At 42.6% G+C, this 69,700-nt stretch overlaps 6 protein-coding genes, 1 long non-coding RNA gene and 2 pseudogenes across 9 annotated transcripts in view; 7 read left to right on the forward strand and 2 right to left on the reverse strand.

Annotated features, from left to right (window-relative positions):
* LOC144703080 (transcription factor MYB61-like) overlaps positions 1-1,421 on the forward strand; it is a 1,464-nt gene extending 43 nt beyond the window's left edge. The window contains exons 1-3 of the mRNA XM_078575162.1: positions 1-159; positions 266-395; positions 480-1,421. The exon at positions 1-159 is cut by the window's left edge and continues 43 nt beyond it. Of these exons, the coding sequence (XP_078431288.1) occupies positions 27-159; positions 266-395; positions 480-1,131 (915 nt within the window). The 5' untranslated portion in view covers positions 1-26 and the 3' untranslated portion in view covers positions 1,132-1,421. The remainder of the gene's footprint in view (positions 160-265; positions 396-479) is intronic.
* A 7,571-nt stretch (positions 1,422-8,992) lies between these two features.
* LOC144703074 (glutaredoxin-C6-like) lies at positions 8,993-9,819 on the forward strand. Its single transcript, XM_078575155.1, has one exon. It carries the CDS (start codon positions 9,246-9,248, stop codon positions 9,621-9,623), a length of 378 nt encoding a protein of 125 aa, XP_078431281.1. The 5' UTR covers positions 8,993-9,245; the 3' UTR covers positions 9,624-9,819.
* A 2,032-nt stretch (positions 9,820-11,851) lies between these two features.
* On the forward strand, positions 11,852-14,850 carry EMB1789 (CCCH-type zinc finger family protein). Its single transcript, XM_078575881.1, has 7 exons — positions 11,852-12,956; positions 13,044-13,109; positions 13,211-13,339; positions 13,601-13,651; positions 13,749-13,898; positions 13,992-14,460; positions 14,724-14,850. Exons 1-6 carry the CDS (start codon positions 11,856-11,858, stop codon positions 14,298-14,300), a joined length of 1,806 nt encoding a protein of 601 aa, XP_078432007.1. The 5' UTR covers positions 11,852-11,855; the 3' UTR covers positions 14,301-14,460; positions 14,724-14,850.
* Positions 14,684-19,941, forward strand: LOC144703652 (putative phospholipid-transporting ATPase 5). 3 transcript variants are annotated; one of them, XM_078575880.1, is made up of 11 exons: positions 14,684-14,852; positions 15,045-16,892; positions 17,020-17,130; positions 17,215-17,491; positions 17,569-17,657; positions 17,733-17,820; positions 18,034-18,243; positions 18,319-18,444; positions 18,644-18,742; positions 18,814-19,005; positions 19,082-19,941. In XM_078575880.1, exons 2-11 carry the CDS (start codon positions 15,085-15,087, stop codon positions 19,745-19,747), a joined length of 3,666 nt encoding a protein of 1,221 aa, XP_078432006.1. In that variant the 5' UTR covers positions 14,684-14,852; positions 15,045-15,084; the 3' UTR covers positions 19,748-19,941. The 3 variants fall into 3 exon arrangements, with proteins under 3 accessions (XP_078432006.1, XP_078432005.1, XP_078432004.1); XM_078575879.1 differs by having other exon boundaries at positions 14,741-14,924; XM_078575878.1 differs by having other exon boundaries at positions 14,742-14,928.
* Positions 19,942-20,012: 71 nt separating this feature from the next.
* On the forward strand, positions 20,013-20,102 carry LOC144703999 (U6 spliceosomal RNA; annotated as a pseudogene).
* A 300-nt stretch (positions 20,103-20,402) lies between these two features.
* LOC144703654 (Calcium-binding EF hand family protein) lies at positions 20,403-22,528 on the reverse strand. The gene is made up of 6 exons (XM_078575882.1): positions 21,895-22,528; positions 21,512-21,611; positions 21,354-21,419; positions 20,956-21,129; positions 20,786-20,882; positions 20,403-20,696 (listed from the first exon to the last, which is right to left on the reverse strand). The coding sequence occupies exons 1-6, from the start codon at positions 22,439-22,441 to the stop codon at positions 20,571-20,573; spliced, it is 1,110 nt and encodes a 369-aa protein (XP_078432008.1). The 5' UTR covers positions 22,442-22,528; the 3' UTR covers positions 20,403-20,570.
* Positions 22,529-30,445: 7,917 nt separating this feature from the next.
* Positions 30,446-34,238, reverse strand: HTH (Glucose-methanol-choline (GMC) oxidoreductase family protein). Its single transcript, XM_078575883.1, has 6 exons — positions 34,032-34,238; positions 33,617-33,947; positions 33,230-33,540; positions 32,765-33,150; positions 31,464-32,029; positions 30,446-30,645 (listed from the first exon to the last, which is right to left on the reverse strand). Exons 1-6 carry the CDS (start codon positions 34,078-34,080, stop codon positions 30,591-30,593), a joined length of 1,698 nt encoding a protein of 565 aa, XP_078432009.1. The 5' UTR covers positions 34,081-34,238; the 3' UTR covers positions 30,446-30,590.
* A 1,404-nt stretch (positions 34,239-35,642) lies between these two features.
* Positions 35,643-38,057, forward strand: LOC144703107 (uncharacterized). The gene is made up of 3 exons (XR_013581475.1): positions 35,643-35,979; positions 36,608-37,723; positions 37,986-38,057. It is a non-coding gene; the product is annotated as an uncharacterized LOC144703107 (long non-coding RNA).
* A 26,580-nt stretch (positions 38,058-64,637) lies between these two features.
* Positions 64,638-64,728, forward strand: LOC144703984 (small nucleolar RNA R71; annotated as a pseudogene).
* Positions 64,729-69,700: the final 4,972 nt, after the last annotated feature.

Consider the following 69,700-nt stretch of genomic DNA (forward strand, 5'->3'; position numbering starts at 1 on the left):
ACGGAAGAAACGAGCGAAGGAGAGACATGGGGCATCACTCGTGCTGCAACAAGCAGAAGGTGAGAAGGGGACTGTGGTCGCCGGAGGAGGATGAGAAGCTCATAAAATACGTTTCTGCGAATGGTCACGGCTGCTGGAGCTCCGTTCCAAAGCTTGCCGGTGCAACCCAAACTCTCACCCATCTCTCGCATTCTTTCTCCTGCGTTTATATCTCATCGTGAGCTTGTGGAAACTGCTTAATCTCCCTTTTTCTATGAGGTTCCAGGCCTTCAGAGGTGTGGGAAGAGCTGCCGCCTGAGGTGGATAAACTACCTCAGGCCGGACCTGAAACGTGGAAATTTTTCGCGAGAGGAGGAGTCTATCATCATTGATCTTCACAGAATTCTCGGCAACAGGTAAGCCTCAGCCATCATCATCATCATCATTATCTCCATTATCATCATCATTTTCTTCTTATTTCTTCTCTTCCTCTGATCCAGATGGGCTCAGATAGCAAAGCACCTCCCAGGGAGAACAGACAACGAGGTGAAGAACTTCTGGAACTCCACTATCAAGAAAAAACTCATATCCCGTGCGTTTGATGTCTTGGAGATCCCTTCCGGGAGCAACCGAGCTCCCACTACGGGAAAGCTTTTCACCGCAGAAACCCACCAAAGAGAGCAGGTTGGACTTGCCCAAGAGAGCCTCTTCTTTCTTCCTCACGGCGACGCGAGTGAAATGGATATGAAAATGGGCCTTCCAATCTGCGTTGACTTGGAGACCATGCCAAATCTTCTCCAAAATCATATCTTTTCTTGCGAATGGGCAGGCGCATATCAGACGGCAGATGCTTTAAACAGTCAAGATATTAACGCCGGCTCCGTCATTCTCGAGAGCTCGCGGCTGAAGTTGGGCAACAACAGGCTGACTACCCAGCCTGACTTGATTTTCTTCAACTCCGTTGCCGAAGAGAATCATCGCCTTCCTCCATGCTTCCCGGATCTGGCTCATCCCTGCAATCTCCAGAAGATCACTGATCGGACGGCTGATCATTTCGATGAACTCTTCGGATCGGCGTCTTCGTCGCCGCCTCCGTCGGCGCCGATATCGTTTACTGGATTCCATGGGAATCCCTGCAGTATTATCTGGTGAGCTTGCCCCTTCTATGCTTGATCTATATATTGTGGGATTGCTTATATATAGCACGATACCGTCAGACCCTGTTTTCGCCTTGATGCTTGAATAATGCTCGATGTATACTAGTACTGGAGTTTGGACGTTTTCCTATCCGCATCCCGCGTTGATCTTTGCTAAGATCTACCGTTTTAGGATTCTGGCTGCGGTGCAGTCGAATCCTGCGACATGGAAGTTCTTGGATGGTATCTGTACCGCCGTATCTCTCTCAGTCTGTATTTCAGTCTCCTTGCTGTTTATCTCTTTCTCTCTCTCACTCTCTCTCTCAATCTGTCTGTGCTCTCTCTCTCTATATATATCTCTCTTTCTCACTCTTTAAGTGCTCTCTCTCTCTTTTTGTCTCTCTGTTTGTGCTCTCTCTTCCTCACTCTTGCTGTGCTCTCTTTTTCTCTCTCTCTCTCTTCCTCACTCTTGCTGTCCTCTCTTTCTCTCTCTCTCTCTCTCTCTCTCTCTCTCTCTCTCTCTCTCTCTCTCTCTCTCTCTTCCTCACTCTTGCTGTGCTCTCTCTCGACTTTGTCTGTGCTCTCTCTCTCTTCCTCACTCTTTCTGTGCTCTCTCTCTACTTTGTCTGTGCTCTCTTTCTCTCTACTTTGTCTGCGCTCTCTCTCTCTTTCTCCACTTTGTCTATGCTCTCTCTCTCTTCCTCACTGTTGCTGTGCTCTCTCTCTCTACTTTGTTTGTGCTCTCTCTCTCTTTCTCTACTTTGTCTGTTCTCTCTCTCTCTTTCTCTACTTTGTCTGTTCTCTCTCTCTCTCTGTGTTTTCTCTATCTCTTTCTCTTTCTCACTCTTGCTGTTCTCTCTATCTCTTTCTCTTTCTCACTCTGAATGTGCTCTCTCTCTCTCTCTTTCTCACTCTGTCTGTGCTCTCTCTCTCTCACTCTGTCTGTGCTCTCTCTCTTTCTCACTCTATCTGTGCTCTCTCTCTCTCTTTCTCACTCTATCCGTGCTCTCTCTCTTTCTCACTCTGTCTGTGCTCTCTCTCTTTCTCACTACGTCTGTGCTCTCTCTCTCTCTCTCTCACTCTGTCTGTGCTCTCTCTCTCTTTCTCTCTCTGTCTGTGTTCTCTCTGTCTCGCTCTGTCTGTGCTCCCTCTTTCTTTCTCACTCTATAAGTGCTCTGTCTCTCTCTCTCTCTCTCTCTCTCTCTCTCTCTCTCTCTCTCTCTCTCTCTCTCTCTCTCTCTCTCTCTCTCTCTCTCTCTCTTCCTCACTCTTGCTGTGCTCTCTCTCGACTTTGTCTGTGCTCTCTCTCTCTTCCTCACTCTTTCTGTGCTCTCTCTCTACTTTGTCTGTGCTCTCTTTCTCTCTACTTTGTCTGCGCTCTCTCTCTCTTTCTCCACTTTGTCTATGCTCTCTCTCTCTTCCTCACTGTTGCTGTGCTCTCTCTCTCTACTTTGTTTGTGCTCTCTCTCTCTTTCTCTACTTTGTCTGTTCTCTCTCTCTCTCTTTCTCTACTTTGTCTGTTCTCTCTCTCTCTCTCTGTGTTTTCTCTATCTCTTTCTCTTTCTCACTCTTGCTGTTCTCTCTATCTCTTTCTCTTTCTCACTCTGAATGTGCTCTCTCTCTCTCTCTCTTTCTCACTCTGTCTGTGCTCTCTCTCTCTCACTCTGTCTGTGCTCTCTCTCTCTCTCTCTCTCTTTTTGTTCTCTCTCTCTTTCTTTCTCTTTCCGTGCTCTCTCTCTCTTTCTCACTCTGTCTGTGCTCTCTCTCTCTTTCTCACTCTGTCTGTGCTCTCTCTCCCTCACTCCCTCTGTCTATGCTCTCTCTCTTTCTCTCTCTGTCTGTGTTCTCTCTGTCTCGCTCTGTCTGTGCTCCCTCTTTCTTTCTCACTCTATAAGTGCTCTGTCTCTCTCTCTCTCTCTCTCTCTCTCTCTCTCTCTCTCTCTCTTCCTCACTCTTGCTGTGCTCTCTCTCGACTTTGTCTGTGCTCTCTCTCTCTTCCTCACTCTTTCTGTGCTCTCTCTCTACTTTGTCTGTGCTCTCTTTCTCTCTACTTTGTCTGCGCTCTCTCTCTCTTTCTCCACTTTGTCTATGCTCTCTCTCTCTTCCTCACTGTTGCTGTGCTCTCTCTCTCTACTTTGTTTGTGCTCTCTCTCTCTTTCTCTACTTTGTCTGTTCTCTCTCTCTCTTTCTCTACTTTGTCTGTTCTCTCTCTCTCTCTGTGTTTTCTCTATCTCTTTCTCTTTCTCACTCTTGCTGTTCTCTCTATCTCTTTCTCTTTCTCACTCTGAATGTGCTCTCTCTCTCTCTCTCTTTCTCACTCTGTCTGTGCTCTCTCTCTCTCACTCTGTCTGTGCTCTCTCTCTTTCTCACTCTATCTGTGCTCTCTCTCTCTCTTTCTCACTCTATCCGTGCTCTCTCTCTTTCTCACTCTGTCTGTGCTCTCTCTCTTTCTCACTACGTCTGTGCTCTCTCTCTCTCTCTCTCTCTCTCTGTGTTCTCTCTCTCTCTCTCTCTCTGTCTGTGTTCTCTCTCTCTCTCTCTGTCTGTGCTCCCTCTCTCTTTCTCTCTCTATATGTGCTCTGTCTCTCTCTCTCTCTCTCTCTCTCTCTCTCTCTCTCTCTCTTCCTCACTCTTGCTGTGCTCTCTCTCGACTTTGTCTGTGCTCTCTCTCTCTTCCTCACTCTTTCTGTGCTCTCTCTCTACTTTGTCTGTGCTCTCTTTCTCTCTACTTTGTCTGCGCTCTCTCTCTCTTTCTCCACTTTGTCTATGCTCTCTCTCTCTTCCTCACTGTTGCTGTGCTCTCTCTCTACTTTGTTTGTGCTCTCTCTCTCTTTCTCTACTTTGCCTGTTCTCTCTCTCTCTTTCTCTACTTTGTCTGCTCTCTCTCTCTCTCTGTGTTTTCTCTCTCTCTCTCTCTTTCTCTCTCTTGCTGTTCTCTCTCTCTCTTTCTCTTTCTCTCTCTGCATGTGCTCTCTCTCTCTCTCTCTCTCTCACTCTGTCTGTGCTCTCTCTCTCTCCCTCTGTCTGTGCTCTCTCTCTCTCTCTCTCTCTCTCTGCTCTCTCTCTCTCTCTCTCTCTCTCTCCGTGCTCTCTCTCTTTCTCACTCTGTCTGTGCTCTCTCTCTTTCTCACTACGTCTGTGCTCTCTCTCTCTCTCTCACTCTGTCTGTGCTCTCTCTCTCTTTCTCACTCTGTCTGTGTTCTCTCTGTCTCGCTCTGTCTGTGCTCCCTCTTTCTTTCTCACTCTATAAGTGCTCTGTCTCTCTCTCTCTCTCTCTCTCTCTCTCTCTCTCTCTCTCTCTTCCTCTCTCTTGCTCTCTCTCTCTCTCTCTTCCTCACTCTTGCTGTGCTCTCTCTCGACTTTGTCTGTGCTCTCTCTCTCTTCCTCACTCTTTCTGTGCTCTCTCTCTACTTTGTCTGTGCTCTCTTTCTCTCTACTTTGTCTGCGCTCTCTCTCTCTTTCTCCACTTTGTCTATGCTCTCTCTCTCTTCCTCACTGTTGCTGTGCTCTCTCTCTCTACTTTGTTTGTGCTCTCTCTCTCTTTCTCTACTTTGTCTGTTCTCTCTCTCTCTTTCTCTACTTTGTCTGTTCTCTCTCTCTCTCTGTGTTTTCTCTATCTCTTTCTCTTTCTCACTCTTGCTGTTCTCTCTATCTCTTTCTCTTTCTCACTCTGAATGTGCTCTCTCTCTCTCTCTCTTTCTCACTCTGTCTGTGCTCTCTCTCTCTCACTCTGTCTGTGCTCTCTCTCTTTCTCACTCTATCTGTGCTCTCTCTCTCTCTTTCTCACTCTATCCGTGCTCTCTCTCTTTCTCACTCTGTCTGTGCTCTCTCTCTTTCTCACTACGTCTGTGCTCTCTCTCTCTCTCTCTCACTCTGTCTGTGCTCTCTCTCTCTTTCTCACTCTGTCTGTGTTCTCTCTGTCTCGCTCTGTCTGTGCTCCCTCTTTCTTTCTCACTCTATAAGTGCTCTGTCTCTCTCTCTCTCTCTCTCTCTCTCTCTCTCTCTCTCTCTCTTCCTCACTCTTGCTGTGCTCTCTCTCGACTTTGTCTGTGCTCTCTCTCTCTTCCTCACTCTTTCTGTGCTCTCTCTCTACTTTGTCTGTGCTCTCTTTCTCTCTACTTTGTCTGCGCTCTCTCTCTTTCTCCACTTTGTCTATGCTCTCTCTCTCTTCCTCACTGTTGCTGTGCTCTCTCTCTCTACTTTGTTTGTGCTCTCTCTCTCTTTCTCTACTTTGTCTGTTCTCTCTCTCTCTTTCTCTACTTTGTCTGTTCTCTCTCTCTCTCTGTGTTTTCTCTATCTCTTTCTCTTTCTCACTCTTGCTGTTCTCTCTATCTCTTTCTCTTTCTCACTCTGAATGTGCTCTCTCTCTCTCTCTCTTTCTCACTCTGTCTGTGCTCTCTCTCTCTCTCTCTGTCTGTGCTCTCTCTCTCTCTCTCTCTCTCTCCGCGCTCTCTCTCTCTCTCTCTCTGTGTGCGCTCTCTCTCTCTCTCTCTCTGTCTGTGCTCTCTCTCTCTCTCTCTCACTCTGTCTGTGCTCTCTCTCTCTTTCTCACTCTGTCTGTGTTCTCTCTGTCTCGCTCTGTCTGTGCTCCCTCTTTCTTTCTCACTCTATAAGTGCTCTGTCTCTCTCTCTCTCTCTCTCTCTCTCTCTCTCTCTCTCTCTCTCTCTCTCTGTCTCTGTTTTCTTTCTCTCCTTTTTCGCTCTCTCTCTCTCTCTCTCTTTCTCACTCTGTCTGTGCTCTCTCTCTCTTTCTCACTACGTCTGTGCTCTCTCTCTCTCACTCTGTCTGTGCTCTCTCTCTCTTTCTCTCTCTGTCTGTGTTCTCTCTGTCTCGCTCTGTCTGTGCTCCCTCTTTCTTTCTCACTCTATAAGTGCTCTGTCTCTCTCTCTCTCTCTCTCTCTCTCTCTCTCTCTCTCACTCTGTCTGTGCTCTCTCTCTCTTTCTCACTCTGTCTGTGCTCTCTCTCTTTCTCACTCTGTCTGTGCTCTCTCTCTTTCTCACTCTGTCTGTGTTCTCTCTGTCTCACTCTGTCTGTGCTCCCTCTTTCTTTCTCACTCTATAAGTGCTCTCTCTCTCTCTTTCTCACTCTGTCTGTGCTCTCTCTCTCTTTCTCACTCTGTCTGTGGTCTCTCTCTCTTTCTCACTCTGTCTGTGTTCTCTCTGTCTCACTCTGTCTGTGCTCCCTCTTTCTTTCTCACTCTATAAGTGCTCTCTCTCTCTCTTTCTCTCTCTGTCTGTGCTCTCTCTCTCTCTCTCTCTGTCTGTCCTCTCTCTCTCTCTTTCTCACTCTGTCTGTGTTCTCTCTGTCTCATTCTGTCTGTGCTCCCTCTTTCTTTCTCACTCTATAAGTGCTCTCTCTCTCTTTCTCACTCTGTCTGTGCTCTCTCTCTTTCTCACTCTGTCTGTGCTCTCTCTCTCTCTTTCTCACTCTGTCTGTGTTCTCTCTGTCTCATTCTGTCCGTGCTCCCTCTTTCTTTCTCACTCTATAAGTGCTCTCTCTCTCTTTCTCACTCTGTCTGTGCTCTCTCTCTCTCTTTCTCACTCTGTCTGTGTTCTCTCTGTCTCATTCTGTCCGTGCTCCCTCTTTCTTTCTCACTCTATAAGTGCTCTCTCTCTCTTTCTCACTCTGTCTGTGCTCTCTCTCTCTCTCTCTTTCTCACTTTGTAAAAGCTCTCTCTTTCTTATTCTGTCTGTGTTCTCTCTCTCTCTCTCGTTCTCACATTCTGCTCTCTCTCTCTCCCACTCTGTGTGTTTCTCTCTCTCTCTCTCTCAGTGTTCTCTCTGTCTGTCTGTTCCCTCTCTCTTTTTATTTTCTCAATTTCTTGCTGTGTCTTTGTTCTCTCTCTCTGTCTGCCTGTATTCGCTATCTCTCTGTTCTCTCTCTATCTGTGCCGTGTTCTTTCTCGCTATTCTCTATCTCGGTTTGTGTTCTCTCTGTCTGTCTATGTTCTCTTTCCTTCTCTCTCACGATTAGTGGGGTTTTCAACTTGCATGAGGGCATGAATATAGACAATGGAATTAAATTCGCCGCTGACTCACTTCATTCCAAGAGAAGTTGTTGCTACAGTAGCGCCAGAGAAACCCGAAGAAGAGTCAGCGGAGAAGAGAGCCAAGAAAAAAACCTAGGACTTGGCCGACCGAGAACCCTACATCTCTCCAGAGTCCTAGGCATTGTCAAAGAGCTACCAGTTCTCAGTTTAGCGAGATAGATAGATAGAGAGTGGCACAGAGAGATAGATATATAGAGAGAAAGCGAGAGACACAGAGAGATAGATAGATAGAAAGAAAGAGAGAAACACAGGGAGATAGATAGATAGCGAGAGAAAAAGAAATACAGATATCTATATATATATATATATATAGATATAGAGAGAGAGAGAGAGACGGAGAGATAGACAGATAGAGAGAGCGACACGGAGAGATAGATAGATAGATAGATAGATAGATAGAGAGAGAGACGGAGAGATAGATAAATAGATAGATAGATGGAGAGAAAGACGGAGAGATAGAGAGATAGATAGAGAGAGAAAATAAGTAGATAGAGAGATAGAGAGAAACAGAAAAGGATAAATAGAAAGAGAGAGATACACTCACGGAGATAGATAGACAGAGAGAGACACAGATATAGATAGATAGTCAGAGAGAGAGATAGAGATAGATAGATAGATAGATAGATAGATAGATAGATAGATAGATAGATAGATAGATAGAGAGCCAGAGAGAGAGAGAGAGATAGATCGATGGATCGATAGATAGATAGATAGAGAGTCAGAGAGAGAGAGATAGAGATAGATAGAAAGATAGGTAGGGTAGGTAGATAGAGACAGAGAGAGATAAATAGGTAGATAGAGACAGAGAGATAGATTGGCAGATAGAGACAGAGAGAGATAAATAGGTAGATAGAGACAGAGAGATAGATTGGTAGATAGAGACAGAGAGAGATAAATAGGTAGATAGAGACAGAGAGATAGATTGGTAGATAGAGACAGAGAGAGAGAGAGAGAGAGTGAGTGAGTGAGTGAGTGAGTGAGAGAGAGAGAGAGAGAGAGAGAGTGAGTGAGTGAGTGAGAGAGAGAGCGCTTAAAACTGCAACTGGATATTCTTAAATTTTAATTAATAATTAGAAATGTTATCCATCCTGCGTGACATGTTTTACTTGCAGTCAGAGGATTTACCAATGAACGTTGGGTTCTACTGTCACGTCGAAAATTCTCCAACCGCCGACCCACTCTCATCGGATTATTGCGGTCAACTAGAATACTACTTCCGTATCAAAAAAACAACGTAGGAGAGTGACATGATCTGCTGGCGAAGTGACATCAGATGGCGCACCATCTGTCATCATTCGTCACTAGCTCAACACTGGGCTTCTGAAATTGGCGGTCCATCTTCAAGGGCAAACGTCGTCTGATCGAACCTCCAAAAAAAGAGAAATACTGACCGTCCGATCTCCGACGGCTGATGCTCGAAGGGACTCGGCGAAGTGATGTCACGAATGCAGCATGAAATATTCGAATCCAAGCCACTGTTTAATTCAAAAACAGTTGTGGCAGAGGGAATAGCGAGCGTTGAATACCCAACAGGGAAACGCTTCCGAATAATTAAAGATGAAGCACGTGACGCGTGGATCTTTATTTCCATGCGCCGGACAGGACTACGTCATGGCGGATGATCAGAGACTCCGTTCCTCATCTTTGATCCATCTCACATCTGGGATTTCCTACGACAATCACTCATTTCTCATCTCTCTCTCTATATCCATCTCTCCGTCTATCAACTATTTTCAATGTGTGCCTCATTTGGGCAACGTGTTGCACAGTATCGATCTATCTCTCCAAACACATCTTTCTGTCTACGAATCGAGCGATCGGGTTATCTACTTATCTTTCTTTCTAGCGTGCGACGTCTTTCATACTGCACAGTAAGGAAGTAATGAGCGCTGAGCAGGTGACGCCAGCGTCGGCCGGCTTTACGGAGGACGTCATACTAGCGTAGTGTACAGTCGAACAGCCACCGTCCTCCCACTGAGTCCTCTACGAGCGCCTCGCTGCTTCGCACTATCCGCCATTTCAGCCGAGCGCTGCTCTATTTGAGCTCCTCGGGGAAGAAACGGAACGGGAACGGCGGCGATGGAGGAGGTCAGATGTAGGCCTGCCGGCGCCGTCGCGACGGCGTTATCTATCGACGCGGCGGAGACGCTGGAAACGCGGATCAGACGGCTGATTGGGGAGAACCCGATTGTTATCTTCAGCCGTTCGTCGTGCTGTATGTGTCATGTGATGAAGCGGCTATTAGCGAACCTCGGCGTGCATCCAACGGTGATAGAATTGGAGGAGGATGAGATCGACGGTGCGATGGCGACGGAGTCTCTGTTCGTCTCCGGAGCTGTGTCCCCCGTTGTTTTCATCGGGGGGGAGCTCGTTGGTGGGTTGGAGAGTTTAATGGGACTTCACCTCACCGGCGAGCTGGTGCCCAAGCTTGCTCAGGTGGGGGCTCTTTGGCCGTAAGCCTTTTATCTTTTCTCGCTGTTACACTGGCTGTCTACGGCTATCGCTGTGGTTTGCGCTCATTTCTCTATCTCTCTCGGGTGTTCTTCTTTGTGTTCACCGTCTCCGCTGTTCGATGTTTCGCTGGTGGCGAGCGTGATCGGCCTTGAAACCTCACGTCTCGTGCCAAATAAAATAGCTTCAATGTTGGGGATCATGCCTCACGAGCCCGGTGGATATGGTAGACTGGAAACCTCAGACCTATATCTCTCTCTTTCTCTTGATATACAGCTATATCTTTCTGTGCATCTATTAATCTACTTCAATGACTATCTCTCTAGTAATAGTTCTCTCTCTACATGATTATCTTTCTATTTGAAGATATATATATATCTGTTTCTCGAGAATTATTCTCGCTCTCTCTCTGCCCTTGTCTCTGCCTGTCGTCTGGTAACTTGGGCAGGCCATTGTTGGGCAACTTGGCTGAGCCGATAGTATCAATCGGCATCTTCTGGCAATGGAAGAGAAAGATTTGTTTAATCAGCTTTCATGTAACTTGAGATTCGGTTCGCATTTAATTTTCACGTGCTCCAATGTAGAATATCCCGTCTTTTAAAATATGCTAACGAATATGAGTAACAGTTTGAGTTGCAACCACTCTAAAACTTTTGAGTTGCAGAAGTTTGGAATAAATAAATCATGTCAAAAGAATGTTTATGGCTCTCAGGTAAAAGAAGAGACTGCTAAGAGTAACAATTAATGAAGGATAAATTTCAGCATTTCATGAAGGATAAATTCTAGTCTTCTCATCTTTCTGAATCCTAACAATACTTCTTAGGATTTTACTTAACAGATAGGAAAGTATGTATAACAAGATTAAGTTATATTATCAAATTAGTACAAGTCGGGTTGACTTCCCCCATCTGGTACCAGTTTGGTCCGGCTCTGGTCCAGCCTTGTTCAGTCCTAGTCCAGTCACGGTCTGGTCAAGTTGACTATCCAATGTCAAAGTCAAAGTAGAAAAGTCATGTTGATAATTATGTGGACTATAACATAACCAGCTTTAGACACGGGATAATGAGCCTTTGCCTCCCTTCTCTTCTTCCCCGAACACCCCCTCCCCTTTCTATCTCCCACTGTAGGTCTTTATCCCTCCACACTTCTCTTTCCTTATGGAGAGCTGTCAATGTTAATAGAGCAGGAAGAAACCCTTAGGAGTAGGAAGATGTTGCAATGGGTTACTACAGTACACATCTGAAGAAGAGCTCCAATTCATCAAGTGGGCGCCCGTGGGCAGTCCAATATGTTCCCACTATGACAAGCTCAATAGAGACCTCTCTGGCTTGTTGGATGCAACCTTCAAACACAACTACATCATCCTAATGTCGAATGCTCTTTAATAAAATAAAATGATGAATTTGTTATCTCCAAGATAATAAAATCCATTAAGATAATAAGTCTTATAATTCATCACATTCTTTGTCAGAAATAATTTCCCTAATGGCAATATTAATCCTTATGCTTTAATCTAACCGAATATAAACTTAGTATGTATGCCCCCCTCCCTCCTAAAGTCGTGACCATGCTCATTTTTTTCTTCGAGAGTGGATTCCGGAACTATAACTAAGATGTAAGGCAAGTGGTCAAGGCGATGGTTGCATTGTTCAACTGATATATCTTGTGATATATCTTGGGAATATGGAGGGGGAAGGGGGAGCATGAGGGGGGGCCTGGAAGCTAAATGGGAGATGGGGAGGGCGAGTGGGAGGGGGGAAGTGTAAGTGGGAAAGACTTTTAGAATTTTACTTAAAGATATTAAAAATAAATTTAATAATTTACTTTCTGTTCTGGTCCGGTTCAGTCCGGTCTGGCTGGTCCCTGGTCCTCAGTGTCCAATCTTGATTACAAGTTTATAATCGAATATGTACCTTTAGTGCAGGGACACGGACGGGATGGTTTTATCGTCCCAGGATGAAAAAAACGTCCCGTCTGTGTCCCTGATATGATTCTGGACGTTGGGACGGGACGATTTCGTCCCGTCCCGAGGTTTTGACGAAAAAGCCGTCTCGTCCGCGTCCATGCTATGATTATAGACGTGCGACGGGGGAGATTCGTCCCGTTCCGTCCATCGTCTTTTTTATTATTATATACCTAAGTATAGTTAAGGAGAAGCATGGGTTATTTTTTATTGGGCTCATTTGGGGCGAACACCAGGCCCATTAATATGCTTATATAATCTCTTCGGCGTCAAAAATGAAGATCGATTGTCGAATCTCTACAGAAATGGAAGGATCTTCGTCTCGACCTCGCTTCAGTCTTCCCAGGTACCATCTGAACAGTGCCACCTACCGTGAACTTCTCCGATTGTTCGCTCTCTGCGCCCAAGTAAATTCCCACGCACCTCCTCCTCCGTCTTCTGCAAAGAACAGTCTAGAGCAACAGGAGGAGCAGAACGCAAGTCGAGAAGGGGCTTCTGCTTCTGAATCGGGGATTATCGATGGATTAGGAAAACCCTTTGCTTCTTGCCCGTTCTTGGTTGATGACGCGAACGGCGAGAAAAACTTGCGTTTGGAAGAAATTTTGAACCAGGAACCGAATATTGATTCGTGCAATTCATTTGTTGATCATCTTTTCTTGCCTGATGAACTGGGATGGATTGAGGAGGAGCGAAATGGAATAGATTCGGCTAATTTGAGGGTTTCCGACGTAGCTTCACAACCCCTGAACTCGCATGCTCTTGTTGAAGAACACAGAGAGGAGACCTCGGTCTATGGGTCCAACTGCCGGAAATTCCACAGCAATGGTCTGTTCACTGAGAAAGCTGAGAGGGATCCGCCGATGCCCCCTCCCAAAACTGGAGAATTCAGTTCTAACCAAGAACAGTGTTTATCGCACGCTTCATCCGTGATTCCGTCGGAGACAGAGGAGTTAATCCAGAGGAAACTTGACGCTAGTCCTGATCTGTATGGCGAGACCGAATTTGAGGAAGGAGAAATTCCCGGAGAATTTGGGGTTTCAGACTTGGAAATTCTTCCTGCGGTTGATAATGGGTTAGTTCCGGAAGGAGTTCTACAGGTTGAACATATCTTGAGGCCCAATTCGCCTAGCGCAATGGCAGAGATTAGCGTTTCTCAAGCAGCTTTCTGCCCACAGATTAATACAAGGAAAATTGAAGCGTCAAAAGGAGAAGCTAGCAATTTCGAAGAAATGTATGGTAAGCCAGTAACTGTCATTGATGATCTTGTGTCGCCAGCCAACTTGGATGAACATGCTTCATCTAGTAACTTCAATTCGAAGCAAGTATGCACAAAGGAGGACGAAATTCAAGGGGAGGGAATCACATCTGAGAAGAAGGTAAAACCAAGAACCTCTTTTTTCGTTTTACTTTCGCCAGCTCCGAGTGAGTTTCACTCGAAGTTACCATATTTTCCCATTCTGCAGGTTGCCAAAGATGGAGGGAAGACAAAGAGAGGCCCACTAACAGAGAGCAGGAAGGAGAAAAAAAAGGTTTCTTCTGGGCTGATAATATGATGGATCATTTTTTAATTTGGGTATTATGTTGATTAGATTAATATTTGAATGTATTTTTTAAATGCGATGTCCTGCAGTTGACTAAGAAACGGAAGAGGGCAGAGATGAATAAGAAGCTGGGCGTTAAACGACTGAAGCTGGAAATGACAACGAAGACAAGAAAAGTAGTCCCATGCAATTTCTATCAGAAAGGGAGATGCCAGAAGGTATTCCCTCCTATTTATTTATGCTTCTTAAAAATTCTTATAATTAAAAAAAAACCGTGTTCCACGGAGGTTATAACTAGGAGACTTCTTGAATTCCCCTCAATAAACATCTTTCGAAATGTCAGAAACCTTTTCACGCATACTTTTCCCACGAATTCTACGATCGCCTTCTGTCTGAGTTTTGTTTCAAATAATTTTACAATATTCATCCGGAGGTTATGTTTTCCGATGCATATTGATTGGATTTAATTTCTTTTTCAGGGGGATTCCTGCAAATTCTCACACGACCTCATTCCCGATACAAAACACACGGTATGAGCCTTGCATTTTCGGTGCAATTTTTGGCAAACTTAAAAGGATTTCATGCGATGGTTTTAAATTCGATCTTCTGGGATTATGTTTATTGCAGCCATGCACATTCTTCGTTCGGGGGACATGCCTGAAAGGCGTTGACTGCCCATTTGACCACGAGCTTTCCAAGTACCCATGTCACAATTTTGCCTCCGAAGGCTGGTGCAGCAGGGGAGAGAACTGCCACTTCTCCCACAAGATTCCCACGGTGCACATCACTTTAATTTCTCACATTCATGCATTATTTTATTTTATATATCTTTTTTTTAAAGAAAATTATTTTTTTCTCTGATGGGTCCAGGTCACCACTCCAAAGGCCAGTTCTGAGACGCAAAAACTTCCGCAGAAGGAGCCTACTTCTAGCAGCGTTATTTCTAGCGCAACCCTGGCGACTAAGATACCAAAGGGGCTGTCATTTCTTTCATTTCCCAAAGTTAAACCTCGGGAAAATTCGAATTTGCAGAGAAGAGCTGGCCTTCAACCGCCTGCGGGCCAGAAAAATCCAGTCTTGACCCAGAAAAATGAAGAAATCATGCCAAGTGGGGGTGTTTGCGAGAGCGACGCCAGCCAAATTTTAGAAGAATTTTTGCTCGGCGGGATCTTTTCATAGAAATCTTCGAATCTTCCCAATTTGCCGTCTTGATATTTCGAGATAGAAAAGGATGGGACCCACCGTCCGATCCCCGCTGTCCACGCGGGTCGGTGAGCTGACTCTGTCGCTTTTGGGCCCAAATAGGCCCACCTCGCCACGTGCGGTGAAGTTACCGCAGGTGAAATCTCGAAACTATTTTCTGATATATTTTTTTATTTCCGCCACCTCGTTATTATATTCCACTTCGCTCGGGTAGAGACAAAGATCATGTTCGTCGACTTAGGAGAATCTAGGTAAATAATTTATGCCACGTGGCGCGTCATCCGGATTTCGTCGTCCGGCGCCGGTGACGCCCAACCCTAGGCGTAGTTTACAACGGAGGGCCTCTCCCTCTCTCTCTTTCTCTCTGCGCGATTTTGACATTCATCTCTTCGGTCGCAGGCGATTCTTTCGATCATTGTGAATTCGTGATCTTTGCGGGCTGAAATCTTGAGAAGAGAGGCGAGATCGAGCGCGATCGAAGGAATGGCTTTCTCATCGGCACATTCATCTTCTAATCGATGAAGGAAGGTTGATTTCTCAGCTGGATCCGTCGTCTTTCTTCACGTCGCATTCCCTCACGCGTTCCGCTTGATGTTGATTGTTGGTATCCATTTTTCTTCTCATCTTATTTTAATTTCAATCTGCTCCGGTTTTGATTTCTTCCGTTGATTTGACCTCGGACGGCTTATTTGGGGCTGATTGCGAGATCTCTTTTTGCAGATCAAAGAGGGCAGAAATCGCTCAAAGAGGGGGAGGAATCATGGCGCGGCAAGCGAGAAGAAGAGAGAAACTCAGATGGAGCAAACTGTATACGTTCTCTTGCATCCGTCCGCCTGTTCTTCTCGATCCCGAGATATCTCCGCCTCTCCAAGGCCCAGGATTCTCCCGCGTGGTCTACTGCAACCAGCCTCGTGTTCATCGCAAGAAGCCCTTCAGATACCCCACCAATTACATCTCCACGACCAAGTACAACGCAATCACCTTCTTCCCCAAGGCTCTGTTCGAGCAATTCCGCCGCGTCGCCAACATCTACTTCCTTCTTGCCGCCATCCTTTCTCTCACGCCTGTGGCTCCCTTCTCCGCTGTCAGCATGATTGCGCCTCTCTGCTTTGTTGTCGGCCTTAGCATGGCCAAAGAGGCATTGGAAGATTGGCGAAGGTTTGTACAGGATATGAAAGTGAACAATCGAAAGGTTAACATCCACAAAGGAGGCGGGAGTTTTGGGTATAAACCGTGGCAGAAGATCAGAGTTGGGGATGTTGTGAAGGTGGAGAAAGATCAGTTCTTTCCCGCGGATTTGCTCCTCTTGTCATCCAGCTATGAGGATGGTATATGCTACGTTGAGACCATGAATTTGGACGGTGAAACAAATCTCAAGGTGAAGAGATGCCTAGAGGCGACGTTATCCTTGGAAGACGACAAAGCTTTTCAGGATTTCTCCGCGATCATCCGTTGTGAAGATCCGAACCCTAATCTTTACAGTTTCGTGGGTAATTTTGAGTATGATCAGCTGGTTTTTGCGCTTGATCCGAGCCAGATTCTTCTCAGAGACTCGAAGCTCAGGAACACAAGTTATGTTTTTGGAGTGGCCATCTTCACCGGGCATGACAGCAAGGTCATGCAGAATGCAACCAGTTCCCCGTCAAAGAGAAGCAGGATAGAAAAGAAAATGGATCAGATCATATACATACTCTTCACTCTTCTTGTTGTCATTTCCTTGATCAGCTCAATTGGGTTTGCAGTCAAGACGAAATATGGAATGCCGGAATGGTGGTACATGCAACCTGGTAACACCACCAACTTATATGATCCCACTCAGCCTGCTTTATCTGGAATATTTCATTTGGTGACTGCCCTCATCCTCTACGGATATCTGCTGCCCATCTCTCTCTATGTTTCGATCGAGCTTGTCAAGGTTCTCCAGGCCATGTTCATCAACCAAGACATTCAGATGTATGATGAGGAGATTGGGAAACCCGCGCAAGCAAGAACATCTAATCTGAATGAGGAGCTCGGGCAGGTTGATACGATCTTATCTGATAAAACCGGAACTTTAACTTGCAATCAGATGGATTTCTTGAAGTGTTCCATCGCCGGGGTGTCCTATGGCGTTGGTTCTAGCGAAGTGGAGATCGCTGCTGCCAAGCTGATGGCATCTGAAATGACAAATGGGCAGGGACGGCTCAGTGGAAATCAAAATCCGTGGGAGTCCGGCGCGTTTAGGAATTCTGAGATCGAGTTAGAGAGCGGTGTAACCTGCAAGATCGACAAGGCCCGGAAATCAACGGTCAAGGGTTTTAGTTTTGAAGACAACCGCCTCTTGGACGGAAATTGGACGGCGGAGATCAATGCCGACGTCATCCTCATGTTCTTCCGGGTGCTTGCGCTATGTCATACGGCGATCCCCGAGCCCAACGAAGAGACCGGCTCGTTTAATTATGAATCGGAGTCGCCGGATGAAGGAGCTTTTCTTGTTGCCGCAAGAGAATTTGGGTTTGAGTTTTGCAAAAGAACACAGTCCAGTGTCTTTCTCAGAGAAAGATATCCATCATCAGAGCCGGTGACAAGGTTCTGGCTTGCTGAACTTTTATAGCAAATCTCTATTCTAAAATTTATCTTAAAAATTCGTCTTATCTCTATTCTTAAATTTCATTTTTCTCTGCTAAGTTTTTTCCTTTTTTTTTGAAAATTTCAGGGAATTTAAGGTGCTGAATATTCTAGAATTTAGCAGCAAGAGAAAGCGAATGTCAGTGATCTTGAGTGACGAGGAGGGTCAGATTCTTCTGCTGTGCAAGGGAGCGGACAGGTCTTGCTGGTTCAATTTGACCTTTTTTTTGTGGGTTAATTTCTTTTATGCATCGATTTAACTTTATTGGGGCGAAATCTTCAGCATCATTTTCGAAAGACTGTCGAAGAATGGGAGAATGTACGAGGGGGAGACGAGCAAGCATCTAAATGAATACGGGGAAGCCGGGCTGCGGACGTTGGCTCTCGCATACAGGAAACTGGAGGAATCGGAATATTCTTCGTGGAACGCAGAATTTGTAAAAGCTAAGACGGCCATTGGACCTGAGAGAGAAGCTCTCTTGGAAAACATGGCTGATTTGATGGAGAAGGATCTCACTCTGGTGGGCGCCACCGGTGTAGAAGACAAGCTACAAAAAGGGGTCTGTCTTATATTTCTGCTTTATATTTCTTTTAGTTACTAGAGTGTTACTAACTGTTTTCTTGGGCGCGTGATTAGGTCCCTCAGTGCATTGATAAGCTGGCCCAAGCCGGGTTAAAGATCTGGGTTTTGACCGGTGACAAGATGGAAACAGCCATCAACATAGGGTGAGATTGCGTAATCCTTTAAATTCTTTTTTCATGCGTCTTTTTTCTGAAATCTCTCCTGCTGCCGCGTCTCAGGTTTGCTTGCAGTCTGCTTCGACAAGGTATGAAGCAGATCTGCATTTCCACGTTGACCCCAGATCCTTTGGCTCAGGATACGAAGAAGGTGAACTAGTGGATCTTAAAGATTTTTTTATTTTTATTTTAATCGGTTTATGATAGAATTCTTGATTCGGGTATCTCAACCTGCAACCTTTGTACTGATACCAAGTTAGAATTTGAGCGTTTACCACAGTGCTAAAAGCGAGAGTTTGTACCAACTTTTACGCAAGATATTGATCTCCAGCAGAGAATAAAATTTAACGCCCTGGTTGATCAGGTGGTGAAGGAGAGTGTTTCTCTTCAGATCACCAACGCCCTCCAAATGATAAAGCTCGAGAAGGATCCGCATGCGGCGTTCGCGCTGATAATCGATGGGAAGACCTTGAGCTATGCCCTCGAAGACGATTTGAGATACGATTTTCTTAGTCTGGCAGTTGACTGTGCATCCGTCATCTGCTGCCGAGTCTCTCCGAAGCAGAAGGCGATGGTACTTTCTTTTATTTCTTTTAATAACAGTTTTCATTATTTCTTTAATAAATCTCTTGACGTTTTTGATGTTCAGGTGACTCGGCTGGTGAAGGAAGGTACAGGAAGGACCACCTTGGCCATAGGCGACGGTGCCAATGATGTCGGCATGATCCAGGAGGCAGACATTGGTGTCGGCATTAGTGGTGTGGAGGGGATGCAGGTAAGTAATAATCTAAAAATCTATATACCCATCTCTCTGTCTCTATCTATCTATCTATCTATCATTCTACATATCTATCTCTCTATCTATGTTTAAATCTATCTTTCTATCTCTATCTGTCTATCTATCTATCTCACTTTCTTTCACTTACCGAGCTTGCTGGCTTGCTCTTACATGGGGATTGCTTGGTTTGATGCAGGCTGTGATGGCAAGCGACTTTTCGATCGCCCAGTTCAGATTCCTCGAGCGCTTGCTCGTCGTCCACGGGCACTGGTGTTACAAGAGGATCGCACAGATGGTATGCCATGCTCTCAAAACTTCCCCCCATTCATTTTTGGCTTCTGACCAACTTCCTCCCTCTTCTGCAAGATCTGCTACTTCTTCTACAAGAACATCGCCTTTGGGCTGACCCTCTTCTACTTCGAGGCCTACACGGGCTTCTCCGGCCAGTCTGTCTACGACGACTGGTACATGCTCCTCTTCAACGTCATCCTTACGTCCCTCCCCGTCATCTCTCTTGGCGTCTTCGAGCAGGACGTCTCCTCCGACGTCTGCCTCCAGGTCAGAATCCCATCCCAATAACAATAACAATTAAAAAAATGAAGAAGTTGATCCTGACAGAGGTGAGAATTGGCAGTTCCCAGCGCTGTACCAGCAGGGGCCGAAGAACCTGTTCTTCGACTGGTACAGAATACTGGGGTGGATGGCGAACGGGATATACAGCTCGCTGGTGATCTTCTTCTTGAGCATAAACGTGTTCTACGACCAGGCCTTCAGGGAAGGGGGGCAGACGGCGGACATGGCGGCCGTGGGGACGACCATGTTCACTTGCATAATCTGGGCAGTGAACATGCAGATTGCACTGATCATGAGCCATTTCACTTGGATCCAGCACTTGTTCGTGTGGGGGAGCGTGGCAACATGGTACTTGTTCTTGGCGGGGTACGGAGCGTTGTCGCCACTCTACTCGCGCAATGCTTACCGGATCTTGGCAGAGGCGCTGGCGCCAGCGCCCATCTACTGGGCGGCAACGTTGCTGGTGACAGCGGCGTGCAATCTGCCATACCTGACCCATATCTCCTTCCAGAGGTTGATCAATCCCCTCGACCACCACGTAATTCAGGAGATCAAGTACTTTGGCAAGGACGTGGAAGACCGACACATGTGGACCCGAGAGCGGAGCAAGGCCCGCCAGGAGACCAAGATCGGATTCACCGCCCGCGTCGACGCCAAGATCCGCCTTCTCCGCAGCAAGTTGCACAAGAAGTACTCCTCCCTCGGCCCCTTCTCCTCTTCCTCTTAGCTCATGCCCCACCCCAACCCTGCTCTCTCTATACCTGTCTCCCTTTCTTTCTGATTCATTCAAGTTTTAGAGTTTGCCCCCTCCTGGCTGTAACATATTTTAGAGGAAGGAATTCAGAGGGTTTGGATAATAAGTGTTTTGTAATTTTAAACAGATACGTGGGATGTCAATAATATAATGCGCGGTTTGTTTGATCTCTGTGGTTTTTGTCCCAGTTCTTCGCAAAGACCTAAACCTTACCTAAACCAAAGTTCAATCGTGTCCAGTCCCTTCGGGGACATCCGATAAAATTGGGACGATACAGAGAAGATTAGCAAGGATGACACGCACAAATCGAGAAATGGTCCAGGTAGGTTCAGTCCAGGTCCTGTCAAGTTGGCTAATTAATGTCATCTTGATGACTATATTGGACATCGATTAAACCAGCTTTCCAACTGCTGGTAATTGCTGTGCTTTCCATTTCTTTCCCCTCTCTCTGTATCTCTCTTTCTTGGTCTTTCTCTCTCCACACCTCTCTTTCTTCATGGAGAATTGTCTCATAGAGCAGGAATAACTGTCTGATAGAAGAGAAGCTTAAAATGGGTTTGCGTCCCTGCTCGAGGGACAGGAAGCTGAAGCCAGAATGGGAGTGGGAGGGAGGACGCGTGAACAGTGATGACTTTTGGACTTCTACTAAAAATAAATAAATAAATAATTCCTAATTTACGGTTTCAGTCTGGTTTGACCCTTGGACCTAATCTGCCCTTAAATGGCGCACCTGCAATCCGGGTTTGTTCTGGTCTTACCGGTCCCCGGTCCTAAATGTCCAACCCTACAAGTAGCATCAGCGGAGCTCGTCGTGGGAGTCATAGTCATCGTCATCATCATCGGCAAAGATTGCGCGGTAGAAAGCATACGGGTAGTCAATCATTTCCTGCAAACTTAATCGGCTGTCTTTATTTGCATCAGCCTGCAGAAACAAAGATTAGGCAAGATAAACGACCCCCATTCAATTAAACGCAAAAAACAGGAGTAATTCAGAACAAGATAGGCTCACACCTCCTCTAGAGCGCGCTCTGCTTGTTGCTTAGCGTAGTATCGTTGCGATGGATGGATTATGCCGATCACTGATTTCAACTCTTCATCCGAGAGGAGCCTAAATTATTCCAATATTTTTAGAACATTATAAGTATCATGTTGGGGTGGGAGAAGTCAGTCGAAATCGTTACCCGTCCTTGTCATGATCGATATCTGAGAACAATTTCTTTGCATGAGGCTCGTTAGATCCATCATTCTGATGAATAGAATTGTCGTCGTGGTTGATGGGATCTCTGATCGAATCGAAAAGCCCAGTGAAGAATTCTTGAAAGTTGAGCTTCCCGTCTCCGTCCTTGTCTCTTAGCCTGTCGAATATGGCGCAACATCATAAAAATAGTAATGTCCTTGCCGCAGTATTTCCCAGATCAAAAGAAGAAAGTAAGAGAATATATAACTATAACGCATTATTTCCCCGAATTCATTCTCTCTTGGTAAATCAAACTTGTTCTTGAATTTTCGCATAATCGAAACAAAAAATGCGATACTTTCCAGGCTTTTTCAAGAGATAACCAAATGAAAAACATCGTACCTGATCTCTTCCTTGCAAAGCCAAAGAACAACATTTGGGTTTGCGCTGTCTGATGGATGCTGGAAGCTGAGGAAATGAAAATAAAACCGAGGGATTAGAAGGAAAGAGAAATCCACTCAGCTTAAAAGAAGAGCTTCCTGCGATAAAAAGTTATTTACTCGTTGAACTCGGTTAAATTCAAGAGCCCATCTCCATCTATATCTGAAGCATTAAAGTGCTGGTGACTCCACCAGCCTTCATCCCGAGATGAATTTTGCTCTGCCAAAGAAGAAGAGCACATACAAGTCTTTAAAATGATAAAAAAAATCCTCATCGACGCTTTTTAACGTTTAAATTCACCATCTTAAAAATGCCAAGTATAACCCGGATCTCAGACTGCATGAATGAACATTTTGCCATTGAACTCAAGGAAAAGCCTATTGGTAATCGAAGATTCAAGAAACGTAGAGATTAAAGATGAAATATAAAGAAAAAAACGGGCCAAGCAAGAATAAACCAGCATCCAAATTGAAGAAATTTTTTTTTGAAAAAAGGGACTAACCTAGCATCCATCTCGGGGGGCTAAACTCATCGAACGACAAAAACTCATCGCGATTCTTGTCGTGCAAAACCATTTCCCTCTTTGATCTATGCAGCGTCTCAGCCGCCTCCTGCTGCATGTTCCACTGGACGAGTTCATCCAGCGAGAGAAATCCATCCGCTGGATTAACATCGATACTCGGGAACAATGAAATTATCCGCAGAGTCACATTGAACCGATCTTCGTTATTGATATAATCCTCCGCATCCATGAAATCCTCCCATTCCGGCTGCGATTCCTCCCCAGGAGCCGGATCGTGATGGGCAAAATCGAAATGCGCCTTCTCCCACTCCTTGTCCTCTCTCCGCTGTTCAATGTCGCGAATGATCGGATCGAAAGGAGCCGCGTGATCTCGCCCTCGCCCATTAGGCGACTGAGAGAAGGAGAAATTCGATCGCAGTTTGAGGCGACGGTGATGATGGGTGTGCGGCGTCTTCGGAGTGTAGGAGATGAGGAAGAATCCGAGCGCTATGACGGTGAGAATCAGGAGAAGGAAAGATCTCTCCATTCTCTCCCTGCGACGGAAGAACGACGAAGAACACCGAAGAACAACTGCAGATCTGATCTGTCGCGTTGGATTTTCGCTAAGCAGAGAGAAGGCTGACGACGAAGACTCGTTAGATTTTTCCCGTCAGGCCCGTTGCAGTGTCGCTTATTGCAATCAAACCTTGTACACCGTGAAAATACTCCAAAATCCAAACCTCATACTCTCGTATTGTTATATCACCGATTTCAGAATTTCTCCAGAATTTCCACATATTATGTCGCTAATTATTAGGAGATTTAATTCCGGAAAGAGTTACAAACGACTTAAGTTTTCTTTACTTTTTTCTCATAATTGATGTAGTAGCTCTTTAGCGCGTGTAGATGGACAGGATGGTTATCTAGTTCATGGGCAAAAAATCGTTCAGTCAGAGGGCCTTGGACGGCGGACTGAACGGTTTCTTCGTCCCGTGGTAGCAGAGAGGGAAAGCTGAGCGGGAGCCAAGAGCCCAAGAGGGAAACTGCAAGCAGGCCGAACGGGAGCCGATCACCCATTAGCGTGACCTAGTTTTTCCGCCTCAAACATCGCACAGGATGAGAATGTCTCGGACAGGAAAGTTCCCAGATGGGACGTGACTGAATAGGGACAGAGCAGTTTAGACGAGCCTCTAAATATTGGGATGTACAACATGACTGCCATCATCCCGTCCCATTCTGTGTCCCCATCCCCCACGATTCAGCACTAGAAGTGTTGTGTTCTAGAGGCCTAGATATGGATGAAGAAATCAAAACGACACGTAGCGGACGACTTTTGCGAAGTCGTACAACATCATTAAAATAACAAAACAAAGTACCTTTGCACGGATCGCATCCGTGATTTCATGGATCCCGGAGTGAGATGAGTTGAGCGGCTCAAGTGTGCAGCCTCTAGACGTATCCACGCGGTCCTCGGCGCGTCGGATCTCCTCCTTCTCATTGACGAGCCCCGCTCTATCTCCGTCGACATCGTTACGTCGTCCCGATCACATCAGGGATGGAGAGGGGGTGTGGGGAGAGTGGAGAAGAAGGGAAAAGGCCCCTCAACAATTCTGGCCTGGGTGAATTTCGTTCAAGGCCTTCCCCTATTTATACTAAGTAGGTATTTTTCATAAAAACCCCCACAACTTAAGTATATCTTCCAACGTCCAAAAGACCATTTGCGTGTGACCCTTTTGGCCCATGTATCAGTCTAGTTAACGACTCCAGCGGCCCAATAACCTTTATTGGCATTCCAAATTAATTAACTATATCATCATATAGATTAATTAATGTTGGATCGATTAACTTAATCGATAGGTCGAGACTCCGACGCGTGGGGTACCAAGCTACACCTCGTGTCCTAGAAGATACAAAGGAGTGTGTATCGACTCACTCATGGAACCTGTTCATCATCGGTTACCATATATATATAATCCCTCATCCACTTGACGCTCCTTGGACGACATAGGGTATGGTCAACTATCAAACCTTAATCGATCATCCGAGTTGCTACTGCCTTGAAAATCATCAAAGAACTCTTCTATGATATTTCACTGACTTGGCCAAGGACTTCATCGCATCATCTTCCTTGAGATGTCACCTCTTATACCAAGGGTGGACGATCCCATCTTGACCACTCAATCATCTTCTAGAACTTCTTAATGTACCCGAACTAAGACCTTTTAGAATCCCATGATTAGAGACACGTTGGCCGTAGCCAAAATACAACCATCTGTCCAGAAGACGTCTTCGGTGTCTCAGGTCTAAGGACCACTTTCACAACTGTGACATGAATCAACCTAATTGACAGTTCGGTATAATACCATTTAGGGATTCGTACGAATCAATTCAGTGAACTCTTTCCGCTAAAGAGCACCCACTATCTATCCTTAGTGTTGCCACACTAATGGCTACGAGACCGGCCATACTCATCATATGAGTGAAACTAGATAATGCTATTCTATCCGGATACTTCGATGTTCTTCTCGCGTATCCTTTGAATAGGAATGTTTAGTACACATGCTTAAAGACTAGTGATCTCCGTATTACGATCTCATCATAATTCACTAAGTCGGATCATGTATTCATGGACTTCATTATACGCATCATACGTGCACTAAAATGAATATGTTCTATTAATGAACATATAACGATATGTGGAATATGTGATTGGCTTGCCGACCACTTCTATTTCCATAAGAACCCCCCTTAATGGACACTCCCTAGGGGCCCATCTTGACCCCCTATATAAGGGAGAAGAGGGCCCCCTAGGTCGGTTAGACCAAATTATCGACATTTTGAACTTTCTGTTCTATGTGTGGTCTCACCAAAAGAGAGAAGGACGGGAAGGAGAGGGAGAAGAGGAAGAAGGTATAAGGGTGGTAGAGGAAGAGATGGCTTCCCACTAGTGAACTGTCTTCTCTCTAGTAAACGCCCTCGCACCTGACGCCTCCTGCAAGCAGCAAGTCACTGCGCGAAGCCAGCTCAACCATTGATGGTGTCCCTCCAACCCACTGTCGAGGAGACAATGAACTGTACCCCGTTGTAGTGTTGCTGGCTTTCCTGCGCGCTACGATGCTGCCGTGGCGATCGACGAATCATGCCACGTCGTTAGGCACTTGTGAACTACATTAGTGGCTGGTCTACATCCGTGACCTCTAACGGATTATTCTGTCACGTGCGTGGAACGCTCTTCAACGTGGCCTAGGTGAGTAGTGGACTGGTCAGCTTCGCGCACATGGCAGGTCTCCACAGAAAGACACCATGAGAATTTACCATGCCGCTCTGCTCACTATAATCTCAATTTAAGGGTTAAAATTCGTCATTGGTGCTTGAGATTATTCAATAAAAATATTTTTTACCGTACTTAAAGATACGTAGCTAGTGATGAGTATGGATCGTCTCCACAAGAAATGATGATTAAGGAATTACTTTCTTATACTAGTGATGATGGAAGAGAGGATCAACAAAAGCAAGATTTGAGGACGTGAGCTAGTGATATTGATAAAAGATACGTAAATATAAGCTAATTTAACTTAAAGAAAAGAGTAAGTGATTGTGATGAATATGACGATGAACGATGGTATGAACAAAGATAGTAATTGGATGTGGAGTGGTATGGTGACGAGGATGAAAAGACGAGAAAAGAGAGTAGAATGAGCATGCAAGTATGATTATAAACCCTAATTTTGTTAACTTTAGCAATGAGAAAGAGACAACGTAAGGCAAAGATGCTTACCTTAGATCCTTACGTTCTGCTAGGATCACAATGATTTACGAGTACTGGTAAGCTCCCCCTCTTCTCCGATGTTGCTTCCCACCTACTCAGGACACCATGAACACTCTTGATGGATCTCAAAACTCACTATCTTTCAATCAACGCACAAAAGTAGGACGCAAAGTTAAAGATGAATTTTACAATAATCCAAGCCTCTATTTATAGATTAGAGAGTATGGATAGAAAGAGGAGGGGAAGATGAAGCAACACTGAAAACTTTCAGCTCAATCAGAGTGGTAGATAAAAAATTATGGCCGTCTGACGTTGAAGCAATCCTAGCCTTTACTTTCTTCTCTCTCCTCATCAATGTCATCAGTTTTGTGCCTGTTAAGAAGTCAAAGCACGTGGTATCCTGTGGCTTTTCGTATTTCGTGCCTTTTTGTATTCTGTGCCTTTTCATATTTTGTGGCTTTTCATATTTCATGGATTTTTGTAGTCTGTGGCTTTTCGTATTCCGTGCCACGTGTACATGACGAAAGGACAAAAAAACAAAGAAAAGAAAAGAAAGAAAAAAACCTCTTTTTCTACATTGACGTGGTGGCGCTTCAGCGTGCCACGTCACCCTACGCCATAAATAAGCCAAAATACTGAAAATTCATATAATATAAAATGCCAACAAATATGTATAAATATATATTTTGACTCAGAAAATTATATCTTTCAAAATTTAATGTCACAATATTCCATAAAAATCATATTTTGTCTCAGATATTATATTCTTATAGAATCAATTGTTAGAAAAATCCCAAAAATGTAGATAATTCATAAAATCATTCTAAAAATAGATTTAATCATTTTAAGGTAGATAACATGCAAATATTGAGTGATTTAATGCAAATAAACATATAAATGTGTTCATATAAGGTACTAAAAATGCATGTTATCAGCTGTCACCGAGCGACGACGACACTCCAGTTTTGGTCACTAAGCACGACTATGAATGTCACCCAAAATGCCCCACTTGCACCGATCTTCTATGAGGGGAGGTCAGGCCCTCCGAGCTCTGCCGTCCACTTGTGTCGCCTCGCTGCTGAACTTCTCTCTTTGCCTCCACTCTCCGACATCACGCTCCAGCGCCGCGCCATCGCCGCTTGTTGAGCCAACACTTGCCTGCACCGATTCTTGCACCGATGGAGACGCCGACTATGATCGACACTGCCGACTAATGGAAATAAATGTGGTCGGCAAGCCAATCACACATTCCACATCTCGTTCCATGTTTAATAATAGAACATATTCATTTTAGTGCACGTATGATGCGTATAATGAAGTCCATGAATACATGATCCGACTTAGTGAATTATGATGAGATCGTAATACGAAGATCACTAGTCTTTAAGCATGTGTTCTAAACATTCCTATTCAAAGGATACGCGAGAAGAACATCGAAGTATCCGGATAGAATAGCATTATCTAGTTTCACTCATATCATGAGTGTGGCCGGTCCCGTAGCCATTAGTGTGGCAACACTAAGGATAGATAGTGGGTGCTCTTTAGCAGAAAGAGTTCACTGAATTGATTCGTACGAATCCCTAAATGGTATTATACCGAACTGTCAATTAGGTTGATTCATGTCACAGTTGTGAAAGTGGTCCTTAGACCTGAGACACCGAAGACGTCTTCTGGACAGATGGTTGTATTTTGGCTACGGCCAACGTGTCTCTAATCATGGGATTCTAAAAGGTCTTAGTTCGGGTACATTAAGAAGTTCTAGAAGATGATTGAGTGGTCAAGATGGGATCGTCCACCCTTGGTATAAGAGGTGACATCTCAAGGAAGATGATGCGATGAAGTCCTTGGCCAAGTCAGTGAAATATCATAGAAGAGTTCTTTGATGATTTTCAAGGCAGTAGCAACTCGGATGATCGATTAAGGTTTGATAGTTGACCATACCCTATGTCGTCCAAGGAGCGTCAAGTGGATGAGGGATTATATATATACGGTAACCGATGATGAACAGGTTCCATGAGTGAGTCGATACACACTCCTTTGTATCTTCTAGGACACGAGGTGTAGCTTGGTACCCCACGCGTCGGAGTCTCGACCTATCGATTGGGTTAAATCGATCCAACATTAATTAATCTATATGATGATATAGTTAATTAATTTGGAATGCCAATAAAGGTTATTGGGCCGCTGGAGTCGTTAACTAGACTGATACATGGGCCAAAAGGGTCACACGCAAATGGTCTTTTGGACGTTGGAAGATATACTTAAGTTGTGGGGGTTTTTATGAAAAATACCTACTTAGTATAAATAGGGGAAGGCCTTGAACGAAATTCACCCAGGCCAGAATTGTTGAGGGGCCTTTTCCCTTCTTCTCCACTCTCCCCACACCCCCTCTCCATCCCTGATGTGATCGGGACGACGTAACGATGTCGACGGAGATAGAGCGGGGCTCGTCAATGAGAAGGAGGAGATCCGACGCGCCGAGGACCGCGTGGATACGTCTAGAGGCTGCACACTTGAGCCGCTCAACTCGTCTCACTCCGGGATCCATGAAATCACGGATGCGATCCGTGTAATGGTACTCGTTTCAATATTTTTGTTGATGGCGTCCGATTCGTTCAAGTCTTCCGCTGCAGATCGTTTCCATTTGTTCATCTATATCTAGGCCTCTAGAACCCAACATGTTCCATATACATAGGACTTCCTTTAAAACCAAAGTAAATACAGAAAATAAAAATGACTCAATGAGACACGACAAAGTGAACAAAATGATACTACACATGACGGTACGAATCATGATGCGACGAGTAAGGACATGATGAAAACGGACACACAAACGTGATAAAACAATGAACCAAACAAGCACGTGTCGACCAAGATCAAAGCATGGAATGCATGGACGTGCCTTTACTTGGGATATTTGAACCCGGGCATCTTTTCCATCTCCTTGGTCTGTCGGTCAGGTTGGACGCGAACCGGTTTGGGCATCGATGATGATGATGGTGCCTCCAAAGACTCTCTGTTGGGGCGGCTGGCGCTCTCCATCATCTCTCCTCTCATGATGCCACGTGGTAATATCTCAACCGTAGAACAGAAATCTGGCAGATTTTCGTCCATCCCTTACAGTCCATCATCCGAGACCTCCAGACGGGACGGTTTTTTCATCTTGCGAGAGGAAAACCGTCCCATCCATTTGTCCTCGGACAAATTTCTGTCCTGGTTTTTGTCCAATCTCGTAGACGCGACAAAAAAGTTGTCTCGTCCGCGTCCCTACAGTATAACAATGACGACGCAGGGACATGACAAGGCTGACAACAATGATTCAATGTTTCTCCTCGTATCGGCTTGATGTTCATCATCGACATCTTCTACTGTTGATCACATCCAAGCACGCAATTATTCTTTTTTTATTTTTATTCACCTATACTGATGGTTGCAAAGTTTTACTCAAATAATTTAATGCATAATTTATGCTTCCTCTTGTTCTCCTTCTTCCTCGTCCACCTACTCTTCTTCTTCCTCATATACTTATTCTACTTTGATTCTTAATTTCATTCTTCTTATTGATAGATGGATACGTTTTATTTCAAGTATTTATTTTGTGACTAGTCTTTGGCTTCTGATTGATTGTACGTGGAATTATATTGATAGTTAATGGGCAATATAGGTTGCCTGAGATATTGAATTGATCTTCTTTGACTTCCTTCGATAATCAATTGACTTTTTCTTTTGTTCTTATTTTTTATTCTTCTTATTTTCTTACTCTTTTATTCTTATTTCTAATTTTTTCCTTCTTCTTTCCATCTCCTATTATTCTTTTCTTCCTATTAAATCTTTTTGCCCTTTTATTATTATCTCTTCTTAGTCTCTTCCTATTTTTTTTCTTCTTTTCCTCTTTTTCTTATTCTGTTTACTCTTTGCTTCCTCCAGTTTTCTTACTTATTTCTTTTTTCTTCCTCTTTTTTCTTCCCTTACTCTTTTTTATTCTCTTTCTCCTCTTTTATTCTTTTTCCTATTTTCGTCTTATTTTCTTGTTTTCTTTCTTTTTTTCCTCCTATTTTCTTTATTTTTGTTATTTTCCTCCATAATTTTCCCTTTTTCTCCTTTTCCTCCCATTTTCATTATCTTTTCATCTTCTCTTGTCCATATTTGTCTCTTTCTTATTATCTAATTGTTCGTCTTGCTCTCTCTTGCTCTTTTCTCCTGTTCTTGTTCGTTTTTTATTTCTTCCTTTTTCTTCTATTTGCCGTGCTCTCCCTTCATATTTTTATTTTGTTGTCCGTCTTTTTCAGCCTTTCCTTTTTTTTTCTTTTTTCTTCCTCTTTACTTCTTTTTTCTTTATCTTCCTCTTTTCTTCTTTTTCTTCCTCTTTTCTTCTTTTTCTTCCTCGTTTCTCCTTTTTCTTCCTCTTTTCTTCTTTTTCTTCCTCGTTTCTCCTTTTTCATCCTTTTTTCTTCTTTTTTCTTCATTTCTTCCTCTTTTCTCCTTCGCCCTCTCAACTTTTTGTTCCTCTTTTCGATCAGATATCTGTGAATCTAAAAGATTTCTTGAAAGCTAATTCGAAAGTAATATCTGCCTAATATCTGATATCTATAAAATATTCGTCAGTTTCACATTTTCCAAATAAGTGCTTTACAATTAAAAATGAAACAACTTTCTTTAATAATAGAACATAACCTACCGTGTTATTTTGGGCAGCGCGCAATGATTTAACCAATGGAAACAGGCAGGCAATCATTTTACAATCGACGTACGACTGTTGCAAGATTAACGGGCGTGGCCGAGTGTGTTAACCATTCCTAATAAATGCCCAGTAGTGGTCAAAATCTGCAGAATAATTAGACACGCGGAAACTATTCAATATCCACACACTGCCTCGACAGGCGCGGAGTACAGAACAGTATCACCAAGAATATTTGGTCAAACGGCTTCAGCGCGTCGTTTCTCTACCCAGCCTTTCCCTCAGCATCTTTACGCCCATGTATCTGCAAACCCACCAACGAAAATACATCAACCAAGAGAGTTAGATTTATTTATACATGGATTGGATGGATGAATAGATGATTAGAGCAATGGATGGAGAGATAAATGGATAGACAGATTGGGAATATAGAGTGAGATATTATAGGATCGAAAAAGTTAGACACAGTAAGATAGAATAAGATCGAATTACTTAGATGAATTTGATAGAATAAGTTAGAATAAGTTGGATAGGAGTAGATGAAATACCATCGACAGTTAGAATAAGCTAGAATAAGTTAGATGGTTTAGAAAGTATAAGATCGAATAAGTCAGACAGATGGATTAGATAGAAAAAGATAGAATAAGATGGAAAAAGATAGAATAAGATAGAAAAAGTTGGATAGAAGGATTAGATAGAATAAGATCGAATAAGCTAGACAGAACAATATCGAACAAGTCATATAGAAATAAGATCTATTAAGTTAGATATGTGGATTAGATAGAATAATATGGAATTAGAACGAATAAGTTCGATGGATTACATAGAGTAAGATGGAATATGATCGAATAAGTTAGAAAGAGTAAGACAGAATAAGATCAAATAAGTAAGATCGATGGATTAGACAAAATAATATCGAATAAGTTGGATTGTATAGAATAAGATAGAATAAAAGAGAGATAGACGGATTATTTAGAATAAGAGAGAAAATATAGATTAGATAGATAGATAGGTAAACAGATAGAGAGATACTTGGACAGATATACAGAAAGGTGGGTAGATAAAAGATAGATAGGTACATAGATAAATAGACAGATAGAAACAGAAAGAGAGAGAGATGACCTTCCCATCATCATGACGGTGCCTTGGGGGTTAGTGCCGGGAGAGGCAGGGAAGGTCGACCCATCAACGATGCGGAGGCGGTTTACTCCCAGTACGAGGTAAGAGGAGTCAACAACCTGGCCGACATGACAGCCGCCGTGGTAGTGCCAGATGGTGATGACGGTGTCTCGGCAGAACTGCTCAAGAGAGGTGGTATCGTTGGGGTGCCTGGGAATGAGGTTAACGTTGGCCTTGGCGGTGACGTTGAGCAGCTTCTGGGCCGAGACGTCGTCCAAGGCGAGGTCGGCGTAGTGCTTGGTCCGCGCGATCTTGATCATGGTGCGTACGCCGTAGACGCAGCGGCGCAGGTCGTGCGGGTGCTTGAAGTAGTTAAAGGTCACGGCTGGGTTCGCGTCCGCGTCTCTGTTCACGAGAGTCAGGTGGCCGCGCGAGAGCGGACCGGCTATCTTCTCCAGCAGGAAGCCCCCCTGGAAGGCCTCTCTCGGCAGCTCCTTTTTGCCGTTCATGAACGCCCTTATCGCCTCCCGCGTCCTCTGCTTCGGCGGCAGCGTCGAGATCTGCCCAATCTGTCCATGTTGAAGGAAAACAAGAAGGAGATTAAGAATATTAGATTAAAAATGAAACGAGAACCACGGAGAAACAGGAGAAGGCGGAGAAGAGAGAGGAACGTTGAAGGGTCGAGAAAAGGTGAAGAAAAGGAGGGAAATAAAAGTAGAATGAGCAGGAACGGAATAGTGTAAAGAGAACAGAAGAGTAGGGTAAAAGGAGAAGAATAAGGAATAAAAAAAAGAGTAGGAGATGCAGGAATACGAGGCATAGGTGAATAGAAAGAAGATGGAAGAGTATGAAAACTAGGTGGGGAATCAACATTAAGGAAAGAGAATAATATGAAAAGAATCGACGAGGAACAAGAGGTAGAAGAAGAAATAAAAATAAGAGAAAACGAGAAGATTAAAGAGAAAAGGAAAATAAGTAGATGGTAGAATAGAAAATGAATAATGGGTAAAATAAATGAAACGAAGAAAACGAGAAAGAAGCAGAAAGAAGAGACTAAAAAAAAAAGCAAAACGAGAAAGAAGCAGAGGTTGCCAGACACGAGGAGGTGCTGGAAGACAAAGAAGGAAAAACCGAATAAGAGAGACGACGTAGGGAAATGAAAGGAGGTTGAAGATAATCAGTACAGGAGGATCGAGAAGATAACGAAGACGAAACAGCCTAAGATGCACAAGAAGAAGAAGAGAGCCAAAGAAGAACGACGAAAAGAACAATGATCAAGGAGAAGGGAGAAGGAAATGTATTGCCTCGGCCGATAAGATGCCGTGGTGCAACTTGATGCTGTCAGAGGACTGGCCAAAGCCGCTGCTGGCTTCAATGAACACGCCCCCCTTCGTGATGCCAACGGTCTGGATGAGGGACTGCTCCACCGGCTTCTTACTGGGGATAAAGACCGTGTTCATAGGATTATCGGACATGCCCATCCCCACAAACTCGTTGTGAAGGACGACGGGGATCCTCAACTTCTTCAAATCGGACTTGGGCCCAATACCGCTCAAAAGCAGTATCTGCGGGCTTCCAATCGCCCCCGCGGACAGTATAACCTCGCTCTTCGCGTTCCCATTGAGCGATGCCTTGTGAAGAGTCCCTTGTTCGTCCTTAAAGTTCACTCCCACCGCTCTCAGCCGCCCTCCTACACCGCAAACAGAAAAAAAACACAGTTTATCAGCAAAACTACACCTTCCATTCCAGATACGAGAGACGATCACCACCTCTTCGGTCGAAGACGATCCTCTGAACGGTAGCGTGGACGAGAACGTGGAGATTGCTGGGATTGCCAGCGGCGAGAAGATCGGCGGCGGTATGGCGATACCCGTCCTTATCAAAGATAGTTCCGCCGACTTTGGTGCCGTAGAGATGATCGTAGGTGAAGCCGTTGAAGGGGGAGACGCCGGCCTCAAGCAATCCGTCCCTCAGCGCTTCCTGCCACTTCGCCAGCTCCGGCAAATGTACAATCTGCTTCTCCACCCACAAATACGACTCGTTGACCAGCTCCTCCTCCCATCCCGCCCGAGTCACGAAGCTGCCAAACAAAAGAAAGACCACCACCGTCAGCTACAGTTCGAGATCCGTCGGCGATTAGGGCTGAAATGGGCAACCTAGGGTTGGCGCGGGTGTAGAAGCCGGCGTTGATGGCGGTGCCGCCACCGAGAACGCGGGCGCGGGCATTGATAACGCCGTCGGTAGAGACGAACGCCTGCGACGCGGACGCGGGCGACGTATCCGCGAGGGAGATGTGGAAGTTCTGCATGAAAGAGACGTTCACGTTGCCATACGGCGCGCCACCCCTCTCTAGAACAAGCACCGAGAAGTTCTTAGACAGCGTCGCCGCCAACGGACACCCCGCCGTGCCACCTCCGATGATAATGTAGTCGTACTTTTTCGCCGCCAAGAACGTGCTCGCCTCCCTGAACCCATAGAACTCCTCCCCTGCGAGAACAAAGACCGATCGTTGTTGACGAAAGAGACGATAATGTAGATCGAAGAACAAGGGGTGGAGGAGGAGGAGGAGACCTGAGGAGAAGCCGAGGAGGAGGAAGAACAGAGCAATCCTTAGCGCCATGGCGGTATATAACTCGCTAGGGCAATCCTTAGCGCCGGATAGTCTCAAAGCATGCGCCAGCCGCCGCGATTACGGTCAGTGGGAAGAGGGCACTCGTCCTTTATGCAATGGAGGAGGCAGAGACGGACTGGGAGGTCGACAGAGAAGGTGAGGGAAAGCGCGAAACCGCTCTGGCATAATTAAGAGAAACAAAAACCTTCTATGTGTCATTTAATGGCCCTCATGAATGCATGGTGGGAGAAGGAGGCAGGGCCGCAACCCACCCACCCACCCCGAGACCTGTGCAATTGCTACAGTAGGGAGGATTCCGCGCCGAAAAGAGTGTCCATACCCATGAAGCCAGCGAGTCTATCCGTCAATTTCTTAATTACAGATAAAGTTAGAGAGAAAGAACAAGAAGTGTCTAGAACGTTTGGATCGATCCCCTCTCTCTCCGCTTGTTTTCTCCCTTGCTCTCTTTCCCCGTCTCCGAAGAAGATCACACTTGCCACAGTGACTTTCTCCGGTCGTTCATTGGAGAGGCTATGACCCTGAATTGGTTCGGTTGTCTAGTGGAAGACAGTTACTGCAGAGAGAGATTGAGAGAGACGCCTGTGTTCGCTATTTCGCTGTCATTTGATGAAAATGAGGGACGGACAGAGATGGGTCTGGAATAGATTCGAGGTGTCGCTGCCTTGTTCGCTAAAATCGGGTAGTTGGGTTCGACGAATTCTTTAACCATTAGATCCCCAACATATCTGGAGTCTGGACGGAGTGATGGGTTCGTTGCGTACCCGGGCAGAATGATCTTCGTGGCTTCCGCGGCAGATTTAAATTTTATAAGAAAGTGATAATTTATGATGAAAAATGCAAACGCCTGCCGTCGCCGCCCACTTGCCTACCGTCTATCGCTGTCGCTGCTGGCCTCCGCCGCGGACCCGCAGTTCCTTCCCTTCTCTCCGACTCTGTCTTCAGCTGTTTCGTCTTTCTTCTACGTAATCGTTACGTTGAGATTTCTCTCTTTTGATATTTTTAATATATTTATGTCATTGTTTTCATTCATTTCATAAATGGGATATAGTAGAATTTTCAAAGTGGGCTTAACGGGTCGTCCGCCATCTTCTCGACCCGTTTAGGGGCCCGGAACTTTCTCTCTCTCTCTCTCTGTCTCAATCCGTCTCTCTCTCTCTGAGTCTATCACTTAAGTCTATCTCACTCAGTCTCTCTCTCTCTTTCTCTATCAATCTATCACCCAATCTATCTTTTTTCTCTCTCTGTCTCAATCTATCGCTCTCTTTCTCTCTCAATCTATCACTTAGTCTATCTCATTCAGTCTCTCTCTCTCTTTCCCTATCAATCTATCACATAATCTACAACCCAGTCTATCTCTTTTTCTCTCTGATGATACGTCACTCAATCCACCTCTCTCACTCTATCTATCGCAGGCAAATACTAAAGGAGGGGTATCACGCGTAGAATAAAGAGGCGGCACAGGCTCCTCATTTCCTTCGGGTCAGCCAATTCCGCGGGTGGTGTTAAAGACTCGTACTGCTCTTCCGGGTCACCGCAGCGACGCGGTCAGCTCCGCTCCTCTTTAACTCTACTACTCTCTCCCGCTCTTCCACTCAACCATCCCCTAACGAGCAAACTCCACTCGCCCTTGTCACGATATCGGCGCTACAGCAATCATCCGCCGCGTAGTCTCATTCCTTCTCCTGCATCCTTCCCCTGTTGGAGCCTCTCCCTCTTTAGGTCCAACGTTCAGAAATCAGAAAGCCTGACAGATCCGGCCAACCGATGGCACAGGCGCGAGTTAACGCAGCCCAACCCAACAAAGATTCAGGCCCGCTGTTTTTGGCCAACGAGGAGAAACCGCTGAGCTGCATCAGCGGGAAGAACGGCGGGCTCTTCAAGAACAAGGTCAAAACTTTTATTCGAACAAGCTGGGCATTAACCGGATCGCCGTACCGACAGCTTCAGTAGTTGCTTCAAGTAATTAAGGAATATTTTTCGCAATTTGGCTTCCCGACAATATGCCCATCCGTAGGTGAACAAACACATGGCGTAGTTCCTTCTCCCGGCTGAACCCACCATGACAATTCAATCCAAGGGCCAGAGTCCCCCCCGATTCAACCTTAAGTGTCATTTAGCCGAGTCAACGTGCGATAGGATTACGAACCCATAGAGCTGAAAATCACCGTTCTTCTGGAATTTTCCTGTGCAGGGTCTGGTTACTCGCGAGATTGCCCTTTATCTGTGGCCCCGTTCTATCCTCCTCCTCCTGAATCTTCTGAATCATTATGGAGACAGAGAGATACTGATCATGGAATTTATCTCCTCGGTTGAACCTTTCAGCTGTCAAATTCTTCTCTACTATCGTCCTCCACACTTCTGTAATACTTCGTCTTTGGACCACCATCCTCACTGGACGTAGGCTGGATCAGAAAAAAATCAGGGTCAGCGATGCCGGCGTGACCTTCCCTCGTTGTCCACATATCGATTAAGAGCATCAGTTACCGTTCCTAACTTTGCCCGTGCCTTTTTTCAGTGTCCAGCTAGCTCTCGGGAACGATGGCCTCAAATTTAGAGCGTAGCCAGTAAATCCATAAACGGCAAAACCCATCTACGACAACACTTGTCCGCCGGATAAGACTTGCAAAGACGTCGCACAGGGAACGAAATTAGCTTTCGTTCTCCATCAATCTGGCTCTGGTTTCTTTCTCTTTTTGTGTAAGAGTCTTTTACTAGATGCATATAGACTTTAATTGTTTTAATTTGAAGGGATGTGAATTTTGTCTCGCCGGCATCAGTAAGTCTAAGGTTAATATCATTTTCTGATGGTCCCTAGGCATCCAAAAAACAGCTAAGCCTAATCAAAGTGGTCCGACATGCGCAATTTAATAACGTGCCCGACGCATTCCTCGGATCTGATAGACATTGTTGTCGCTAGTTTCGTCCTCATCTCATAGTCGCAAGTTCATCAAGTTGGCTGTGTGACAACTTAAATGTCGGTGAGAAATGGCCACAATTAGTAGGCTTCAGAGAGACCAGTGAGAGGAGGTAAGTTTTCCCGCAATAACTTTTATGGTCAATAATCAAAATGCACGGACTTGTGAACATAATATTCAATTAGATAAAAAATGTATCCCTTGTGAACATAATCTGAATCTCCACGCCCATCCAAATGATTAAACACATTATCGTTTCATCGTAAAAAATGGGCTTTTCTTCACCAAGCCTACGGTAATAGCACATGAAACTAGGATATACAGTCTATCTCGACCTTTTCAATCGCAAAATTCAGCTAAACTCGAAAACTCTAAAAATATTTCTTCCCTTTTCTTTTGGGTCATCGTATGATATAATTTTGCTTACACATTAACTTTGAATACATGGAAATTAATTTACATTAATCGGGAAAATCAATATGTATATCGATAAGTGGCAAACAGTCGATGCAAGACTTCAAAGAAAACAACGGTGATCATTCGGCAAAATGCCCTTAAAAAGACAAGTTTCACCCAGGTTGGATCACTAAAGAAACTGGGGAATAAAGGGAGAGAGCGAGATGCAGAGAGACAAGGAGGTGGGTGAGGGCAGTCGTCAGTCTGCCATGCTGAGTATATTTACTACTTGCGAGACGCGACGACGACGAAGTAAAGCGGTACTTTGACGTATAATACTTTTTATTGATCTTTTCAGTGGTCATCTCACCCTTCTCTGTGTAACGGAAAATTGTAGTCTTTGTTTTATGTCATGAGAGGAAATTGAGAAGGACATTGTTTTTAATTACTTTTAACTGTCTCACTTCCAATCGAAATTTGGTAACGTCCCTCGCGTCATTGACAATTTTTTTTTAAGTAGATGATGAAGAATTCCTTGTTTTGACAATTTTACTGGTCTTATTATTCTCGCCGATGGAGCAGGTAGCCACCTTCCTGTCGTTCATAAATTCAGACAGCGGACTAGGGAATAAAACTGAGCACCAGATTGTACCGGATGATTAATGTTTTTAATATAAATTTTGCCTCTCTTCGCTGCGAGAACAGGGGAGACTATATGTTCTGTTCAATTCCATCATTCTTTGCATTATACTAATATTGATTTAAATCCATTTGAGCAAATTTTTACTATAAACAAAACCCCACTTTTTCTATCTTGGATACTCTCTCCAGCTAAAATAATGTCTTTTTATTTCTGCCTATTCTAACTCGTAGCCCTAATTTCTCTCCTCAACCTCTCTCCTGCTAAAATAATATATTTCTATTTATGCCTATTCTAACTCAAATCCCTTTTTCATATAGAGAATGGCAAATGTTTAATTAGATGGTAAGATAGAATGAGAAAGCAACTGAGGGAAAGATAGTTTGGGAGAAGAAGGAGAAGAGTTATAGAGAGAGACGAATAGAAAGGACAGGGAGAGAAATAGAGAAAGAGAAAGAGAGGGAGAAAGAGAAGAGGGAGAGACCGAGAGCAAGAGAGGAAAGAAATAGAGATCGAAAAGAGGAGAGGGAGATACCATGAGAGAGAGGAGAGAAAAGAGACCACATAAAGAGAGAGAGAGAGAGAGAGAGAGAGAGGTGAGTCAGAGAGACTTGATAGAGACAGGATAGAAAGAGAGACTTGAGAGAGAGAGGATATAAAGAGACTGAGGGAGAGTGTCAAAGATTTGACGATATTGTCAACACCAAATACCAGAGATTCAAATCAACATAAACAAATGTCACAATTACAAAAAATGACCACTCAGCCTCCACACATCAAGACCATCATTTGGAACATTCTTCCTCGAGGATGTGAGTCTCACTAACACAATTCTCTTAAGCACCAATGAAGTCCTATAAATTGGGATGTGCATAAACACTCAAAGTAGGAAGAACATGTTCTCTGTTTCTAATCTCTCTAGTTGATGTTCTCTGTTATCTTTGAATCTCGAATTATTCATCTCGCGCATTGTATAATTCAACATGGTATTAGAGCAAATACACTTAGACCCACATGAGGATTTTGAGTCCGATGAAGCAATGTTGCAACATCACCAACCTCAGAGAACGAGGTCCCCTGAGTGCACTACACAGCCAGCGCAAAAGCCACATCCTGCCCAAGGCTTGATGCTGATCCCCCTTAACTACCCCTTATGGCATTGACAAGTTGTAGTCACAGTTTAAGCAAAAGGATTATGCTTACATCTCACAAACAAGAGGCCACCTCACTCATTTACAAGGATTAGGCCTACGTCTCACTCAAGGATTAGGCAGTGATTAGCTGCATTGTATTATTCAATGGAGGGAAACACCTAGAGAGAGGAAATAAAGAGATACCAAGAGACAGCGAGAGTGAGAGAGAGCAAGAAAAGAGAAAAGGAGAGAGATGGAGAGAAAGGGAAAAACAAAGAGTGAGAGAGACATTGGGAGAGAGAGATAGAGAGACACCCTAAGATAAAATATATGTTAACATAACATTCTGTCATGCATGAGTGGGATACCATCTTGTGACAAAATGATGATATGACGTGAGGGCCATGACGTGTGACTCAACCATGATGGATTTTTTGTAAAACCTTGGGACATGTGATCAACTGTATGTCATATTTACATATCTCCACCATCATCATTTGTTCCATCATGTACAAAACGTCCTGTCTGGGACATGCCATTCCATACACTCATCAACAGAGAACACCGAAGGTCATCAGTCACATCTTTCGTCGGGGTGAAGGAGGTGTGATGGAGGATGTTTAGAGCCTTACGATAGTCACAGATGACTTGACAAAATATTGGTCACGGGGTGATGTGAAGGTGACCAGACAACCATCCCAGATGATGGAGGTGAAAACTTTTCAAATTTTGAAATAGAGAGATAGTGAAGAAGAGGAAGATAGAGGTGAGAAAAAGAGGCCAGGAGAGAGAGAGAAGAGAAGAGATAGAGAGAAGAGATAGAGATATAGAAAAGAAGAGAGAGACATAAACAAGTAGAGAGAAAGAAGACGGAGAGAGAGATAGACAGATAGAGATGGACAGAGAAAGGTGAGTGAGAGAGAGACCAAGAGTGAGGAGAGAAAGAGAGTTGAGACAGATGATAGAAGGAGAGTTGAGAGGGAAAAGAGGGAGAGAGAGGCCAAGAGAGAGGAGAGAATGAGAGTTAAGACAGAGACCAAGAGAGGGGATAGAAGGAGAGTTGAGACAGAGACCAAGAGAGAGGATAGAAGGAGAGTTGAGAGAGAGAAGAGGGGGAGAGAGGAGATAAGGGGAGAGTTGAGAGAGAGACCAAGAGAGAGGATAGAGGGATACTTGAGAGAGAGAAGAGGGAGAGAGAGGCCAAGAGAGAGGAGATAAGGAGAGTTCAGAGGGAGACCAAGAGAGAGGATAGACGGAGACTTGAGAGAGAGAAGAGGGAGAGAGAGACACAAAGAGATAGGAGAGAAGGAGAGAGAGACCAAGAGAGAGGAGAGAAGGATAACTGCGAGAGAGGAGGGAGAGAGAGACACCAATAGAGAGTAAAGAAGGAGAATTGAGAGAGAGAAGAGGAAGAATTGAGAGAGAGAGAGGAAGAGAGACCGAGAGAGATAAGTGGGAGAGAGAAACTAATAGAGAGAGGAGAGAAAGAGATATTGAGGAAGAGAGACCCGAAAGATAGACGAGGAGAGAAAGAGAGACATAGAGATAATGAGAGACTGAGAGACAAGGGAAAGAGAGACAGAGCAAAAAAGAAAGATAGACTGAGAGAGAGGAGAGAAAGAGAGATAACGATAGAACGAGAGACTGAGAGACGGAGAAAGAGATAAAGAGAGACTGACAGAGAGGGAATGAAAGACCTAGAGAGGGAGAAAGGCATTGAGAGATAGATATTAAGAGAGAATGACACCAAGAGAGAGACACCTAGAGACGTCCTTAAAAAATAATTCTTTATATGAACATTATGTCATGGGAGACGAGGATGCCGTTCGATGAAGAGACAAGGAGGGGATGTGAGGGCCAGTGACATGTGACGCTGTTGTGGCAGATTCTTTTTGAAACTAGGACATGTGATGGGATGGGAGACATGACGAAATACACATCACAATTTCATTTGTCACCCTCATCATCTATATCGTCGCATCTGATGACATCAAAGTAGATCGATAAAATTATGTTTTTACACTTATTTTCACAACTTATTTTTAGTTTTGGACTTGCATTTTTTTGTCATTTAAAGATAAAATGAGAAATTTATGATTTAGTTTTATAAGGTCTATCTTAATATATTTTATTGATTTATGAGACTAACCCCACTTGACTCCTTTGAGTCAAGTTGATTTCACTCACATCTTTTTACAATTTGTCTTGAAATACAAGACTTAGGTAAATAAAATGGTAATTTTTTATAAAAATGGGAGAGAAGAAGAAACCCAATCCATCTCATAGATAACAAGAAGAATCCCAATACACAAGAAGCCCACACTAGAAGCTCATTCAAACCTCTTTAAGAATTGGATCAACAAAGGCAAAAGTTGTGGAACTAACCCACAATTTGAATTTTAAAGATGAATTTTTGAATTGGAAGGAGGGAACGTGGATTCAGATTAGAAATCAGGTAATCCTAGCCCTCAAAAACCTTGGAATTAAATCCAATGGCTCAGAGAGTTAGACACTGATGGTGCACACCATCAACGATCATCGACGACATCGTCCGAGCCGCTCGCCCCCGTCATCGAAAACTGGGTGAAGATGCTCGTCATCGCCTTTTGATTTTTGTCGTTTCTTAGTTGTATTTAGTTTTTTTTTTCCGCTCTCGTCATCCTGTTTTTTTCGCACTTTGACGCGTCTCGTGCCCGTGTTTTTGCCGTCATGGGAAGGGGTCCTTAGTCATTTGGACCCCCTCCCTTGTCCATTGGTCTTTTCTTTTGTTATTTAATTTTCCCCTTTATTTTGTAATGAGGGGGCCCATTATATAAGGCCCCCCTAATGGACCCTTTTCTCTTTGTTGACCCACTAAGGGGGGCCCATTTGACCTCTTCCCCTTTCAAAGGAAATTGTGAAGTGTTGTGTTCTTTCTGGTCTCCCCCTTTCAAAGGAAAGAAGAAATTGAAGGGGAAGAGGGAGTGGGCGAAGGTGGGGAAACAAAAGGATCACGCCAGAGATCGGAGGGGTTCAACAGACGCCCCTTTCTTCTCCGCCCAAGACCTTTCTGATCGCAGGTTCCTCATGTCCCAGCCATCATCGCAGGGAACTCTTCTCCGTGGTGCTCTATCATGGGCGAAGAATTGACATTCCTCCTTTGTCGTGTGACAATCGGGACTGCACCGATCAACACTGCATGATTGGAGGTGTGTCTTCCTCCCGCGTCTCCAGCACGAGGAAAGAAGATCCTCGCCGACCGATCCCTTCACCACGGGACATTCTTGGTGTTTACGGCGTCCTAGAGAGTGACACTACAATGGGAAATTCCCGAACTCCCCTGGGACACGGGAGAGTTGCACGCGGAACCTCAAGCATCGTTCTATGTACACGGAATTTTCTGGTCTACCCTGGGGGTTGGCTACGACTGAACCTGTAGCACGACGGTCAAAATTCTCCCTCACGGTGATCCTGTTGACTAGCGGCTACCTTCTCCTTGCCCTTGGTCGCTGATTATTTCCACCTGCGGTCCACAATGTTTCTGAGCTCACTGTAGACTACATTCTCCTCATCGTTGTCGAGGCAGGCCGGATCTAACTGGGCGACTTATACCGGTTGACATTTGCTCCACTCCTTGATGGCAGTCGGTTGGTCGTGTGCCTTACTCTGGTCCTAACTCGCCATATAATAGGGTTCTGTCCTTAGTACTGCTCGCGTCGGACCAGTCGACGCCACGGTGATCGCTCGCTATCGATATTCATGTCACCACGCTACCGCTGCAGCGCCTCCGACCACGCGCACCCGAACGCTGATCGACCAACTCGCCTCGACCTCCACTTCGGTCATGCCCGCCTTGCTTGGTTAATTGTCCGAGCTTGTCACCACCGCTAGCCCTTGCTCTTCTCTTTCCATCACTCTTGAGCCAATCACAAGTTTAGCCGTTGTTAGCTCTCCGGCGCCTCTCCACCACACCCGCTCCGATCGTCGCCGATTGTCGATAAACTCTGCACCACTAGCCACGCGCCGACGAGGTACGCCATCCTCCCACCGCTCGTTTAATTATCTCTTGTAGTATAGTTTCATATTGACTCCACCGCGCTTGGGCTGGGTAGGTGAGAGAGGTATTTGAGAGAAGACTATGGGCGTAGTTTGAGCATCTCATTGGTACGGATGAGTCCGTCTATTACGTGCGAGCCTTACGGATTGATTCCATTCGGCCGTAGACGTCTTCGTCACTCGGATGAGGTTCGAGAGGCCACTGTCTCCCTCAACCGGTGACCCCATCCAAGCTCGGAGCTCGGCGCCTCCCTCGAGTCGGAGCCTGATGTACGACACGTAGGACGTTCATTCATCGCATCGTAGTTACATCAACCCGTTAGGGTTAGCCGTCGGATGACGACACCGTCAACGTTCGATACCACCATCACTAGCTCGGTACCGAGCCATCACACTCGGTATCGACCAGACGACGTCCCTAACGACGTCCGACGTCAGACACTTTTATTTAATCTCTTCCACCCTCTCTTTTTATCTCATATTGGATTTCTACTCCCAACTTATTGGAGGCCTAGTGCATTAATAACATACTTTTTTAGTAGCTTAATACTGCCATATTTACATGTTTATTTGCAACTTTATTTTAGAATGATATTCCAAATTTTTAGCATTTTACGTATTTTGAGGGAATTTTCGACATCAAATTCTGAAAGAATATAATTTTCCAAGTTAGAATATAATTTTTTCTAGAATTTTTCGACATTAAAATCATAAAGGTATGATTTTTCAAAATTCATAAAAGTCAATATATATATTTATATTTTGATCCTTTATTTTACTAAATATGATTTTTAGAACCCATTTAAAATCCTTTATTTCGTGACACCGCATGGTGTCGTTTTATTCCTCAAACAAGCACAAAACATAGCAAGAAATAATGATTGGCTATAGCTAATCATTTAACTTAACCCGTTATGGCATCACTAATCGTGATGCCATAATGGCATTTAAGAGATAATGAAGTCGTTTCTAACTTTTTCGGGTGCCAAGAGATGTGGACCAGTCAGAAAAGGGCCTCTTTTTTGCAATAAATGCTTTTTGGGGATTGTGGCGAAACCAATGAAAAATGCAATTTATTTTTTCTTCCTCTTTCTTTGGAATGGTAAAAAATGACATGACCCATTGAGGTGTCATGCGACACATGCCGCCGCATGTACACGTGATGCACACTGACGCGCCGCCACATCACACACATTTTAACGAGTTAATTTGATTTAAGCCCTTTTATTTCTTTTGTCTTTTTTCTCTTTGTCCCCAGAGTGCCATGTGGTGCGACGAGAGCTGCCGATCATGGATGACGAGGCAAAATCTCAGCCAATCATTGTATTTAATGCCCATATGAGTCAAAACCCTAATCAAACAATGTGACGGCAGCAACGAGGATGAGAAGAGAGAAATAATTGAATTAAATCAATAACTAGGAATCTTAAAACTTCAAGGCTTGATATCCAACAATCCGGAACTCGGATCGAGCTGAAATTTTAAGGGAAGCTTCATCTTTCCATCCTCTATACATCCTTATGGTTAAATCTATAAATTGAGCTCCCGATTTTTGTAAAAATATCTTAAAGCTCACTTCCTCCTATAGAATTAGATTGAAAGAAAGTGAAGCTTTGAAGGTCCATCAAGTGTTCCTGGGTGTATGTAGTCCTTGGAGAGGTTATATAGAGAAGTGGGAAGGTTAATCTATAGCAAGAAGACACCATCATCCCAGCAGAATATAAGGGTCTAAGGTTAGCCTTTTGCCTTACATTGAATCAGCTCCAACACATTTAGTTAGTTTAAACATATTCACCATCCATCACCTTCATCCATTACCATCCTTCATCCACTTCGTCATCATCTAGTATCATCCACTCTCAACCATTTCACGTCCCCTCTTACAGCGTGATGATCTCATCACCTACCTCTATCTTTCTCATTGAAGCCAACAAACATTTTTACCTCTTTACTTTACTCTTCATCTTATCTCAATATCACTATCTCATTCACCTTATCCACCACCTACCACACCGTTGTTATGATCATGTCTCGCTTTCCATTCTCATCCATCACATTCCCTAATTAGTACAACCCTAATTTGTCATCTCTCATCTTATCATTCACTGCCATCATGCATTCACTGCCGTATATATAACTCTTCTCATCTTCGTGCTTCACCAATTGAGATTATACTTTATCTAATCTATGTTTCCTATGAAGACGACCCTTACTCGTCACTAACCTATTAAATCATTTACGAGTACACATTTATCAATTTAATTTATTAAACTCAATTCTCAACGACATAATTTCACCCTAATTTTGAGTTTATTGTGCATCATATTTTTTTGATACATTATTGTTCTACAACAACGTGGGATAGATATTTCAAGGTTCTATAAGGATGAGAAAAATACTACTTGGCCTTTGGGGTAAGTGACAACAAGCTTTGTGTGATATCTTGAATGTTTAATTTGAATTTTCTAACTTTTCTCTAGGTAAACAATCAGTGGGTAGCCTAGACTTCAAGCTTTCTAACTCATCAAACATCACTAAAAAAATAATCCTTTCGCAAATGTTACAGAATTTTTTATCCTCTATGATTGCTGCCTATTTATGCCACCCCCCCCAGTCGGCCACTGCAGATGCCCCTCACCTTGCGCTACAATTGCGAGAAGAGTTGCTAAGGATCAAATTTTCATTAAAATTTATTATTCCCATAAAAAATCCCAAAAAGTTATACAATATCATAATAAATTATTAATTTATATAAAATAGTTTTGACTATTTTTCTTTCATTTTTACTTAATTTGCTCTTAATAAATAGTTAAAGATTCATAAAAATATAAAATAACCTAAAATATTAACTTAAAATATATTTGAATTGCAATTGATTATCTCATTACATGGTCATTGTGGATTCGACCCTTACCCAATTCAAAGGAAAATTTTGTAAACATTGTTGCGTAAATCAGAGCCTTAAAATGACTTATTTAAACCAAGTTCTGGTTTATCAACATCTCGGACATCATATCTTGAAGGTATCATTCCCTACTCATCAACTGCCTCACTCACTTCTCTTGCTTACCATATTCATATATTTCTCTCATTTTCATAAAATATATTCCCTTATCATCTTTTATACATTACTTTTACCACACTTTCTCTTCCATTCAGAATTTTTAAATAAATTAAGAAATTAGATTGAATAAACCATTGTTTAATTTGATTTTAATAAATAAAATTTATAAAAAAATACCTACTTAATAATTCTAGAGTTATGGGATGTCTCCATAGGGCACAGATCTCAGGGATTTAACTATCTCTAATTAGTGTTTTGGGTGGGATGAGAAGCTATAAATATAGGGTAGGAGGTAGGGAACAATAAAGACAATTTGATGAGAGTGGCGTTAATAATTATTTAAAGATGATGTGGCAATTAATAAGAAGAGAAGTAGGTAGGCTGACATGAATGGGATGATTGGAAAAAGGAAATAAGATATACAAAAATACAAGGGAGAGATGAATAATGTAGAAAATGAGTTGGAAGAGAAGCTGCGGAAATCAATGATTAAGGGTTTTACGATTTTCCTAGAGAATGGAGCAAATGATGTGATTAGGATAAGGAATAGAATGTGCGATGATATGATGGATGAGGATATATTAGAATGATAGTGATGAAATGATAAGGATCTAAGCAGCAGATGTATTGAAGAATCATCTATGTGAGGCAAGAGATTAACCTTAAGGTCTCTATGTTCCTCTAAAAACAGGGTACTCCCACCTTTTGTTTTTACTCTTCAAACACCCATGATACCAAGAAGCCATGATGGATATTCAAAAGCTACAGTCTCTTTCAATCAGCCTTTGTCAGAGGAAGTTAGTTCAAAGATATTTCTAACAAATATTAATGGCTCATTTTATACATATGAGTGGATAGAGGAGATAAAGAGGAAGCTGCAATCAAAATTTCAGATCGACTGACCTTCTAAATTGTTGGATATCAAGCCCTGAAGTTGGATGATTCCTAGACATTGATTTAAGAAAACAATTTATCTCTCCTCGTCCTTGTTACTGCCGCCACTTTTTTTTAGGGTTTTGTCTTTAGCTCCAACATTAAAGGCTATGTTTGGTCCATATTCTCTTGTGTCATTCTCTATCAACAGCTTTGATTCCACCATGCGTCCCTATAGGAGAAATACAAAAATAATAACGATAAATAAATAAAAAAGATACATGTGACTTTGCGCTATGCCAGCGCATGCTGTATCCACATATCACATTTTTCCCCCATTAAAATAACCACCACACATGGACGCCGCATCACTCACACATGCCACACTCGTGCATGATTTCACATGTGTATGACATGTGGTTGATGCCATCATCTTTTAATTTTTAAAGTAAAAATATTCATGCTTTATTTTTTACATTTTGTGCCTCATTTATTGCAGCAAAATGTAACTTTTTTTATTTCAACCAAGTCACTGCTGAAATCAAAAAATAAAGACCAATCAATAATTAGCCACTATGGCATTGCGATTTGTGATGTCATAGTGACTTTTTCGTGAATGATTAACAACATAATCTTTGTCTTTGAATTATTAGCTTAAGAACACATGACATGACTGGTGATTAACCTTATAAAATAACATATAAGTCGAAAAAATAAATAAATGAGTATTTTGACTTAGAAAAATGATATATTCTTGACTATATTGTCAAACAATTCATATTTTGACTCAAAAAATATTATCTGACAAAATACCAAAATCACAAAATTCTAAACATCATTCTAAGATTAGATATAATAAATTTAGGCTTGATAACATACACATGTAGTCAATTTAATGCACATAAAGTATGGGAAGTATCATCAAATCAACTTAGAAAAATGTGTATTATCAGTAGCCTGCCTTGTATGAGAATTGCTTGCACCTACAAAGATGAAGCAAACCAAAAAATAGAGAGTAAAATTTTGCGCTCCTTCATCCACTAATTGGCTAGTTCATTCATTATCCTCATCGAACATCGTCTCCAAAAACATTAATGTTCACCAGGCCCACGTAAGGTTTTGACATTACATAGTAAATGATTCTTGAGAAAAGCCTAAATGCCCCTTAAACGCTTGGATCAAGAGAAGGTACTCGGTAAAAGGGGTCCAAAAGAACATTAATGACCACAATTTGATTCACCAAGAGAAGGCTGTTGTATTTATCGTGTGGATGTTCATCCTATCACATGCATTCTGGGTGGAAATCTTTATCACATATGAAAACCTTCTTACACTTTAGAAATATTTCATTCAATCATTTGAGCTACCATCCTATCAAGGTGCTTCGTTGATCCTCCTACCAAGACGCCAACATCTACTATGGCCATAGTTTTCAACCTGGTGATACATTATGGTTTGCTATGGAATGGATGTAAGATATTGATGAAGTATTTAATTAGCTTCTGTTGGATGTTGATGTCGTTCACTAGCCTCATGTAAGGGTGTTATCATCTTTTCCATGATAAACGATTCTACATTAGGGTTAATGTCTTAGGACCCCCAACATCTTGTTTTTAAGCTGCTTACTTGCCCTTTTAGGTCCATAGGCCGCAGAGGGAATCACATGCTTGCTGCAACCATTCCATTGCCATATAAGAAGACCCAAGGAGATGTTGGGTTCTACGGCCTCGATTTGGATGAAAAACTCAGAAAAATTCACAGGGGGAGATAAATGGAATCATAACATCATCAAAAAAATATGAAACAAATCACCTTGCCATGAATCACGTATGTGATTCCTTTGATCCTCAAACGAGTTGTGTGGAGTTGCTCTTGTGTAAAACCTCAAGAACCATCCACACAATCCTCAACACATCGAATTTTCTCCTTCACCTTGTGATCTCTGTTCACCCTTTGTCATCATTGTTACTCCATCTCTATCATATCTAGAAGGAAGAGGAGCTATGGGAGAAGGGAGAAGAAAGGGCAGGCCTTGGAAAAATTATACCATGGGTGAATTTTGTTTAGGGCATTACCCAATTTTTATTGTGGGTATTTTTCATAAAAACCCCAAAACGTTAAGTATATTTTTTGATATCCAAAAGACCCGCGTGTGACCTTCTAGGCCCATGCATCAGTCTAGTTAATTACTCTAGCTCAATAACATTTATTAGCATTATATATTAATTAATTATATCATCATGTAGATTAATTAATGTCAAATCAATTTAATCCAATTGACAGGTTGGGTCTATAACACGTGGGGTGCCAAACTACTCCTCGTGCTCTAAAATACACAAAGGTGTGTAAATCGACTAACTCATGGAACATGTCTATCATTGGTTAGTGTGTACATATAGTCCCTCATCAACCTTATGCTCCTAAGAAGACTTAGGGTATGATCAATTATCAAACCCTAATCCTCCATCGAAATTAGCACTAAGGCATTTGGAATTCATCAGAGAACTCTTCGTTGGTATTTCACTAACTTGGCCAAGAATTTTATCGCATCCTTTATTTATCCCCGCTAATGCCAAAGGTGGAGGATCCCACAGTGACCACTTAATCATTTTCATAGAATTTTGTAGAATCCCATTATTAGGAACTCATAAGTCGTAGTTAAAGTACAACCCTTCATCCACAACACGTCTTTAGCTTTTCAGGTCTAATGACTAATAGCATTCATTTTTAATAGCTTAATATGACCATATTTACATTTTTATTTGCATTGAATTAATCATATATGCATGTCATCAAGCTTTAAATGAATAAATTCATTTCTAGAATGATATTCTGAGATTTCTGTATTTTATGTATTTTTGGGGATTTTTCTGACAGCATATTTTGAAAGAAAAGAGTTTTTTGAGTCAGAATATGATTTTTTTTGGAATTATTCGAGCATTGAATTTGCAAAGATATGATTTTTCTAAGTCCAAATATACATTTATTTGTATTTATTGGGCTTTATTTGCTTTTAAACAAATTTTAGAATATATTTTGGTTTTTTTTTCATATTCCTAGTGCAGGTAACATGGACCAATCAGAAAAAAGCAGATTTTTTTAGCAATCAAATGTGTTTTGTGGTCCGAGAAAGAGATGATTGAAATATTATTATTTCTCTCTTTTCTCTCTCTGAATAGCCACGTGTACACATAGTGCATACATGTCACGTTTCCATTGGTTTGGAAGAGGACATCACTGAGGTGGTGTGCGCCGATGTGGGGCCACGTCAGCTGCCACTATAGCTATTAAAAAATATATTTAAATAATATACTATAATATTCCTTTTTTGTCTTTTTCCCAAGGCGACATGTGGTGCAATGAGAGCCGTCGAGCACAGATGACGAGAATGAATTTCCGCCTATCATCGCATGTAATACGCAAAAGAGATAAAACTCTAATCAAATGGTGTGATGGTACTGACGAGGACCGAGAGAGAGAAATATTTAAAGTAAATCAACATCTATAAATCATCCAACTTCTAGGCTTGATATCCGACAATCTAGAACTCGAATCGAGCTGAAATTTTAATGGCAGCTTTGTCTTTTCATCCTCTTTCCATTCATTGGTAGAAAACATCTTAAGCCCCTCATATTTGTAGAAAACATCTTCAATCTCACTTTCTCCTAGCGAGGCTGATTGAAAGAAAGTGAAGTTTTGAAGGTCCATCAAGTGTTCCTTGGTGTCTCTAGTGATGGGGGAGTTCAATGGAGAAGTGGGGATGTTGATTCGCAGTAGGAAGGCACTGTGATCCTGGAAAAATATAGGGAACTAAGGTTAGCCTTTCACCTTACATTGAATTGTTTCCAACACACATAGATTATCCATCTTCGCCATCTATCACCCTCATCCATTACCATCTTAATTCCATTCTGTCATCGTCCCCTACCCAGCCTCACCTTAACCTTCATTTCACATGTTCTCTACACCATGGTGATCTCGTCACACATCTCTCTCCTTTCTATTTCAACCAAAATACATTACTACATCTCTCATTTCTACCATCAGCTACCTCATTCTCGCTATCTTTATCACTGTATCCACTTGCATTTACGCCATGCCATTGTTACAATCCCATCTCGTTCTCCTTTATTTTCCATCCTAATCCCAAATTAATCAAACCCTAATAAGCTATTTATCATCTTATTATCTACTATCATTACATATTCACTACCGTATACATAATTCCTCTCATCTTCGCTTTACCCAATTGAGATCGTACTTTCCCTAATATCCATTCCCTATGGAGACGACCCGTACTCATCACTAACTAATTAAATTATTTACAAGTATCGGTTATAAATTTTATTGATTAATTTCAAATTATAAATGACGTAATTTTTGCCCAAGTTTTGAGTTTATCAAGGATCACTTAAACAACCATCACGTGAATCAACTTGATTGATAGTTTTGTGAAATACCATTTATGGATTCGTCAGGATCAATTCATTGAACTCTTTCTATCTAAGAGAATCCATTAACTATCCTTAGTGTCTCCACATTAAAGAATACATGATCGGCCATACTCATTATATTAGTGAGGCTAGATAGTGATATTCTATTGGATACTCTCATGTCCTTCTCAAGCATCCTTCGAGTAGGAATTTAGAGCACATGCTTAAAGACTAGTGATCCATGTATTATGATCTCATTATAATTCACCAAGCCTGACCATTTATTTATGTAGTTCATTATAAGCATTGCACATGCACTATCAATTGAATAAAATCCATCAATGAACATGGAATTGGATATGGAATGTGTGATTGGCTTGCTAACCACATATATTTCCATCAGTAGATATATTTCATTTATTAATATAATTTACTAAAATAATAATTAGTCGTAAAGGATTTTTTAGTAAAAATATTAAATTAAAAATGATAGTATTAATGAAATATATAATACTAAAAGAGACACATATAATACTTAAATAAAAGCAAACACAAGCGTATTTGTGATTTTTGTTATTTTATGGGTCATTTATTGAAAATTAATAGAATGATACCAAAAACATAATTATTAATTCATAAAAAAATTAAAAATAAAAGGCTATGATTTAAAGTTAACAAAAAACGATCTTCCAAATGGAAAAGTGGTAATAATTCTTACAACCATCAGATGATCATCAGTTTTTAGAGTGTTGATTACTGCCAAAAATGTTCACCTTTAATTGGTTGAATTTTTTTTACACATAAATCATTCTTTTGGTTGTGTTTTTTCCATGCCTATGAAACATGTTAAAAATTTATTCTTCCGCCAAAAAATTATTAGTTCATCATTGTTTATGGTTCTAATAAATATACAGTCACTGTATTAAAATAATTTAACCTCATTAAGAATTGATAGATATTTTTTTGGCCGTATTTGGTTAATGGAACAAGAAAAAATAGTAGGGTAAACATTGAAGTTAGTCGAAGTTTAAAATTGAACTGTCTCGATTCCATTGTTAGATTCATCTGTTCGGTAAATTAAATGTTTTCATAAATCAGTGGAAGAATAGAGTGTATTTATATAGAGGGATATACATTAGAATCATAGAGAATTTAAATTCATTGAATTTATTTAATAAATATTAAATTTGGAATGAAAGTGTTAAATAAGTTCAAATAATTTTCAGAAGCAGCACATGTGTCCTTCTTGGCCAATTTCTTGTGGGAGAGCTTCCTCGGTGAATTTCCCCATATTCCCGACCTCTATTTTAAAATCCAACCATATGGATCGTAGAGGGTGAAAGGAAAAAACTACCCTCTAAATTTGAGCACGATCGAAGAACTAGATCTCAAGATATCACCATTTTACTAGCGCTTAACCCTAGCCATTGGATCATTTTATCTCTCTTCCACGCAGTTAAAAAATGGCATTTTCTGATTGGTCAATGCCTTTTCCTTGTTGTCTCTGCCTTGGATCGTGCGCTGCCACATTTTTACGTGCTTCCAAATGACGCAATCATTCTCGAATCATGATGCTTTTTCAAGCGGATAGAAGCCTATCACGCTGCCCCCGTCAGATGTTTGCACTACAATGCAAGAATAAGACAAGGGGCTTTTCATTTTTGTTTTCTTAAAATAAATGCGTGCAGAATAAATTACTGCGTGCAATAAATGCACATGGCTAATCGATTCTGCGTTCATCGATTATGCGGAATATAAAATATTCTTATTTCATAAATATAAAAGAAAAGCCAACAAAAAAAATCAAAATGTATCTTTTCCTCGCCACCTGCGCTGTGTCCTTTCCAAGATAATGATTTGTTCATTATGGCATCGTGCATTGCGATGCCATAATGAGCCAATAATGTGCTCATTGGATGCATCCAATCATTTGCCTGAATTTTGGGTGAATGGCGTGGATGCCATGAATTCATTAAAAAAATACATTTTAAAATACCAAATAAATCGTAAAACATATTATTTTTAATTCTAAAAATTATTTCTTGGCTATATAATGGTCAGAAATATATTAAAAAATATGGAAAAATTCCAGCAAAATTACTAAACCCATTAACAACCTCTAGCCAAGTGTTTAATGCCATGTAAAAAATAATTCTTCAATGCATTGAGGTTAAATGTCATGTAAAAATACTAAAAAATTACGAACAATCATAAAATCATAGTGCAAGTTATTTATGTCTATTTAATTATGATAACATGCAAATATGGCTAGTAAAACACATATATGTAATGTAATATTCATCAATTTAACATTATAATTTGCAAGTTATCAACGAGTGAAATATGTCTCACTACATTTGAGATTATTTCATAATAATCAAAGAATATTAATTGTATATGCATAAGGTTGAATAAATATATTATTTAGGGAGAGTGAAGCTATTGAATGACCGGAGAACGTAAAAGTCTAAATGCACTCAAAAGTAGGTAAATATAGTTTGACATAATTATTAATTAAAACTTTGTCAGTTTAATGTCTCAATAAAATTATATTATTTTCTTGAGACACTGTGACAAGGATATCATGGTTAAGTCAGCGGGTTTAGAGAAAAATAATCATAGAAAATAAAATTTAAAAGGTGAGGTGATGTAGAGATTTAAGTAAGTGGAGAATATTTTGTCCACTTAGCATATCCTGATCAATGATAAAAAAATCTTGTGAAGTAGAAGACAGGAAAAAAAGGATCTTAAAATTGAAAACATAGATGATCACATCCCCGGTGTGAAAATATATATTGAGGTTCCTATGATGAGTATCTTCAAGCTGTTCAAATGTGCAACCTATAAATGGGTCCACACAATCTTCGTAGCTTTACATATCTATATTATTCCTTTGAACTGTTCCATGATAAATTTGGGTGACTGTTCTCCGTCGAGTCTATCAAAAGAACCTATTAGGATAGCAAGTGAATAGAGGAGAGGTTGCTCATGAATGACTCACACATTTATCAGAATAGCATGCGAGTTGTAGAAGAGTAGATATTATTTGTGGGAACAGAGAGTAGGGATTTAAAGCTCCTTAAATGGTGATTAAAGAGATGAGAGGAGGCACAAATAAAAAATGGGGTTGGGAAACAAGGGAAATGGAGAGACCTGAAGATTATAAATAATATTTAGTAGATCTATATGAGTGATAAAAGATACTGGACAATGATGTGAGGGATATAGTGGAAAGGAGATATGGACGATAGAGTGAAGAGATGAGAAGATGGATGTGAATTATTATGAGAAGATGGATCGGTAGATGTGGTTAAGTGTAGGCATGTGAATGGATGTGAATTATTATGATGGTTAGATGAAGATAGAATGATGAGATGATGTGTTGACAAGGGATTAAGAACCAATGACAAAAGGTGGAATGTCATGGGAAGGTAAGAGGATATAAATTTAACCTAATTGCAATGATGAAGATGAAAAAATATAATGTGAGAAAATTTGCCAGGACAAAGGCTCTTTACCAATGCAAGCAAACTTCTCCACTTCTCTATTGCCTCTCTTCAATCAACCAACACACCAAGAAAGCATTCGATGGATCTCTAACCTCTCTCTTTCAATCTTTTTAAAATGTGGAAGGTGAGTGATGCAGGATGATTAGGTGATGGCGGGGTGATGTAGGGTGGCTAGTGGAGACGGGGACGGGGTGACGATGGAAATCGGATACTAGGATGACTAGAGCAGGGATGGGATAAAACAGACCACAAATCACATGATCGAATTCGAAGATTTGAATCCGGTGAAATAATGATGGTGCAGCCCCTTTCCTCGTCGAGGGCGGGAGTACTGCCTTACAACCACCGCAATGAAAACAAAGCAATACGTTCAATAAATCCGAACGAAGATCGCTATAAGATTCAAAGACCTATTCAACTAGTCGCTTGAAGATTCTAAATCCACTCAAATTCGATGGCGGTGGATGAACACTCGAAGAACACTGAAAGAAGAACACGGACACCAAGGAGTGTAGAAGTACCTCGGCACTAGATAGTGTGTGAAGAGGCTGCGGGAAATTCTCGACGCATCGTTGGGGGGATGATTGACTTGGGCTTCGACAGGGTGTCGCGGATCCAACTACGCGGTCAGTTGGCGGGGGGTCAAGGGGGGTCGCCCCCTTGCGGGGTTCGGGGCAGCACCCCGAAACCTAAACGGTATGTGCGGCGATAAGTGTCTACGAGGGCGTCCGGGGGCACGGCGGGCGCGCGTGTGCAGCCGGGGCCTCGGCGGACATAGACGGCGAGGGCGCATGAGGCACGGGCGGGCGAGGGGCGTGGGCGGTCGGGCGCGCGGCGGGCGCGGGCAGCCGCGCAAACGGCAGTCGTGGGCGGCCGGGCTGCAGGGCGAGGGTGGTGGTCAGTCGACAAGGTGGCGGGAGGAGTGGTCCTTTCTCGACGGCCGCGGCGGCGACTGCAAGAGGCGGCGATGGCGACTGCAAGAGGTGGCGACGGTGGCGTCTCGGGAGGGGACCAGTAGGGCAAACTTTCTTTTTGAAGAAGAAGACTTCAATTCAAAAGAAAATTCACCGAGTGTTTCTTACAACTTGGGCCTACATATAGGCCTTGGAGGAAAGAGAAAATATGAGAAATAAAGTAAAGTAAACAATGTGTTATCGTGTCACGTCAAAGGGCAGTTCTGGATCTAGCGTTGACGACGTGTCATGATGCGGGACGTGTCGTGTGTAAGTGGTGACGCGTCTGATGCTAGTGCGTTGACTTGGTCGTTATCAAGGCGGTTCTTCAGTCGATGTTGGCGACGAGTCAGGATGCGGGGCGTCTCGGATGACGGTGGCGAAGTGTCCAATGATGATGCGTTGACGTCATCGCCACCAGTGAGTATGGGAATCAACACCTCATTTTATAGATCCAAGGATGTGGATGGAAAGAGGGAAGAAAGGAAAAGATGTCCTCAAATATTCAGCTCGATTGTCCTTTTGCATCTTCATATGCCAAACCTTAAAGTTGGATCAATCCTGACCATCAAATTAATTAAAAATATTATCTATCCTCATTGTTGCCTTGTCATCTCGTGGGTTTCAAATCCTTAAATTTGTGTAGAAAATATCTAATTATTGGCCTAAATTTCTTCATGTCATTCTTGATGTATGACTAGGAAAATAGAATGTATCCCAGCAAGAGTAGGACACAAATACAAGGAACAAAATAAACAAGCACACATGATGTGGCAGCGAGTCACCGCATACCACATCAGTGGAACTTTTTAATTCTTCCGACCACCATATTGCACATGTGCCACATGTAAACTTGAAGATTATTGTCTTTTTTGGAACCTCAAGCAAAGCTCAAAAATGACTTAGTCAATGCCATGTTGCCTTTTCCCTTATCCAAGGTTACATTCATATTGATTTAGTCTATTTTTTTATTTGTCTACAAAATCCCTGTCAAATAAAAATAATAATCGCATGATGATTAGTTTAGCTAAGCATTACATCGAACAATGATTCATTGAAACTTTAATAAAATTGAATCACGATACGTTAGTGAATAAAATTAACACTGAAAACCATGAAAACACAATCCCAATTCAAATTTTAATACATCCATGAATTTTAAGTCGACAAAAAATTGAAAAATATATTCCGACTTGAAAAATATTTACTTTGAGAATATAATATCAATAATCCCTAAATATAACAAAAGATACAGAATATTAGAATATCATTCTAAAATTCAATTAAATCATTTTAGACTTGACGACATACATGTTATCATTTTAATGCCAATAAACTAGTATATTTATTCATATTAATGTAATAATTAGTGTGCTACTAATTAGATTTCCTACAACTATTAAAGTTGAAAAATCCTCAAGGAAGAAGAAAAGTGCATGGTTTAAACTATGATTTGGTGTCTAGGGCATGTGTAGATAAAAAGATATGATTTAATATATATTATAATTACCTAACCTATGAAATGTGTCCGTAAACATGTTGAAATGAGATTTTTCGAAGTGATAAAATGAACTAAATGCATCATTATTTCCATAAATACATCTCTTTTCAGCCCACATGGGAAAAATTTATTGGAGGAAAGGTTAAAAAACTGATTTTTGTGTCCATCATTAAACTATTTTATCTAAGACTGAAGCTGAATAGGGATTCTCCCAAGAAGATAAATATTTTGTTCATAATAATAAGTTCAATTATAAAAATTTATCCTGGGTAAAGTATTGAACATTACTGAAATTAAGGTTGCGTTATAATTGGATCATATCTGTGTTATCACGAATCCAATAATAACACACTGTATTTTTTATTCCTAACATTTTACCATCAGTTGAGGATCAGTAATAATCATCTTGTTGAATACTTGTATGTTTGACGTAGGATAAGAAAACTGGTTCTTAATAGCCTTGGTGTATATTAAAAGTATTTTTTCTCTTTAGGTTACCATTTATTGTTTTCATTATTGATTCTATGGCCTTTATCCATTTGACGCTGTATTTTGTGATGTAAAATTTTATGGGATAAATGAGTGAATTTTATTATATATAATAGGAGACTTTCTAAAACATAATCAGTGAATAACGAAGCTTATATGAAACAAATTTTGAAAGATTTCTAACCACATTTATTTTAAAATAATATTAATTAATATACTCGTGACAACCCTCTTATAAACCAACATAAATAGTCATAACCAGTAAAAAATATCATTTTTGTGACAGTATTCCTAACAACAGTGATGTAACACGACGGACGCCGGGATAGACGACTCGTGTTAGACCATAGGGAGGATGGGGACACTCATGTTAGGCAATGGAGATGATACTACGGGCGAAAATCAAATGATTACATGACAATGAAGTTGATGAGAAGCATAAACCTAGCGTTGACGGACACCAACTACCACTAGGTTATGGTAAGTGTGACCAAGGAATGCCAGTAGGCTCCTGATGACCCAATCGACAGGTTGAGGGCCAAAAATGCGAGCACGGCTATTGCCAGTAGAGCGTGCACCTTTGATGTGCCAACCAAGGTCGTACCGATAGAAACCTAACCTCGGCGTTGGAGACACTCGAGAGGCATTGAAAGAAATAATTGAACGTGTAAAAGGGAATGATGGAGCGCGCCCAACAAATGTTGACAAAACATCACCGGAGCCATCATCATCGCCATCAGCATCACCGTCGGCCCGTGTCCAGCCCGACCAGCATGCCAATGCATCCGTGAAGACGCCCGGGTTTAAATACCCTGGCTAGAGCACGCCCGCGCACATTTTAACAGTTTCATTAACTGTTTTCATTCATTTAATTTCTGTTTTGTGTTCATCACAACGAGTACACCCTACTCTTCATGATGCGTCCATATCATAGTGTTTTCGTATCCGTACGTGTTACTTTCATATCATAGTTTAATCTCTTAGTTTCTTTATTTATGTTCTAAATGGGGGGTCTCTTATTGGACTCCCCCTTTTTGGACTCATTGTAAGGGGCCATGATGGGACCATGTTCATTCTAGATCTGGACTTCTTTGTTGGCAGTTACCATCGTTCATTGTCCAGGTTTCATCAAGAGAGAAGAGGGGGAGGAAGAAGAAGAAGGGAAAGAGGAAGAGAGGGAAAGAGTGGTGAAGGGAAGAGGCCATAGAGGAAGAAGGTGGTTTTCTTGATCGTCACTCCTTCCTCCGCGTTGTCTTCGTGGGATATCGTTGTGCTGCCGTTCGCATCCAACGTGGTTGGATAAGATCACGTGCAACTTGGTGGTATCTGATTTCGGTCAACTATCCTCGTCAGCCAAGGGAGTCGCAGCCCTACCGTACAGCGAATGCGCGACCACACATCTTCCCGATGCATCTCGGGTGTGGATCACATGTGCTTCATTGTTTTAACCAGGCCACGTTTAATGTGGACGTGGCTGCGCTCCGGTCAACCCCCATTCGTCCACCAAGGTTGTCGATCATCGCCCCGCCCCATCACATAATCTTGGTGGTGCTGACCATTGGTCCGAAATTTGACCAACACATGGTTTGACAAAGACGCTCGTGAATCATCTCCACAACCCACCTGCACCCGTAACGGCCATCGGTTTTGTGTGCACTCGCGCAGTCCTACGACGAGCTTTTTGATGGAAATATACATGGCCGGAAAACCAATCACACATTCTACATCTCATTCCATATTCATTAAATAGAACATATTCATTATATTGCACGTGTGATGCGTATAATGAAGTCCATGAATACATGATCGGACTTAGTGAATTATGATGAGATCGTAATACGGAGATCACTAGTCTTTAAGCATGTGTTCTAAACATTCCTATTTGAAGGATACGCGAGAAGGACATCGACGTATCCGGATAGAATAGCACTATCTAGCCTCACTCATATGATGAGTATGGCCGGTCCCGTAGCCATTAGTGTGGCGACACTAAGGATAGAAAGTGGGTGCTCTTTAGTGGAAAGAGTTCACTGAATTGATCCGTACGAATCCCTGAATGGTATTATACCGAACTGTTAATCAAGTTGATTCACGTCACGGTTGTATAAGTGGTCCTTAGACCTGAGACACCAAAGACGTCTTGTGGACGGTCGGTTGTATTTTGGCTATGGCCAACGAGTCTCTAATCATAGGATTCTAAAAGATCTTAGTTCGAGTGTATCAAGAAGTACACGACGGCGATTGAGTGGTCAAGATGGGATCCTCCACCCTCGGTATAAGAGGTGACGGCTCAAGGAAGATGATGCAACGAAGTCCTTGGCCAAGGCAGTGAAATATCGGAGAAGAGTTCTCCGATGATTTCCAAATGCATCAGTACTAACTCGGATGACTGATTAGGGTTTGACATGACCATACACTAAGTCGTCCAAGGAGCGTCAAGTGGATGAGGGATTATACATACACGGCAACCGATGATGAACAGGTTCCATGAGTGAGTCGATACACACTCCTTTGTATCTTCTAGGACACGAGGTGTAGCTTGGCACCCCACGTGTCGGAGTCTCGACCTATCGATTGGGTTACATCGATCCGACATTAATTAATCTATATGATGATATAGTTAATTAATTTGGAAGGCCAATAAAGGTTATTGGGCTGCTGGAGTCGTTAACTAGACTGATACATGGGCCTAGAGGGTCACACGCAAATGGTCTTTTGGACGTTGGATGATATACTTAAGTTTTGGGGGTTTTTATGAAAAATACCCACTTAGTATAAATAGGGGAAGGCCCTGAACGAAATTCACCTAGGCCAGAATTATTCAGGGGCCTTTCCCTTCTTCTCCACTCTCCCCACACTCCTCTCCATCCCTGATGTGATCGGGACGACGTAACGACGCCGACGGAGAAAGTATGGGGCTCGTCAACGAGAGGGAGGAGATTCGACGCGCCGAGGACCGCATGGATACGTCTAGAGGCTGCACACTTGAGCAGCTTGACTCGTCTCGCTTCGGGATTGAAGAAATCACGAATGAGATTCGTGCAAAGGTACATCTTTTCAATGTTTTCGTTGATGCCGTTTGATTCTCAAAAGATTTCCGCTGCGCATCATTTTTATTTGTTCAACCATCTCAAGGCCTCTAGAACCCAACACTTTTGTGGTCAACCTTGGTGCTAGGACACTCCGCCAATGCAACGGTGACATTTTTCCACTGGGAATCTGCTACGACCATAGAGTCCATCGTATGTGAATTGCCACTGTCATTGCTTGTGACCTGTGTCGCCCTCGCCGATATCATGCGCGCGTCATCATTACCAATGCATTGCTGCTCACGCACGTGACACCGTCGTTTGTCACTGCTACCAACTATTACATCATAGGCCGCATGGCCACCGTGGTCTGCCGTCACCGACGCTGCCACGCCTTGTGATGATACCCTGCAACCACGCCGCACTCTTGCTACCACGTTGCCAACTACCATTCCGTGAGTCGTTGTCCTCGTGTTCAACGCTGTTGTGCCACACTACATGCCTCACCCCGTCCTCCGCTTCCCTGCTCTTGTGTCGCGCCACCGCCAACCGTCGAGCTACTTGCGCCCCCCCCCCCCTCGGGCACTCTCACACTACAAGTGCATGTGCTGACACTCGTACCGATGAAGACCCCGACAACGGGCGGCGCCACCAATGAGGTATGCTGTCAGCTCGGTCGCTTGTTATATTGCCATCTTCAGCATACTTTCGGCTGTGCTCTACCGTGCGGGGTTAGATTAGGTGAGAGAAAATATCGAGAAAACTACGATTTGATTGTCTTCCTAGGTACGGGTCAAGCTCGTTCGTTACATGTGAATGCCTACGGAATTATTCCGTTTGATGTCCTAGTACCCATCGTCGCTCCAACGAGGGTCAGAAGGTCACCGTCATCGTCACTGGTCGCCCACTTTGGAGCTCGGAGTTTGGCTAATCTCCATGTGTCAAGGCCTGTACGTACATTCACCTAGGGTTTCATCGCATCACGTAGTTACATTCATTAGTAAATTAACTGTCGAACGACACCGTTGACAACGTCCAACATCAGGGAAGAAGTGTGGGCATGCCAGGTTCGTTATGAGCCTGATGTCTGTATTAGCAATAACAAGTCGGTGGGAGACTATGTGTGTGGCCGGGCAATGATGACTGGTAGCGGCGAGCACAACGGTGATGGGCATGGCAGCGGTGGGAGCGACATCAGGCACAGTAGCGGGAGCGGTGGCAGGCGCGATGGCGAGGCGAGGTGGCGGGCATGGCGGCAGATGTAGCGATGGGCGCGCATTGGGAGCGGTGGCAGGTAAAGGGTAGTGATCTTTTTTAGTCACTAAATTTAACTTACTATAGTGAATACACACCCTCCAGTTTGAAGCTACTCTAGTCTGAATCTCTTCCCCACCTTGGTTTTTGTGGACAGTGATTCCTGTCTTTTAAGGCACCACATGAATTGGGCTAACCCACTTACTATTTGAAAAGGGTAAATGAAGCCAGCTTTGAGCCACTTGGTAATCTCTTTGGAAACAACATCATGTAAATAGGGATTTAGGTGTCGCTGATGTTTTAACAATGGCTTTGAAACTTATTCTATAAAAATTCTATGCTGGAAAATATCAGGATTAATTCCCTTTATATCTTCAATTGCCCATCCAATGGAACTTTTATGTTTCAATAACACCTCTAAAAGATTAGTCTCTTGCTCAATCATAAGTGTAGCTGAGATGATAACCAGATATATTTTCCTTGGACCTAAAAAGACATATTTCAGATTGGAAGGACAGGGTTTCAAATCTAATTCCCCTATGGGCATAGATATGTGATCACACATGCTATCACCCTCGTTTGTGACTCCTTCATCCTCTTCCTCTTCAGAGATACTATCCTCTATGGCCAACACATCATAAATCATATTTCGTATGGATTCTTCTTCATCATCTTCATCATCTAAAGAACATGTATAGACATCCTCTAGGCTACTATCAGGAGATTTCATCGATTGGGAAATCGGTAATTCAATCTCTTGTATTTCCATTCTCAATTTAACTTTTCCTTCATTCCAATCGATGTTCACTCTTGCCGTGGCCAAAAATGGGCGTCCCAATGTAATAGGTGCATGACTAATTTTCCCTGAGATTTTTACATCTAACACTATAAAATCCACTAGAAATGAACATTTCTTGACATTCATAACTACGCCCACTAACTGCCCACATGGTCTTCAAATTGATCAATCCACTAATTGCAATTTTAAATTCAAATGTTGCAATAGTCCAAACTTAAAAATTTTTAATAAGGCCTTAGGCATAATAACACTTGCCCCTGAATCAAGCAAAGCTTTGCTAAATATTTCACCACTAATTTCACATTTTATTACCGGTGCCCCTGGATCTTTGTGCTTATAAGGCAATTCATTAAAAATAATTAAACTAATGTTCTCTGAAAGTTGAATCCTCTATTGCTTCCTAGGAGGTGTACAGAGGTTTTTCACAAATTTGGAATAATTTGTAATGTATTGTATTGCATCTAACATAGGGATTTCAATAGTGGCATCCTTCAAATATTCAAGAAGTGGGGTCTCTTTTTACCTTTCTTTTTTAGATTTCAAGGCACTAAGGAAAAGTATGGGTGGACAATATGCTTTTGGTTGGGTTCTTTCTCATGATCTTCCTCTCCCACAAGTTCATCGTGGTGTTCTGGTTTATCTTGATCTTCCTCAACCATTTTTTGTTTGTCTCTAACCACATACGATTCAGGTAATTCTCTCCCACTCTTAAGTTTGGACACCACATTTATATCTTTTTCTTTATCGTCCTATAAAGTATCACTCACATCATGAATGTGTTCACTATCGATGATATACATATTATCAACATGAAGTAAATTACTTGGATTAACACAAGCTTGGGTAGGAATTTTAACTGGTCTTGCGTTCATTTTTTGTAGAGTCATCAATAGTACAATACGGTGCTCCCCTTTGCATGATTGGTCAACTTGTTTGATGCCCCATCTCCGCCTTGAGCTTGTCCATCTCACTTCGATGCCTTTCCTCCATTTCTTCAATAATTTTGAGCATCCTCTTCTTGTCCTTCTTGTATTCTTGTCCTCTAGGGGACCATTGATCATTGTTCATCTCTTACCTACCTATTGCATTAACTTCTGAAATAATTGGACAGACTTCTCTAGTGTGGTCACCACTCGAGCATATTTTGCACATGCTGATTTGATTACTCAACGACAGATTGTGTGATCCTCCACTATTTTGTCCTTGTCATAAGGAAATCATTTTTTCATTCATTTTTTCCATAGCTTTTCCCATCATGACCCCAGTCTGTTTTTCAAGTCTGTCCATGGTAATCTGAGGTTCGACTCCTTTAACATCCAGCAATCTGCCTCTTCCAGGAGTGAATCGTACATGATCAGAAGTATCATGGTGGTAGGCTAAATAATCTGACATTTTCTGTAGGAGGGAGATAGCTTCATCTTCATACATGCCTCCTAATGCACCTCCACTAGAAATATCAACTCTTCCCTTTTCAACATCATTAAACTCTTCATAAAAAAATTTCACCAACTCCCATGTAAGTATGCCATGGTGTGGGCACCTCGTATAAACCCCATCAATCTCTCCCATGCTTCACTAATGGTGTCATTTCCCTGCTGAAAATTTCTGACTTCTCTCCAAAATGAATTTGTCCGTGCTACCGAATAATACTGCTTCAAGAAACTGTTTTCCATCACACTCCAGGATTCAAAATATGTTCCCAATGTTCTAAACTAATCCTTGGCTCTATCTTTTAGGGCATGGGGGAATAATTTCATTCTGACTACCTCTTTTGAAATCCTAGGGTAACTACAACTATCACAGACCTCATAAAATAGTTCCTGGAAGTCATGATTCCTCATTGGCTTTCCCTAAAAAGGATGAGAGTAATTGAAATTGGTTGGTATCTGTCCTAAATATCACATCATCTTCAATGGGGGCAGATATCTTAGTTAAGATAGGTGTTTTAGATGGGGTTGAGTATTCTCTAATCCTCCTCCTTCCTTCATTGACTACTTCAGGATTTTCTACTCAATTTCTGGCAGGGTCCATTGCTGGAATTCTAGTGAATGTCACTTCTACGAGTGTGGGTGAAATGAGCATAATTCGGTTGAGTTGGAGTTCACTACTAGTTCAGTTCTGTCACTATTCTCTAATTCAAACCCTGACCTAAGCTTCATATAGAATCACTAAGTTAAAAGACAAGCGCCCGTTAGCCACAAGATAAATTTTGAAATATTAGATTAATAATGATTGTCTCTTATCAGAAATAAAATTTAGTGCGAGAAGATGTGAGATCAATACTTAGCACTTTCTAAGCAATTAAATCAAGAATTGGAAATAAAATGTAGTGTAAGAATGTATGTTTGATTAATAATAAACACTTTATCGCATATTAAATCAAAAAGATTTCGAACAAAATTTTAAAACACTCAATTGGTAGAAATGAAAACAATTTGGATTTCCTTAGCGTTGCTTCCCTGGAAATCGCGCTACTTGATAAGGCAAAAATAGGGGTGAATTTTGCAATTTTATAATCCCTTATTGTTGTTTATTTTAGCTTATACCAAAAAAATTATAAAAACCTAACTTAAGATGTATAGTGATAAGTATGGGTATCGTCCAAGGGAAGCTAGTAAGGAACTCAATTGGTGATCTGCGTGAACAATTTGACCCTAATTAGAGTCAATTTAATCTTTAATGAAGATCAAATCACCCCAATTAGATTAGGAATTTAGAAAGGAGGGTAGGAGAGATGGGAAGAATAGAAGTGAGGAGCTCGAGATTGACTTCTTTGATCATATAAAAAGGATCAAAGGGATCAATTAGAAGGGTTAAAAAGGAGATTTGGTTTTAGTTTGTTTAGGGGAACTGGGTATCAAAATTCACTAGCTACTATGTCATAAACACAATCTAATATATCCTAGAAATTAAACTTTTATACTATTTTGTTCTTCATTTGTGATTGAAATAGTTGGATCAGTACAATTCTCACTCCCCTTAATCCTAGTAATGACTTTTACATTCCACTCAAGCCTAGCTATTTAGAAATTCTGACCAAGATCAAGAAAGAACGATGAAGAAATTCACTAACAAATCATCCAAAATACACTAAAAATTCAAATACGATGACATACAAAGTGCCAAATAGGCTTGATCCAGTTTGGTTCTCCGCTCTGTCTTGCATTTGTGAAAGTACCCTCCAGAATGACCTCCTCAACTCAAAATTATGCTTTTATACTTGGGTTAAATGGTGAAAAATACCATTTTACCCTCAACAAATAATTAATTTTTATCCATCAACGTAGGCTTGGTCTGAATGATCCAACAATACAGATAGAAAGAGTAGGTTGAGGCAAACAAATCCATAAAAAATTGACCTAAATTGGACTTTAGGATCAGAAAATATTAATAAATGAATTTTGACCAATCATAGTCGTTGGATCAATATTCATTTACTAAATTAATTTTTTCCTTACACACAATCACGTGTCGACTGCTGATTGATTGGAAAAATTTTAACTTCAATTGGTGCCTTTTCTCTCAGCGCGCCACGTACCCTTCCTAGAAATAAGAGAGTAATAAAAAAAGTGGAAATACATTTTAAGTGCACTTACATATGCATTTTTAAGACCACTACCCACTCATATGTGGCAACTCCACCCCGTGTGCATGGGTGTTGGATGCACAGCACGGGCGGTAAACTTACCGCACAGAGAGAGAATTTCTGTTGAATGCACTAAAGCCGTTGAGATTATGCCATGTAGCACTGTAACTTGATTTCCCATAATTTTTCAGAAAAGTCCTTAAAATGGTGGTGCGCAAATGGACGCCCCCCCAAAAATTATTTATGTGTATGCCCCTTCGCTTTCTCTCTCCTCCATATTGTCCTAAAAACCATTCAAAAAACCTGATTAATTTCATAAAAAACCCTACAACTATTTTAATTGGATTGTCACGCCTTCAATGGACAACCGAGAGCTGTTTTATGGGAATAATAGCAACGAAAATTTAAGAAAAACCCCTTCAACTTTTGAAATTGCTTTAAAAATCTTATTTTCCTTATAAATATATCCTTTTTATTTAAAAATTCATTTCTTCGTCGAATATATTCCCAAAAAATCCAATAAAATTCTAGAAAAATATAATTATTCCAAGCTTGGAGGCAAATTTATTTAAAAATCAGTAATTCGTCCCCACATTAATTAACATTAAAATTTATGTTTAAACCTGCCATTTCCATTTAAATATAATTATTCCAAGCTTAAATAAATTCCATAAAATTCATAAATTCTCGTATTTATCTCCAAGGCCTCAACCTATCCATAATCAAGTCTCCCTCACAATAACTAACTAGGCGTCGATGTAAATTGGCGACACGTTCATACTTCTCATGTTGGAATACAATGTGTGCATAAATTGTATGATGTAACTCCCTCACATGATGCATGAATGCAGTGCCATAATCTGAGACCCTAAAATGCATGACTAAGGGTGTGGGGTCGGGAGGGTTTCGTGGTATCTGGCTGAAAACAATCTCACATGGGACATGTCGAGTAGGGTGGTTCACCGTCAACTTGGAGGCAAATTTGGCCTTTGGGATGACAAGATCCCAAGTAATGAAGTTACTCCCCACAATGGAATGTATTAAGTTCCCTAAAATACGGTCAAGACCCCCATGGGAAGGTGTAGGGCTCGGGGATCGTATCGTAGAGTGGCGCGACGGTGCTGTCGATGAGGCCAGTGCGATGAAGTCTCAAGGGCCCACTCTGGGGCGATAGAAGTGGGAGGCTGCGGAGCCGGTGTTAGTGTTGGAAACAAGGTAGGTTGCTGGGCTGACTATGGAACAATCAATGTAAAAGGCCCCCCGTGAAGGTGCAGGGCTTGTATACCTCATCGCAAAAGAACGCGATAGTGCAGTAGGAGAAACCTTTGTGGGGGCAATCTCTGAGGCCCCTAGTGGGGCAGTAGGGGCTTGGGAGCCTCTGGCGGAGTGGGGCTCAAGAATCTCATCGCTGAAAAATGTGAAAGTGCTATAGGATCAGCCCACGTGAGGGCGGTCTAGGGAGCCTGTAGCGGGGCAATAGGGGCTCAGGGACCTCGTCACTAAAGAATGCAATTGAACTATAGGAGAAGCTTGTGTGGGGGCGGTATTAGAGGCCCGTAGAGGGGCAGTAGGGACTCGAGGAGCCTCTGCAAGAGCGAGACTTAGGGATCTCGTGGAAGAAGCACACGATGGTACTATAGGGGAAGCCCGCGTCGGGGCGGTCTCAACGACTCGGGGAGGGTTAGTAGAGGCTCGAGGAGCTTTCGCAAGAACGGGGCTTGGGGATCTTGTCAAAGAAGCACACGACAGTATAGTCTGGTTAGCCTGTGTAGGGCCGGTAGGGATGGTAGGCTCCATTGCCAGTGTGGTAGAAGAGTGACGATGACAGGATCACGTCTAGTAGATTGGAGTGTCTAGCCTGACACTCGTCTGAATCCTAGCACGAGAGTCATCCCTCGTGCAGTCGCACATATCCTCTAGAGTCTTGTGGTCATGCAAAAATATGAGGTATCTGGAGCAAGCTCGGCGGCCCTGGGAGGGCGGGTCAAGGTCCAATGTCCTTGGTGATCCGAATGCCACCTAGTATGATGTTCCGTAGGCGCACGCTAAGTGACCAGCATTAGTGGTGCCGATGGGCATACTGCCAATACTGGATGGGGGGCGCATACATTGCGTAAGGAGCGGGCGCTACCGGAGGTGGAGCGGGAGGAGTCGGGGCAGCATAATGCCCACTCGACAGATACTAAGCGCAAAGGTTTGCAAGATCGGCTATGATACCAATATCATGTAACACGACATACTAGGATCGAATGGCTCGTGTTACACCATAGGGAGAGGGCGTAAGATCAGACATGCAGTGATATGAAGGCAGGATGAAAGTGTAGCAAAATCAATGAATATGACAGAAGCCATAGATCTAGAGTGTAAGACCAGAGTAACGAAACGAGGGGTCTAGGGCAGCGGTAGGCTTCCAATGACCCGAGTTATTAGCTCGATTGGCCAACAGGGAGGGGAGCAATCACTGTCTTTGAGCTTCCACAACTGTCACCAAGAGCGATACAAATCGAGGAGCAAGGATAAAATTCCCTAACACGAGTTTGGTGTCTAACCCTTCGATTCAAAAATTCCGGCAGTGGAGTAGACGAGGACAACACCGTTGAAGATAATAATACTAAAAGTAGAAGGAGAGAGATGGTGTGACCTCTAGGCCGGGGCTTGGATGCTTAAGGCGGGCATATTGTTCGTCAACGACAGAAGTCGGAGGATCACAAGCTCGATGGTGGATGTCATGGCCCGTTAGATAAACGACGATGGCCCGGACAGTCTCGAGTGGAAGACGCACGTACATCAACCGAACACCGACATGGACGATTGTGAGCACGTGACAGGACACTCATGCGGGTCCGGTAGTGGGCCCGACAATGAGCACGGGGGTGGGTGCAGCGAGAGTGGCGAGGCTTTGGTGGGACGGGGGCCACAAGAATAGGTTGCGTCTGGCAGCCGCAAGGCGCTGGCGAAGGGCAACAGCCTAGGGCAGAAATTGCAGTCGGGAACTCAAT

The sequence above is a fragment of the Wolffia australiana genome, chromosome 5 (genome assembly GCF_029677425.1).
Source record: "Wolffia australiana isolate 7733 chromosome 5, ASM2967742v1".
In the NCBI taxonomy this organism is placed as follows: domain Eukaryota; kingdom Viridiplantae; phylum Streptophyta; class Magnoliopsida; order Alismatales; family Araceae; genus Wolffia; species Wolffia australiana.

What these genes read in the sequence shown, in the direction of transcription:
- LOC144703074 (XM_078575155.1), top strand. Translation starts at nt 9,246, where the DNA reads ATGGAGGAGGTCAGATGTAGGCCTGCCGGCGCCGTCGCGACGGCGTTA.
- EMB1789 (XM_078575881.1), top strand. Translation starts at nt 11,856, where the DNA reads ATGAAGATCGATTGTCGAATCTCTACAGAAATGGAAGGATCTTCGTCT. An exon ending in GAATCACATCTGAGAAGAAG is followed by an intron (nt 12,957 to 13,043) that starts GTAAAACCAAGA and finishes CCCATTCTGCAG; the next exon opens with GTTGCCAAAGATGGAGGGAA. An exon ending in AGAAAGGGAGATGCCAGAAG is followed by an intron (nt 13,340 to 13,600) that starts GTATTCCCTCCT and finishes TTTCTTTTTCAG; the next exon opens with GGGGATTCCTGCAAATTCTC.
- LOC144703652 (XM_078575880.1), top strand. Translation starts at nt 15,085, where the DNA reads ATGGCGCGGCAAGCGAGAAGAAGAGAGAAACTCAGATGGAGCAAACTG. An exon ending in ACAAGAGGATCGCACAGATG is followed by an intron (nt 18,743 to 18,813) that starts GTATGCCATGCT and finishes CTCTTCTGCAAG; the next exon opens with ATCTGCTACTTCTTCTACAA. An exon ending in CCTCCGACGTCTGCCTCCAG is followed by an intron (nt 19,006 to 19,081) that starts GTCAGAATCCCA and finishes GAGAATTGGCAG; the next exon opens with TTCCCAGCGCTGTACCAGCA.
- LOC144703654 (XM_078575882.1), bottom strand. Translation starts at nt 22,441, where the DNA reads ATGGAGAGATCTTTCCTTCTCCTGATTCTCACCGTCATAGCGCTCGGA. An exon ending in CCCCCCGAGATGGATGCTAG is followed by an intron (nt 21,612 to 21,894) that starts GTTAGTCCCTTT and finishes CTTCTTTGGCAG; the next exon opens with AGCAAAATTCATCTCGGGAT. An exon ending in AATTTAACCGAGTTCAACGA is followed by an intron (nt 21,420 to 21,511) that starts GTAAATAACTTT and finishes TCATTTCCTCAG; the next exon opens with CTTCCAGCATCCATCAGACA.
- HTH (XM_078575883.1), bottom strand. Translation starts at nt 34,080, where the DNA reads ATGGCGCTAAGGATTGCTCTGTTCTTCCTCCTCCTCGGCTTCTCCTCA. An exon ending in GATCGTCTTCGACCGAAGAG is followed by an intron (nt 33,151 to 33,229) that starts GTGGTGATCGTC and finishes TTTGCGGTGTAG; the next exon opens with GAGGGCGGCTGAGAGCGGTG. An exon ending in ACGGCATCTTATCGGCCGAG is followed by an intron (nt 32,030 to 32,764) that starts GCAATACATTTC and finishes CAACATGGACAG; the next exon opens with ATTGGGCAGATCTCGACGCT.